At 47.6% G+C, this 72,089-nt stretch overlaps 1 protein-coding gene across 1 annotated transcript; it reads right to left on the reverse strand.

Moving 5' to 3' along the window:
* Window positions 1–3,650: 3,650 nt before the first annotated feature.
* shkbp1 (SH3KBP1 binding protein 1) lies at window positions 3,651–45,934 on the reverse strand. The gene is made up of 18 exons (XM_048522670.2): window positions 45,805–45,934; window positions 34,489–34,542; window positions 34,186–34,231; window positions 33,958–34,031; window positions 33,326–33,384; window positions 30,031–30,111; window positions 29,638–29,802; window positions 27,965–28,055; window positions 27,070–27,260; window positions 16,362–16,477; window positions 16,194–16,281; window positions 13,470–13,586; window positions 10,553–10,723; window positions 9,008–9,163; window positions 7,855–7,951; window positions 6,541–6,725; window positions 5,166–5,295; window positions 3,651–4,785 (listed from the first exon to the last, which is right to left on the reverse strand). The coding sequence occupies exons 1-18, from the start codon at window positions 45,858–45,860 to the stop codon at window positions 4,203–4,205; spliced, it is 2,460 nt and encodes an 819-aa protein (XP_048378627.1). The 5' UTR covers window positions 45,861–45,934; the 3' UTR covers window positions 3,651–4,202.
* Between the last annotated feature and the right edge of the window lie 26,155 nt (window positions 45,935–72,089).

Below are 72,089 nucleotides of genomic sequence, written 5' to 3' on the forward strand. Positions count from 1 at the left end.
ACTAAAATGCTCAGTGAAGGACACAAACATTGCTGTTGTTCCCTCAATGATTTCTCATCCTTCAATGGAACAATAAGCAGTCAGGATGAGAATACACTGCCTCAGTCTGAGGCTTTCCACAGAGAATTGGATTTAGGTCTGTTGTCATGGAAAAAAGGTGGAGGAGTGGGATCAGTGGAGCTGCTATTAACATGGAGCTGGTACAGGCTGAGTGGCCTCTTTCTGTGCTGCAATTATAGATTACAATTGAGTTTAGATTGATGTTTGTTTCAGCCTTAGTTCAGATGAAGCAAACATCAGCTGCTGAACTTGATGGATTCTCTCTCCTGAAAAAAAAGCAGTAGTCATATTTTACAGTAATTTGGGAATTCTGACACTATTTCACAGATGGATAGAAAATAGGAATTGGCTTATACCAATTTGGTTTTCCAAGCCAGCTCTACCATTCGTTATGATCATGAATTATCCAACTCAGGTCACAGCTTCTGCTTTCTCCCCATACCCTTTGATCCCTTTTGTCTCGTGATATAGATCCAATTCTTTCTTGAAAACATTCCATCTTAATTCAATGTTCAGCCTTGAATGGGTTTTGGCAGAGAATTCCACAGGCTCACCAGTCTCTGGGTGACTGTATGCCCTGGTTCTGTACTGCCCGTCATCAGGAACATCGTTCCTGTGTCTAACCTGTCGACTCCTAGTAGAATTTTATGGGCTTCTATGACAACAGCCAACTATGCTCCCTCCGTTCTTCGGTTAGTTTGGTGGCAGCCCAGAAACTTGTGGATTTAAAGAGGTTGAAGTATACAAGGTGTTCAGATAAAAATTGAACATGCAACTTCTGCTAACAAACCCAGGAGCTTGACTCAATTTTGCCTCCAAGCTCTTAGCAAAAGTAATGCAAGTCTAATGGGATGAAATATCAACTACAATTGATTTTACCTGTGATTTGAGGATTACATTCTACTATTCTGTCTCATTAGGTGAGTGGTTGACTGTATCTGAAAGGGTTAAAGGTGTAGATTTCATCCTTTGGACAGATCTCCCATAGATAATCACAAAAAACCTAGTCCTAGGTTTTCACGAAATTAAACAAAGTAGAATATGATTTAATTGGGATAATGTTTCTAACTCATGTTTTCTAAAGTGCACATATTTTTTAATTTCCCACTTTACAAGTTACTGCAGAATGAAGAGGTTGGCTTCCTTTGGAAACAAAAAGTAGTTTCTGCCTAGAGTCTCATCACTCTGCTGTTTGTGAACTTTAACACCACCTCGTGGAGAACTTTCACTTGTTTACAATTGCATAAAGTTTTCAGAGGGACTTCTAAGTTCCTGATTCTCAGAACGGTCATCCATTCCACACACCAGGAAGGATGCTGGCCATATCATCATCATCATCATCATCATCATCATCATCCCCCCTCTCATACAACCCGTGCCAAGTAAACATTCTTCTCTTTGAATTTTTTTTCAGAATGCCAGAATTTTACTCAGACAGATCCCTACTCATTATTTCTTGATGCCACCTAAATTTTATTCTTTTAACCGTGTGGCCACTTATGGAGTTTCATAAATTAAATGTACACCCCTATTCCAGACCTGACTTTACTACTATGGAAACTTTCATTCCAGGCTTTGTTCTTCCAGGCCTGGCTATTCTAAAGGCGAGAGTAGAGTTTGGTGAAGGTCTAGACTCAACTTCCAATGTACTGAGATAGTAGGAACTGCAGATGCTGGAGAATCTGAGATAATAAGGTGTAGAGCTGGATGAACACAGCAGGCCAAGTAGCATCAGAGGAGCAGGAAGGCTGATGTCTCAGGCCTAGACCCTTCTTCAGAAATGGTTTCTGGAGGGTCTAGGCCTGAAAAGTCAGCCTTCCTGCTCGGCCTGCTGTATTCATTCAGCTCTACACCTTGTTTATTCTCGTGTACTTCTGGCCAGACCCGGACTCTAAATGTGAGGTCTTCCAAGACACAGTTTCCTAATTCACAGTCAGACTCTTATCACATTTCTTCATCAGATCCATGCTCACCTGTCTCCACTGGCTAAGTTAAAGTCATACTTACATTTTAAAATTCTCTTTGCTTTGAGAAAAGGACTCCCTCCTCCACTTAACCAAAGGCTGTGGGTCTGGAGTAGATGGGAGTTAGGGAAGGATGACGCTAGCTTCACTTTTCCGACTATGACATTGAGTGTCCCTAGTAGGAAACACTCAGGTGTGGAGTGGCCACAAACAGGTATAGGGAGGGGCAAGGGAGAAGTAAGTGTCCAAGGTGGGGATTCTCTAGCAACTATTGCCATGGGTCAAAGTGAAACTTTTTAAGCATCTAAACTGGGCTCTTCACTTCAAACACCAAGAGTCTTAAAATGGGAGGTGAGCAAATGGTGCAGCAGTATTGCCATTGGACTAGTAACCAAGAGACTTAAGGTTAACAAGGGAAACAGGAGTAGGAGGTCGGTTGCCGGAACAAGTCTCCTCCAATGAATAAGATCATTGTTGATCTGTTAGCTTTGAATTACACATTCCTACCCGTATTGCTGCATTTAGAAGTGGACTGCTTCAGTATCTGGAGACTCAAATGTGCATTGCTCAGCACCAAAATCACTGATGAACATCCCCACCTCTGACCTTACGATGGAAGGAGGGTCATTGAAGCAACTGAAAATGGCTGGGCCTTGGACATTACCCTAGGGAGCTCGTGAAGAGATGTCATAGGCCCAAGATGACTGACCAACAACCACAACCATCTGTGGGTCAGGTATGTCTCCAATTGGTGGAAAGACTCCTCCCAGACTCCCACCGATCCTGGTCTTGCTAGGACTCCTTGATGTTATACCTGGTCGAATGCAGCCCTTTGTCCATGTTTCAACTAAGGCTATAAGGTCAGGAGTTTAGTGGTCCTGGTGGGACCCAAATGTGATGTCATCGTGAACAGTATTGCTAAGTGTGTGTTACTTGATAACACTGCCACCACACCACTGCCTCACCAGTGGCAAGTTTTGACAATGTCTCTGGACTAGTCATCTACAAATCTTGGTTAATTTTCAAAGGACATGGTTCAAATTCCACCATGACACATGGTGAAAATCTGGCATAAGCTAGTCTGATGACAACTAGAAAGCCACTGTCAAATGTTGTAAAAACCCCTTTGGTTCACTAACTTCCTTTAGGAAGGAAAGGCCATCTTTATTTAGTCTGGCCTACATGTGCCTCTGAAAAATGGGGGTGACTCAGTTGCTCTGGCTAATTAGGATAGGCGATAAATGTTGAACGCAGCCAGCAATACTCACATCTGGTGAATGAATTAAAAGAAAGCTCTGTTGATGATAGAGAATAGACTAACGCAGCAGTAACTGGTCAGTTTGGATTTGACCTTTGTGTATGGAGCTTACCTGGAAAATTTTCCACATCAGCAATGTCATGGATAAATCATGTCCCTCACCCAAACTTACTAATTCAGGTATCAACTACTATTGAAATAACACCCTCCCAGAGGGAATCAGTGTGTACTCCAAACACTGTCATCCAACAGTCATTGGAAAGAAGAGGAAGAGATCTGTCTATTAGTAGAAGACACTTCTGCAGTTACAAGTCTAACACGGAGTAAATATTGGAGCTAGCATCAACAGAATTTGAAGGAACTGAAGAAATTCTTCAATTGTTTATTTCATTCAAAATCTGAATACAAACAATTAAACTTTAATACATTGACTCATGAGCTGTCAGATTAAAATTTCTCATCCAGAAGTAACAGGTTTTAATTTGTAAAAGGTCACATTTCAGGTTTTTCAAAATGTGAAGTTTAAAAAGCAAGAATTTTCCACAGGTGGAATTTTGAATGTGAATGCTGACAACACCAGATTCTGGGCATCAGAAACACTACTTTCAACAAAACAACAGCACACGTGGATTAGTTGGGATCAGCTTTTAGGCCAGAATCTCGCTTCTCAGAAAGAGGGAGAAGTAGCTGATTTGGATTGGTTGATGTTTCTGTTGTTTAAGCCAGGATTTGCAGTCAGAAGAGCAAGTTAGAAGTCAGATTGTGCAACAAAGATAGGCTTGGAGAAGTCTGATGAATTAACTGTTGTGAATTAGACAGGCTACAAAATCCCCAGGCAAATGTTTAAAAAGGAACTGACCGAGTCCATTGCTTGGACTTTAATGAAGTATCACTAGACGATGAATGTGAAGCAGTGATGATCAGAACGAAGTCTCATTCATTCGGGGTCTGTTGGCAGTTGCTGATTCCATAGTTGGACCGAGGGGACTGGTTACTGACAACTGAGGCTCTGCAGAGGGACTTGTTGATGGCACATTAGGAGGGACAGTTCTGGTAGATAGTGGCGGATTGGGTGACACAGCCTTTAGTCCCTGTACTGAACCAGGTTGACCCAGGGTTCTATTCCTGTTCAATAATCTGTCAGACTCATGGCTAAAACGACGGAGATCCATAGATCCATGGAATTCAGTGCAACGTACTAACTCTTGGCATCGCTCAACAAAGCTTCCTGTGCGCCCAGCCCTGCCATCCCCTTCTGCTGTGGCATTTTCACCACTCGGACTTTCTGCTCTGATGCAGGAGCTGTGTAATCTCACTTGCCTAGGGCTTCCACTGGGAACATCACCCTTATCCAAAGAGGTCCGGCTTGCAATATACGACTGCAAACTGCACACACTGGAAAACCGTTCCTGCTGCCTGAGGACCATGGGACTGTCTCTTCGAATGTTATCTGTCCCACTCCGCACCAACCTCTCACGGAATCCATCGACATTCTGAAAATGGCTGTTTTAACAGAAAAAGGAAAGAATTGCACCAAAACAGTTTCCACTGTAACACAAAGCAGCATGATCCAATCACAACTAAACAGCAGCACATTTCTTGGGGATTACGTCCTTATGATAACACCCTCACTTCCTGCTGTACCATCCCTGCTGCAGCTTGTTCCCAATATTCTGGGAATAAAAACAGCTCATTCATTCAAATTAAAACCTGAAGGCAGATTCAGACTCTTCCTTGTGCACAGGAATCAGATCGAGACTACAGTCACGTTCAGCTAAAAGTGGTCAAACTGATTCCCTTCACCACAAGCTGCATTATATATACATATCTCTGATTGAAGTACAAATAATCAGTCTCAGCCACTTTATCTTTCATGGAATTACCTTGATGAGGCCCGCAGCATGCTAGGATGAGCCAATGATTCTGCAGGACTCATGTCTGGCGTTCGGGACAATGCAATGTCACACTGTTCCAGATGTCGCAGGAGCTCCTGTTCTGTGGGACCCCCAGAGTCTAGCAAGAGAAATATAGAAGATTCTTACTTATTCTCCTTACCTCCCCCTTGCCTCAATTCATGAACTTCCTGTGTGAGCTAAGTATCACCTCCAATCACAATTGCATTCTCACTGACAGCAAGTGGGGCAGCCAACGGATAGAGTTAAACCAGCTTCAGTTCATCCCATTCAGGTAAAGTGTAATCAAACAGAACAACGATTTAAAAGGCATCTGGATGGGCAAATGAATAGGAAGGGTTGCAAGGGATATGGGATCAGACTTATTCAGGATATCTGGTTGGCATGGAAGAGTTGGACTGAAGGGTCCGTTTCCACGCTGTACGTTATTATGACTGTTTCTGGTCCAGTCATAATCAGGAGCCCTAACACCCTTCAGCCCTACCTCCTGATCCCTGTGCTGTCAAGCCCCAACGTCCACCCCCAAACCAAAAGTGCCACTGTGGAGGTGGAGGGCAAGACGGTCGGGCGGGGGTGGGGGGGGTTGGGAGCGGAGCAGATGGGGTCTGTTTCTTGTGCTTAGTTGTTCAATGTGCTGATCACACAAAGATAGGCAGGAAAGTAAGGTGTGACACAGGCAGAAGAAAGTTAAGGGATGCAGATAGGTTAAGAGAGAGGGCAAAGATCTGGCAAAAATGTGGGTAAGTGTGAAGCTGTTCATTTTCATCAAAAAAGAACAAAAACTAGATTTTAAGTGGAGAGACTGCAAAGCTCTGAGCTCTGGAGATCTTAGTTTACTTCCTGATTTAAAATCTAAGGGTTAATGGAGAACAGGCAGGAAAGTGAAGTGGAGGATGATCAGATCAGCCATGATATCATTGAATAGGTTTGGAGAGTCAATGGGCTGAATGGCCTACTTCTGCTCTAATGTCTTATAGGCAGTTAGCCTGATGAGGAAAAGGTTGGACAGACTAGTCTTGCATCCACAGTGCTTAGGGAAATAAATGGGGTCTAGACTGCAACATTAAAAAGTGTCTAAAGTGGTCTTAATGGGGAAGGGTGGGTGTAAAATGTTTTTCTCTCAGAGTTAGGAGACTTTAGCTCTGCTTCCACCAGATTTTCAGGTACAGAGTCCTTGGATTTCTTTTAACACGGCAGTGGAGAGATTCTGGTTAAGCAACGGGGCCGGAAGGTAATTGGGAAAGACTCTGATGTGGAGTAGCAGGGTGAAGAGGCTGAGCAGCCTACTCTTGACCCTGACCCCTGATCCCCATTTCCCATCCCCCTCCCCCATCTGCCCACAGACCTCTCTGAGGTGTCTTGCCAGATGTCTCCATGGCAGTGGTAAGATCCCACATCTGGATGCTGCCATCAGTGTGTCCGGTGAAGAGGTAGCGACGGGCACGAGAGCTGATGCGGCTCGAACCCTCACATTCGTGCACAGTAAATGCAGTGATTGCGGTGCCATCCACAGAGGAGATCTCACAGATCCTGTGGGCGAGAAACCCCAGGTGAGGATACAGGGGTGTTGTGGTGACAGGGAAAATGGGGTCAGGGAGGAGGGGTGGACAGGTTGAACAGGCAGAGACAAATATGAGCGTGACTTTTTTTCTTTGGATTTCTCCCCCATCATCTTCTGACATCCTGATTTGATCCTCAATCTCAAATTGGTCAGTTGTCAGAGTAGCAGGAGCAGCTGGAGACCCCAAATATTGAACATGGACAGGCATCCACAACTGGCCTTGACCTCACTTCGGAAGTTAGTGACTGGTCCAAAGGCTGTTCACAAACTTTGATTGATCGTGTTTATCATGTTGTGCCAGTATCGCCAACTTGTTTTCATGGGAATCCTTTTGAAGTGTTGGCACTGTTGCTGTGGAAAACACTGTAGCAGATTCACGCACAGCAGGATCCCACAAACAGCAGTGTCACAGCGGTGATGGCAACTGACCAGGACTTCTGGGAAAACTCACTGGCTTTTCCTCAAAAGATCACATTGCACTATTTTAGGTCCAATTGCAAAAGACTTCTGTTGAATGTGTAAACAGAACGATAACATCTCACTGTCAAAATGCTCCAAATCCTACCCCCTCACACTAAAGCTCTTCATCACGGAGGCAGGAAATGGAAACCCCTGTTCTGGTGTGAAACATTTCAGCTACAGACCCACCATTGTCCCCCACACCCCAACACATACACCCATCCCCATCCAAAGCCACGTCCAGTGATGACATTCCTAACATTTACAGTCAACTCCACAACAAGATGAAAATGGAAAATTCTTCCCGTCTCTTAACTCACACCAATTCCTCTTCACTTGACACCTCTAAGCTCATGAAAGACAACAGAACATCTTGATTTTAAAATTTTGTCACATTTGCAAATATCTCCACAATCTCAACCTCCGTAGCTGTCACCTCCTCCAGTTCCCAAGCCCCTCTCGAACCACCTCCTTTAATTCTTGCCTGTTGAAAACTGCCAGTTTTAAAATTCCTTCCAAAACAGAGACTGTACCTGCAGCTGCCTGGGCCCAGAACTTTTATAATTTTCCAGTTTCTTCTTTCCGACACTTATTAAAAATTGACCTCTATGTATGTTCTGGAAAGTACTTTCCTGTTACCTCTTGCCTGTTGAGGATAGTCGCACAAAGAGCTGATTCGTGTCAGGAACAACTTTCTGAATGAAAACCTGTTCATCATCTCGCTCCCCAAATGGGCCTGTTTAAAAAAGAAAAAATTTTAAAAAAAGGGTTGAGTGAGAACATCACAACATAACAGAAAGTTAGTTGCTGCAATTATGACCAGGAAATGTCAGGGTTTCCATAAACTGCACTTGGGTTTCAGGGAAGGAAAGCTGTCATGTTGACATGTCCTGACCTCCACGTGACTGCAGGCCCACAGCAATGTGGTTGGCTGCTGGCCGCCCTCAGAAATAGTCCAGAGGGCTTCTCCCTGGTACCATACTGCTATAGAAAAGTCTTCTTTTTTCAAAAATAAAAAGGGACCAAACTGGATGGAAGACTCACTATTGACCAGGTACCAGGAATGTCACGTGCACTCTCTGCCTTCGACTCAGAAGTCATTTTCACTACATCTGAGAAGTGGGAGAGCTGTCCCTCAGGCTCGGGTAGCAACTGACTCAGGATGTAATTCACAGACACCTACACCCCTGTATGGCTGCTTTGAGCTGAGCATTTAACTCAGTTTTTCCTCTCCCCACACAGGCTGACAGACCTGTTGAGTATTTCATGCATTTTCTTTATTTGGGTATTCCAGTATCTGAAGTAATTGTTTTTGCATGACCAGCACCATCCCTGGATATGTCCTGTCTCACTGGCAGCAAAGTGGTATACAGTCAGTAGGGAGCTGACCTACAGTTCCTCAGCATTGACTCTGGACACCATGAAGTCTTATGATTTCAGGTTAAATATAGGCAAGAAACTTCCACATATTGTCCTCCCTCCACTGCTGAATCAGTAATTCTCCTTGTTGAAAATCAATTGGAAAAAGGTATCAAGGACACATTATATGCCAGGTGGGGTCTCGGTAATATCACTTCGGACTAAGCAGATCAGCTGCTAGGCTAGCTTAGAAAGAAAACCAAATGAAGGATAAACCATTTTACATTTTCTAGCTCCATCCAAAAAACAGACACAGGCAGGTTACACACTCGGAGATCAGAGAGAAACCCTCACTCCTGTTTCACCTGATACCCAGAGACTCTGCAACACCCAAACTCAGCTCCACACACAGAACGGTCTTCATGCTTCTTACCAATATCCAATCCCACCGAACATCCTCCATGACCATCTAAATCTTCCAGGGAGAGGACTTTAAATGATGCCAGTGGAGTTGAGCCAGGCTGTGTGGAGATCATGCCACGGAATCTGGTCACAGTCCATGTCCGTACATGGTTACTATCTGCACAGACTAAATTAAAAACAAAACACATCTTGCCACTTCCTGCCTTTCAGACAAATTGATCACATGCTTCATGAGCTCCACACTATTCAGCTGAAGGAGGCTTCACAAATTTAGTCTCATCCTAATGCCAGTCCCTACACAGTCACAGGTATTTGACATGTTGGGAGGGGACTGGGGCTGGCGAAGGGCATGAATCCATGGATTGGTCCTGGGTATCATATGGTATTCAAGGGGAGCTTGCCAATTGGATACAGACTTGGCTTGCCGGTAAAGAAAGAGGGTGGTGGTGATGGAAGACTGGAGGCCTGTCACTAGCAGTGTTCCACAGGAACTGGTACTGGAGTTCACTTTTGTTTTCATAAAAATGATTTCATAGAGAATATAGAAAGCACAGACAGTAAGTTTGAGGATGACACCAAAACTGGTGGTATAGTGGACAGTGAAGAAGGTGATCTAAGATTATAAAAAGATCTTGATCAACTGGGTCAGTGGGCTAAGGAGTGGCAGGTGGAGTCTAATTTGGAATGAGGCACACTGCATTCTGTAAAACAAAGCAAAGGGCAGGACTTGTACAAAAGTAGTGCTTTGGGTAGTGCTGTGTAACAGAGACCCCGAGGGACTCAGGTACATAATTATTTGAAGTTTGCGCCATGTGTATTCAGGGTCATTAAGGTGGTGTTTAGCATGCTTGTCTTTATTGCTCAGACCTTTAAGAGAAGAGTTGGGAAGTTATGTTGAAGATGTGCAGAATGTTAGTACGGCCTCTTCTAGAGTACTGTGCAGAGTTCCTGTTGCCCTATTATAAAGGAAGATATTAAATTGGTGGGGTTTCAGAACAGATTTACCTGCATGTTGACAATAACACTGGGTTTGAGTAATGGGGAAGAAGCTGCATAGGCTGGGACTTTTTCCACTGGTGCATCAGAGATTAAAGTCTGACCTTATACAGTTTTATAAAAATCATAAGGGGTATAGAGAAGGTGAAAAGCAGGTGTCATTTTCCTAGGGCAGGGATTTCAAGACTCGGGGCTTATTTTTAGGGTGAGAGGAGTAGATTTAAAAAGACTTGAGGGGCAACCTTGGTTTTTAAAAAACACAGTGGTTCATGTGTGGAATGAATGTCCACACAAACTGGTAGGTGTGGGTATAGTTAACATGTTTGACAGACATTTAGATAAGTACATGAATAATTAATGTTTGGAGGGATATAGGCCAAACACAAGTAAATGAGACTAGTTTAGGATTACAGTTTACATTAGGGCTGGGGTTAGGGTTGTAATGAGGAGTCTGTTTCCAGGCTGTATGAATTAAGGAATGGGCCTAACTACGGGACAGGAGTAACTGATGAGCGGTCACTCTGGAAACAGTTGTGAGAAGGGTTGTAAGGTCTCCTACCTGAGATGAGGTTTTTCTCAGAGAGTTTGATCTTTGTGATTGGACTGCGATGGACACTGAACGTTTGAAAGAGCTGCGGGCCAGACCCCACTGTCTCAGGATGCTGTACAATCACACGGACCATTCCAGAACTTGTCCCGTATGCAATCTCAATCCAGTTGCCACTGTCACCTAGGAAAAATGATGCAAAACACTGACTGAAGTTCTAATTGTTAGACCTTGGACAGCCAGGCTCTGAAGCCTATAACCCGAGAACAAAGTCTTTGTATATCATCACTTACAGACATTACATTTTAGGTACTTTTAATCAACAAGTCTTTCTTCAGTCATTGACTGTTTTAGAACAAGGTATTGCACAAATGATAACTTGCTCATTGATGCCCATTTAGTTGCAGGCCAGTTGTTTCAGCTCCAGAACATCTCTGGATGAGTTCCTCAGGGTGGTGTCCCAAGTTCAACCATCTTTAGCTGCTTCAATAATCTTCCCTCCATCATAAAGGTCAAAAATAGGGGTGCTCATCAATAACTGCACAACTCAATTCAAAGAACAAAGAACAGCACAAGCCCTTTGGCTCACTGACACACAATGCCTTTCTAAAAGAAAAACCTTTTGCTCTCTGTGGTCCATATTTCTCTATTCCCTACCTACTGTGTATCTGTCAAGATGCCTCTTTAACATTGCTATTGTATCTGCTTCTATCACCTGCTCTGGCAATGCATTTCAGGCACTTGCCAACTTTTATGTAAAAACCTTCTTCTTGCATCTCCTTTAAAAAAGTTACCTCCTTTTACCTTAGACCTACATCCATTAGTAACTGAATTTCAACTCAAGAAAAAGATTCCGACTATCCAAGCCTCTCAGTTTTGTAACATTCTATCAGGTTGCCCCTCAGCCTCCAAAATTCAAGTGAAACAATCCAGGTTTATCCAATCTCTCCTCATAACTAATACCTTCCAAACTAGGAAACATTCTGCAAACCAGTTTCTGCACCCAAAACTTACATATCCTTCTGGATGTGTAGAGATCAGAACTGTACATAATATTCCAAATGTGGCCAAACTAAAAGAAATTCTATTCAGTTGCAACATGACTTGCTAATTCTTATACTTTATGCTCAGACCGACGAAGGCAAGCATGTCCCATGCCTCTTGATCACCTTATCCACTTGTGTTGCCACTTTCAGTGAACTGTGGATCTATACAGCTAGCTCCCTCTGTATGTCGATGCTACAAGGGTTCTGCCATTTACTCTTTACTTCCCTCCTGCATTTGATCTTCCAAAATGCATCACTTAGCATTTGTCTGGATTAAATTCCACCTACCATTCTTCCAACAACAGAACTTCCAGTACTGACCCCTGTGGAGAATCACTGGTCACAGATCTCCAGTCAGAAAGTCACCATTCTAACTGCTACTCTAAATGACTAAGCCAGTTCTGTATCTATCTTACCAGCTCAGTAAGGATTCCATGTGACTTCACTTCTGTCTCAGCCTGCCAGGAGGGACTTGGTCAAAGGACTCGCTAAAGTCCATGCAGACAACTCATGAAGTGAAACAGTCCACTTTCAAATGCAGCAAGATCTGGATAATTCTTCAAGTTTCCACTGACAATTGGCAAGTAACATTCATGCCACACAAGAGCATCAACAAGAGAGAATCTAACATCTATCTCTTGACATTCAGAGGCATTACTATCACTGGATTCCCCCATAAACACCATCTTGGGGATTACTGCTGACCAGATACTGAACTGGATGACCCATAAGATACTGTGGTTCCAAAAGTAGGTCAGGTAGGAGGGAGTTCTACAACAAGTAGCTCACCTCCTGACTCTCCAAAAATCTGTCCACCATCGACAAGGTACAAGTCAGGAGTGGGATGGAACACTCCCCACTTGCCTGGATGAGTGCAGCTCCAACAACACTCAAGAAGCTCAACACCATCCAGGAAAAAAAACAGCCTACTTGATTGTCACCACATCCAAACATCCACTCCCTCTGCCAGTAGGGAGTACTGTCTACAAGATGAACTGCAGAAATTCAAAGATCCTTAGACAGAACCTTCCAAACCCATGATCACTTCCACCTAGAAAGACAAGAGCGGTTGTTACATGGCAACACCACCCCCTGCAGCTCCCCTCCAAGACACCCACCATCCTGACTTGGAATTATATCACCGTTACGTCACAGCCACTAGGTCAAAGCCCTGGAATTCTCTCCCTAACAGCATTGTGGATCTATCAATAGCATATTGATTGCAGCAGTTAGAGAAGCCAGTGAAATCCACATCCTTTGAATAAATCACAAAATACTAATACAAGCTAAAAAGCTCACATTTCCTTCTGTCCCACAGGGATGGCTAATTCATTCTCAATATCTCATCCATTTTAGTAGGATGTCTGAAAATCACAGCAAACCAGAATGAAAATGACTGGCTTGTGATTCATTGCTGTTTTCTATAGTGAAATATCCTGCTTTTGACAGGACAGCATCTTTGATCAACAGTCAACACTGCCACCAGTTGCTGATCAGACTTACTGCAATTACAGCATCTAGGGGAGAGGAGTTAGAAAGACTTCAATTTACTGTTGACATCGACATTTAGTCGGATCGCAAAATCACCAGCAACTTCACACTGAAAGAAAGATTGGTCATTTGGGGAAACACAGCAAGGCACTTGGCACACTGCAAAACCTCTGAAAACAGCAGGAGATGGTTTATTGAACCCAGTGATCTGAAATGAAAAGAATCTCAGCTCTTTAAACAGAGATTCTTCGATTATGCAAGTAGTGTCCGAGTATAAGTCAGTACTTCAGCCAGTTCCAGGACACAAATCTGCTAAGGTGATCCAATCAAATTAAAATGGGAAATTTAGCCATTGTACAACAGCAGTCAAATAGCAATGAAGGAACACTCACTGGTTTTGGGGGTGAGATATACACTGAGGGCTGTGATAGCATCTTCATAAGGATCACAGTAAAGCTCTGTGACAAGGAGGTCATTGTCCTTCATCCGCAATGGAAACTTCTGAACATCTGTAAACAAACAGCATTCCAAAGTGAGAACACCAAAGCCTTAAAAAAGGAAGACGGTCACTGAAATCCTGAGAATATTTACAGCAAGGGATCATGCAACCCACAGTCTCTCTAGTAGAGAAATAAAAACATCCAACCCAATCACACTTTTCAGCTCTTGGCCTGTGGGCCTAGTCGGATGCAGCACATTGCGCATGAACTGGTTAAATAGGATAAAAATCAATCCCCATGGTGTGGAAGCAGGCGATTTGGCCCATTGAGCCCACACGGACCGACCCCTACCTTTTCCATGGCCAATTTCACCCAATCTGAACATTTTGGATTGGGGATTCTATCGTGGTCAGCCTTTCAAGCAGAGAGTTTCAGAAACCCACTACTCACAAATGAGAGTTCTTTTTACATTCATCTAATCTAATTCTTCCACAATAATAAGATAATAAAATGTGAGGCTGGATGAACACAGCAGGCCAAGCAGCATCTCAGGAGCACAAAAGCTGACGTTTCGGGCCTGGACCCTTCATCAGAGAGGGGGATGGGGGGAGGGAACTGGAATAAATAGGGAGAGAGGGGGAGGCGGACCGAAGATGGAGAGTAAAGAAGATAGGTGGAGAGGGTGTAGGTGGGGAGGTAGGGAGGGGATAGGTCAGTCCAGGGAAGACGGACAGGTCAAGGAGGTGGGATGAGGTTAGTAGGTAGCTGGGGGTGCGGCTTGGGGTGGGAGGAAGGGATGGGTGAGAGGAAGAACCGGTTAGGGAGGCAGAGACAGGTTGGATTGGTTTTGGGATGCAGTGGGTGGGGGGGAAGAGCTGGGCTGGTTGTGTGGTGCAGTGGGGGGAGGGGATGAACTGGGCTGGTTTAGGGATGCAGTGGGGGAAGGGGAGATTTTGAAACTGGTGAAGTCCACATTGATACCATATGGCTGCAGGGTTCCCAGGCGGAATATGAGTTGCTGTTCCTGCAACCTTCGGGTGGCATCATTGTGGCAGTGCAGGAGGCCCATGATGGACATGTCATCAAGAGAATGGGAGGGGGAGTGGAAATGGTTTGCGACTGGGAGGTGCAGTTGTTTGTTGCGAACTGAGCGGAGGTGTTCTGCAAAGCGGTCCCCAAGCCTCCGCTTGGTTTCCCCAATGTAGAGAAAGCCGCACCGGGTACAGTGGATGCAGTATATCACATTGGCAGATGTGCAGGTGAACCTCTGCTTAATGTGGAATGTCATCTTGGGGCCTGGGATGGGGGTGAGGGAGGAGGTGTGGGGACAAGTGTAGCATTTCCTGCGGTTGCAGGGGAAGGTGCCGGGTGTGGTGGGGTTGGAGGGCAGTGTGGAGCGAACAAGGGAGTCACGGAGAGAGTGGTCTCTCCGGAAAGCAGACAGGGGTGGGGATGGAAAAGTGTCCCTTGTTCGCTCCACACTGCCCTCCAACCCCACCACACCCGGCACCTTCCCCTGCAACCGCAGGAAATGCTACACTTGTCCCCACACCTCCTCCCTCACCCCCATCCCAGGCCCCAAGATGACATTCCACATTAAGCAGAGGTTCACCTGCACATCTGCCAATGTGATATACTGCATCCACTGTACCCGGTGCGGCTTTCTCTACATTGGGGAAACCAAGCGGAGGCTTGGGGACCGCTTTGCAGAACACCTCCGCTCAGTTCGCAACAAACAACTGCACCTCCCAGTCGCAAACCATTTCCACTCCCCCCTCCCATTCTCTTGATGACATGTCCATCATGGGCCTCCTGCACTGCCACAATGATGCCACCCGAAGGTTGCAGGAACAGCAACTCATATTCCGCCTGGGAACCCTGCAGCCATATGGTATCAATGTGGACTTCACCAGTTTCAAAATCTCCCCTTCCCCCACTGCATCCCTAAACCAGCCCAGTTCATCCCCTCCCCCCACTGCACCACACAACCAGCCCAGCTCTTCCCCCCCACCCACTGCATCCCAAAACCAATCCAACCTGTCTCTGCCTCCCTAACCGGTTCTTCCTCTCACCCATCCCTTCCTCCCACCCCAAGCCGCACCCCCAGCTACCTACTAACCTCATCCCACCTCCTTGACCTGTCCGTCTTCCCTGGACTGACCTATCCCCTCCCTACCTACACCCTCTCCACCTATCTTCTTTACTCTCCATCTTCGGTCCGCCTCCCCCTCTCTCCCTATTTATTCCAGTTCCCTCCCCCCATCCCCCTCTCTGATGAAGGGTCCAGGCCCGAAACGTCAGCTTTTGTGCTCCTGAGATGCTGCTTGGCCTGCTGTGTTCATCCAGCCTCACATTTTATTATCTTGGAATCTCCAGCATCTGCAGTTCCCATTATCTCTAATTCTTCCACAAATTGCTTTAAATCTACACCTTTGGTTATTTGTCAGCCTGAAGGAAATCAGTCTCTGGCTATCAGAGTTTTGTTCACCACCACCGAACACCCCCGAGCCTGTGCTCCACAGACAACAACCCCAATCTGTCCAATCTTACCCACTCCCAGCAACATCTTTGTAAATCTCAAATCCCTCCACTGTTTGGTGATATTCTTCCCATAATGTCTGCCCCCTGGTGGCTGAAGAGGGAATGGGCACTGCCAAGTTAAAATGGGTCACTTACCAATGTAATAAATTGATCCATTGTTACATCCCAGGATCAACAAGGAGCCAGCTGTGTCATAACTGTTTATTGGAACTACGTCCTGAATCTGTGGAAGACATGTGAGGAGGAGTGAGGAGTGAAGGGGAGACAGAGTTCTGACAGGGACGAGTGGAATGTAGTCATTACCTGCCAGTGCTTGGTCACTGCATTCCAGACCCCAACTTTTCCAGTGTGACTCGTTGCAATCAGCTGATTTCCCACAAAGAACAGAGCTTCCACAGGGACCCCCAAGCTAAATGTTCCTGCAAGAGAGGAATCGGAAGCGTATGTGGCCAGTTAAATGCAGAGGGTGGGCACATCACAGAGAGGCAAGGAGAGACGCACACAATGTTCATCAAAATGGAATGACTGATTTTCAAAGATCATTGAACTGAACCGAAGTTTTGCCAGCGTGTTCAGACAAAGGAGAAGAACATCTGACAAATGCAAAATCAAACTTTTTTAAAAACTGTCAATCAGTCCATGTCCTGCAGGCACCAACTCTCACCAGAATATTGGTCTCAAATCCTCAGTATCTGCCTAATTTACTCCCAATGGTGTTGAAGTTTGAACAGAGAAAGCCAATAAATCCAATTGGGTCTCACGTCACCCAGTGGCCACAGCACTGTCTGGAGGAGATGCTAGTCAGTAATCGGCAGCAGGACATGAACTAGTGTGGTTCAGTCTCTGATCTGAATGAGATCCTACTGGTCCTTGGGTAACAATTACAAATGTGGTGGTTTCAAAGCTTCCAGTTTTCCAGTTCCAGCCACCACCTCTTTACCATGGACGTGAATCCCTTTACGTGCCCATTCTCCACCAGGAAGGTCTGAGTGCTCTCAACTTCTCCCTGGAACAAAGACCTGAACCATTCTCAGCCACCACCACCATCCTCCGCTTGGCCGAACTTATCCTCACCCTCAAGAGCTAACTCCTCTCATTTTCTTCAGTTAAGAGGGATTGCCATGAGTACCCACATGGGCCCTAGTTATGCCGGTCTCTTCACGCGGTACGTGGAATATTCTTTGTTCCAATCCTATTCCAGCCCCCAAGCACAACTCTTTCCCAGTACATCGATGCTGCTTCCCTCGCTCATCTGGAATTAGACAACTTGATCAATTTCACCTCCAATTTCCACCCTGCCCTCACTGTCACCTGGTCTATCTCTGACTCTCCCTTTCCCAAGATTTCTGGGGATAGACTGGCCACTAATATCCACTATAAACCCACTGGCTCCCACAGCTACCTGGACTATACATCCTCACACCTCACTTCCTGTAAAGGCTCCATCCCATTCTCTAAGTACCTCTGTCTCCATCGCATACGTTCAGATGAGGTCAACTTGACCAAAGGAGCCTCCAAAATGTCCACCTTCTTCCTCAACCAAGGATTCCCCAGCTCCATTGTCGACAGAGCCCTCAACCAGGTCTGACCCTTCTCCCGCACCTCCGCTCTCACCCCTTCGCTTCCCTCCCACAACAGTGACAGGGTTCCCCTTATCCTCACCTTTCATCCATATCCAGAAGATAATCAGATGCCATTTGACACCACCTCTAGTGAGGCGCCACCACCAGTCGCATATTCCCTTCCTCTCGTCTCCCTTCTGCAGGGGCCACTGCCTCTGGCACGCCCCGGTCCACACTTCCTTCACCCCAATTACCTCCCCACAGGTCTAAGGCACCTTCCTCTGTAACTGGCAAAGGTGCAACATCTGTCCATTTACCCCCTCCCTCCTCAGTATCCAAGGGCTAAAAGATACCTTCCAGGTGAAGCAATACTTCACCTGCACTTCCACTATCTAGTCTACTGCATTTGCTGCTCACAGAGCATACAAGAACACAAGAACTAGGAGCAGGAGTAGGCTGTTCAGCCCTGCGAGCTTGCTCAGATTCAATAAGATCATAGCTGATCTTTTCATGGAGTCAGATCCACTTATCCGCGTTCTCACCACATTCGTTAATTCCTTTATTGTTAAAAAAACTACCTTAGCTTTAAAAAGCATTTACTGAAGTAGCATCAACTACTTCACTGGGCAAGGAATTCCGTAGATTAACAACCCTCTGAGTGAAGAAGTTCCTTCTCAATTCAGTCCTAAATCTGTTCCTTCTAGTCCTAGCTTCACCTGCCAGTGGGAACATCCTCTCTACTGCTAACTCATCTATTCCCTTCATAACTTGTGTTTCTACAAGAGTCCCCCCTCAATCTTCTGAATTCCAATGAATATAATCCCAATCTACTCAGTCACTCCTCATAAGCCAACCCCCTGAACTCCAGAACCAACCTAGTGAACCTCGTCTGCACCCCCTCCAGTGCCAGCACATCCTTTTTAAAGTAAGGAGACTAAAACTGCACACAGTACTCCAGGTGTGGCCTCACCAGCACCTTGTACAGCTGCAACATAACCCTCTCTGCTTTCAAACTCAATCCCTTGAACAATGAAGGACACAATTCCACTTGCCTTCCCAATTACTTGTGGTACCTGCAGACCAACCTTCTGTGATTCCTGCACAAGGACACCCAGGTCCCTCTGCATAGCAGCATGCTGCAACTTTTTAACCATTCCAGTAATAAGCCTTTTTATTATTACTCCTACCAAAATGTATAACTACACATTTATTTACATCGTATTCCATCTGCCTGGCCTTTGCCCTCTCACGCAATGTATCTATGTTCCTCTGCAAAGTTTCACAGTGCTCTGCACACTTTGCTCTGCTAATCATCTTAGTGAGATCTGCAAACTTTGATAACCTACATGTGGTCCCCAACTCCAAATCATCTATATAAAAATTGTAAATAATCACGGTCCCAGAACTGATCCCTGAGGCACACCACTAGTCACTGACTGTCAGCCAGAATAGAACTCATTTATCCCCACTCTGTTTCCTGTTAGAATGGATAGAGGATTGGTTGACTAATACTTTACCCCTAAAGCCACACATCTTTATCTTTTGCAGCAGCCTTTTTTGTGTGGCACCTTGAAGGCCTTTTGGAAATCTAGGTACACCACATCCACTGGATCCCCATTGTCCACCTGGCTTGTAATGTCTTCACAGAATTCCAAAAGATTTGTCAAGCATGACCTGCCCTTCATGAACCCAAGCTGTGTCTGCCCAATGGGACAATTTCTATCAAGATGCCTTCTACTTCCTCCTTGATAATAGGCTCAAGCATCTTCCCCACTACAGAGGTTAAGCTAACCGGTCTATAGTTCCTCACCTTTTGTCTACCTCCCTTTTTAAAAACGGTGGCATCACATTTGCTGTTTTCCAATCTGCTGGGAATTTTGAAAATTTACCGCCAGTGCACCTGCTAGTTCACCTGCCATCTCTTTTAGTACCCTGGGATGCATTCCTTTAGGACCAGGTGATTTATCAATCTTTAGCTCCAATAGCTTCCCCAACACTACCTCTTCTGTAATAATGATTGTTTCCAGGTCCTCACCTACCTTCGTCTCTTTGTCAATTACTGGCATATCATTAGTGTCCTCCACTGTGAAGATCGATACAAAATACCTGTTTAATATCTTGGCCATTTCATCATATCCCATAACTCAATTCCCCTGCTCATCCTCTAAAGGGCCAACATGCACTTTAGCCACTTTTTCATTTTATACATTTATCGAAACTTTTGCTTTCTGTCTTTATATTCTGTGCTAGTTTTTTCTCATGTTCTATCTTACTTTTCTTTAAAGCTCTTTTTGTGGCTTTCTGTTGACCTTTAAAGTTTTCCCAATCTTCTAGTTTCATGCTGTTTTTGGCCACTTTGTATGCCTTCTCTTTCAATTTTGATAGACACCCATGGCATATTACCCATTTTCTTACAGTCCTTCCTTTTCACTGGAATATACTTTTGCTGAGCACTTTGAAAAACTGCTTTGAAAGTCCTCCACTGCTGGTCAACTGGACCACCATAAAAATCTTTGTTTCTAGTCTACTTTAGCCAAGTCCTCCCTCATTCTGAGATAATGGGAACTGCAGATGCTGGAGATTCCAAGATAATAAAATGTGAGGCTGGATGAACACAGCAGGCCAAGCAGCATCTCGGGAGCACAAAAGCTGACGTTTCGGGCCTAGACCCTTCATCAGAGCCTCTCTGATGAAGGGTCTAGGCCCGAAACGTCAGCTTTTGTGCTCCCGAGATGCTGCTTGGCCTGCTGTGTTCATCCAGCCTCACATTTTATTATCCTCCCTCATTCTGTTGTAGTCCCCCTTGCTCAAGCACAGGACCCTGGTGTTGAATTTTATCTTCACACTCTCCATCTGTATTCTAAATTCAACCATACTGTGATCACCCCTTTCAAGAGGATCCGTTACTATGAGGTCATTAATTATTCCTGTCTCATTACACAGGACCAGATCTCGGACAGCTTGCTCCCTCGTTGGTTCCATTACATACTGTTCAATACATACTCACAATGTGGTCTCCTCTATGTTGGGGAAACAAAGCACAGACTTGGTGATTGCTTCACAGAGTATCTATGTTCTGCTCACAAAACAAAAACCCTGAACGACCTATTGCTTACCATTTCAACACACCATCCTGCTCCCTGGCCAACATCTCTGTCTCTGACTTGCTGGCAGTGTTCCAGCGAAATCCAATGCAAGCTAGAGGAACAACACCTCATTTTCTTCTTGGGGAGCCTACAGCCCTCCGGACTCAATACTGAATTCAATAGTTTTAGAGCCTAAACTCTCCTGTGTCCCAGCCCCCTACCCCACACACCAGGCCTTGTTACCACATAGCCTGCCATTACACACCCCCTGTTGTTAGTCACTAACAGTCCCTTTTAACTACCACCTACCCTCCCAGCCTGATTGTTAGCAACTCCTTTATCTGTCCAACTGTCTCTCTCTCTCTCTCTCTCTCTCTCTTTGGGCTCTATCTTATCATTTACTACCTACCCCATCCACCTCCCTATTTTCTGCACATAAGTAGATGTTTTCGCAGCCAGTGCTGAGGAAGGGTCACCGGACCTGAAACGTTAACTCTTTTCTCCTTCAGATGCTGCCAGACCTGCTGAGCTTTTCCAGCAATTTTGTTTTTGTTCCTGATTTACAGGATCTACAGTTCTTTTGGCTTTTTTTCCCCTTAGAAATGTGCGATGTACTTCGGTATGAACGACAAGGGGATACAAGATAAAATAAAGGTGACTGCTCCACACACACAGGGGTAAAAACAACCTGGGTGGATAGGAATTGTTAAAAAAGGTGCCAAGACAGGCAGAATATGAATATTGTCGTTAGCGCAAACAGTACCCTAGGTTTTTATGAATTGGGCACTGAGTAAGAGGAGGGAGCGTATGATGAATTTGTACAAAATGCTTCAGCTGGAGTATTATGACCAGCTGTGCACCATGCTATAGGAAGCCTGGTAGCCCTCTTCTGCACCTCAATTCTTCCATGGATTGAAAACTTCAATTAGGAGGAATAAGTGAAGTTTGGAGCGTGTTTTCCTTGGCAAGGGAAAGGCCAAGAAAAGATTTGATACAGGCTTTCAAAATCTAAGGAGTCTGGACGGAGAAGTTGCTCCATGTAAATGAATGGAGAAGGAGATGGCACGGTTTTGCTGCAGCCGGAGTCAGGAGAGAGTGCGCGGGGACTGCTGGGAAGGTTAGCTTTTCATTTGAAGAGACTTACCTGGTGGAATCAGCGATCACCATTTTTGCAGCAGCAGTGAGAGTGGAGAGAGTGAGGGCCAGTGGGGGCTGTCAAGAAGACAAGTTCTCATTTCGGCAGTGGAGCTAAGTGGGAGCAGTCGATTTGCACTCTGGGAAGTTGAGTGAACTGATATATTTAGGCAGTGACTAAACCAGAGACACTACATGCGGAGTGTCTCCCACCCGCCCTCCAAGGAAAAACAAGAAAACAAAACTGTGGTGTGTTGATAATGTAAGATTTTCTTTTTCTTTAAAAAAGCCTGTACTGGTAAGTAGAGTGATTGGTAAAAATGTTTTCATTTCATTTATCTATATTTGATATTACAGGAGGACTAAACTAAGCTTAACAGTAAAAACAGCAGGAGATTCCAGAACCATGTATTGCTCCTCTTGCTCAATGTGAGGGCTCAGGGACATAGCTGATGTCCCTAATTCGTTCACGTGCAGTAAGTGCGCCCAGCTGCAGCTCTTGTTAGGCCGCATGATGGCTCTGGAGCTGCAGATGGACTCACTTCGGAGCATACGCAATGCTGAGGAAGTCATGGATGGCACGTTTAGCAAATTGGTCACACCGCAGATTAGGATTGCTGAGGGAGAAAGGGAATGGGTGACCAAAAGGCAGAAATAAAACAGGAAGGCAGCACAGGTGTCCCCTATGGTCATCTCCCTCCAAAACAGGTATACACCATTTTGGATACTGTTGGGAGAGATGGCTCACTAGGGAAGGCAGCAGTAGCCATGTTTGCGGTACAATGGCTGGCTCTGCCACACAGGAGGACGGGAAGAAATAAAAAAAGTGCTAAGGCTTTGGTCATAGGGGATTCGATTGTAAGGGAAGTAGATAGGTGGTTCTGTGGTCAAAAACAAGACTCCTGAATGGTATGTTGCCCCCAGGTGCATGGGTCAGGGATGTCTCAGATCAACTGCAGGGCATTCTAAAGGGGGAGGGTGAACAGCCAGCTGTCGTGGTGCATATATGCGAAAGTGAGGGATAGAAAGGGCAATATTAGGGAACCATGGATGGCAGGTGAAGTTGAGAGACTAGCAAAGAGGCAAAAGCAAGTATACATAAAGGGCTAGGTGACTGAAAACAGACGAAGTTTTGGAAGAATATTGCAAAATTTAGGACCAATCTGAAACAGAGAATTAAGAGGGCTAAAAAGAGGTCATGAAATATCTTTCACAAACAGGGTTAAGGAAAATCCCAAAGCCTTTTATTCGTACATAAGGAGCAAGAGGGTAACTAGAGAAAGAGAGTTGGCCTACTCAAGAACAAAAGGAGGAAAGTTATGCGAGGAGTCAGAGAAAACGAGTGAGATTCTTAGTGAATACTTTGTGTCAGTATTCAGCAAGGAGAGGGACATGACAGACGTTGGGGTTAGGGATAGATGTTTGATTACTCTAGATCAAGTTGGCATGGGGGCGGGGTAGCGTTGGATATTCGAAAAGACATTAGGGTGGACAAGTCACCACGTCCGGATGGATCTATCCCTGGTTACTGAGGGAAGAGAGAGAGGAAATAGCTGGGGCCTTAATAGATATCTTTGCAGTCTCACTGAGCACGGGTGAGGTCCCAGGGGACTGCAGAATTGCTAATGTTGTCCCCTTGTTAAAAGGAGGGTAGCAAGGATAATCCAGGTAATTATAGACCAGTGGGCCTGGCGTCAGTGATAGGGAAGCTGCTGGAGAAGATACTAAGGGATAGGATCGATTTACATGCAGAAGAAAATAGGCATTTTAATGATAGGCAGCATGGTTTTGTGCAGGGAAAGTCATGTCTTACCAACTTGATATAGAATTATTTGAGCAAGTGACAAAGTTGATAGATGAGGGAAGGGCTGTAGATGTCATATACATGGGCTTCAGTAAGGCATTTAATAAGGTTCCCCACGGTAGGCTAACGGAGAAAGTGAAGGCGCATGGGTCCAGGGTGTACTAGCTAGGTGGATAGAGAACTGGCTGGGCAACAGGAGACAGAGTTGTAGTGGAGGGGAGTTTCTCAAAATGGAGACCTGTGACCAGTAGTGTTCCACAGGGAACAATGTTGGGACCACTGTTGTTTGTGGTATGCACAAGTGATCTGGAGAATGATACAGATGGTCTGATTAGCAAGTTTGCTAAGCTGACACTAAGATTGGTGGAGTAGCAGATAGCAAAGGGGACTGAGAGTACAGCAGAATACAGATAGATTGGAGAGTTGGGCAGAGAAATGGCAGATGGCATTCAATCCAGGCAAATGTGAGGTGATGCATTTTGGAAGATCCAATTCAACAGCAAACTATATGGTAAAGAGAAAAGCCCTGGGGAAAACTGATACAAAGAGCTGGGTGTTCAGGTCCATTGTACCCTGAAGGTTGATAGAGTGGTCAAGAAGGCAAATGGCATGCTTTCATTCATCAGACGGGATATTGAGTACAAGAGTTGTCAGGTCATGTTACAGTTGTATAGGACTTTGGTTCAACCATATTTGGGATACCGCATATAGCTCTGGTCACCACATTACCAAAAGGATGTGCATGCTTTGGAGAGGGTGCAGAGGAGGTTCAGCAGGATGTTGCCTGGTATGGAGGGCACTAGCTATGAAGGGAGGTTGAGGAGTTCAGGATTATTTACATTAGAAAGACGGAGGTTGAGGGGGGAAACCTGATTGAGGTCTACAAAATCATGAGGTATAGATAGAGTGAATAGCAAGAAGGTTTCTCCCCCCGAGTGGGGGACTCAATTTCAAGGTGGGGGGGGGGGTAGTTTAAGGGAGATATGCGTGGGAAGTTCTTTACGCAGAGGGTGGTGGGTGCCTGGAATGCATTGCCAGCAGGAGGTGATAGAGGTGAGCATGATAGTGACATTTAAGCTGCATCTAGACAGATAGATGAATGGACAGGGAGCAGAGGGATACAGATCCTTGGAAAATAGGCGACAGGTTTAGGTAGAGGATCTGGATCGGAACAGACTTGGAGAGCTGAAGGGCCTGTTCCTGTGCTGTAATTTTCTTTGTTCTTTGTAGTTGTAGAGTGTTTTCCAAAAGAAACAAACAGTGAGGACATCCTTTTCTCCACAGCAAGTAGTTTGGGTATAAAGTGCAGTGCTTGGAAATGTGGAGGAGATAGATTTAATGGAGGCATTCAAAACGGAATTCAGATGGTTATTAAATGGAAACAATGCAAAAAAGGAATTAGGGAAAAGCAGGGGATTTGCATTAGGTTAAAACGCTCAGTGAGACAGTACAAATACTGTGTTCAGAGATAATGGGAACTGCAGATGCTGGAGAATCCAAGATAACAAAGTGTGAAGCTGGATGAACACAGCATGCCCAGCAGCATCTCAGGAGCACAAGCGCTGACATTTCGGGCCTAGAACCACCAGAGGGGGATGGGGAAAGGGTTCTGAAATAAATAGGGAGGGGGGGGGGGGGGGGGGGGGGGGGGGGGGGAAGAGGCGGACCGAAGATGGATAGAAGAAAAAGATAGGTGGAGAGGAAAGTATAGGTGGGGAGATGGACAGGGGTTAGGTTAGTCCGGGGAGGATGGACAGGTCAAGGAGGTGGGATGAGGTTATTAGGTGGAAAATGGAGGTGTGAGGAGAGGATAGGTGAGAGGAAGAACAGGTTAGTGAGGCGGGGACGAGCTGGGCTGGTTTTGGGATGCGGTGGGGGAAGGGGAGATTTTGAAGCTTGTGAAGTCCACGTTGATACCATTGGGTTGCAGGGTGCCCAAGCGGAATAGGAGTTGCTGTACCTGCAACCTTCAGGTGGCATCATTGTGGCACCACAGGAGGCCCATGATGGATGTGTTGTCTAAGGAACAGGTGGGGGAGTTAAAATGGCTCGCGACTGGGAGGTACACCTCCTCCCACCCAGCTTCCTGCAAAAATTCCATCCCCTATTCCCAACTCCTCTGCCTCCGCCGCATCTGCTCCCACGATGAGGCATTCTACTCCCGCACATCCTAGATGTCGGTGTTCAAGGACCGCAACTCCCCGCACCCCGCCTCCCCCCCAACTGGTTGAGAATGCCCTCAACTGTGTCTCCCGCATTGCCCGCAACACATCCCTCACACCCTGCCTCTGCAACAACCGCCCTAAGAGAATACCCTCATTCTCACACCACCCCACCAACCTCCAGATACAACGCATCATCCTCAGACACATCCACCATCTACAATCCGACCCCACCACCCAAGACATTTTCCCATCCCCACCCCTTGTCTGCTTTCCGGAGAGACCACTCTCTCCGTGACTCCCTTGCCTGCTCCACACTCCTCTCCAACTCCACCACACCCGGCACCTTCCCCTGCAACCGCAGGAAGTGCTACACTTGCCCCCACACCTCCTCGCTCACCCCTATCCCAGGCCCCAAGATGACTTTCCATATGAAGCAGATGTTCACCTGCACATCTGCCAATGTGGTATCCTGTATCCATTGTACCCGTTGTGGCTTCCTCTACATTGGGGAAATCAAGCGGAGGCTTGGGGACCACTTTGCAGAACACCTCCGCTCGGTTCACAATAAACAACGGCACCTCCCAGTTGCGAACCATTTCAACTCCCCCTCCCATTCCTTAGATGACATGTCCATCATGGGCCTCCTGCAGTGCCAGTGCCACAATGATGCCACCTGAAAAGGTGCAGGAACAGCAACTCATATTCCGCTTGGGAATCCTTTAACCCAATGTCAATGTGGACTTCACCAGCTTCAAAATCTCCCCCTTCCCCCACTGCATCCCTAAACCAGCCCAGTTCGTCCCCTCCTCCCTAACCTGTTCTTCCTCTCACCTTATACCCTCCTCCCACTTCAAGCCGCACCTGTTTCCCACCTACTAACCTCATCCCGCCTCCTTGACCTGTCCATCCTCGCCAGGCTGACCTATCCACTCCCCACCTATCTTCTCCTCTATCCATCTTCGGTCCGCCTCCCCCTCTCCCTATTTATTTCAGAGCCCTCTCTGATGAAGGGCCTAGGCCCGAAACGTCAGCTTTTGTGCTCCTGAGATGCTGCTTGGCCTGCTGTGTTCATCCAGCCCCACACTTTGGTTTTCTTCTGCACCATGATAATTCTATGACCCAGCATGTGGCATAAATGCCTACATGTCACAGCTGAAACAGCAGGCCAGCAGAGGCAGGAAGACAAAGACAGGAAATGGGCAGGCAGTGTTCAAGTTGCATTTGTTTGTGAAGCAGTGGGTCAGGATGAAAGCATCATACCAATCTCATTCCCAGTGCCGCCTTCATGGATGGCCCACAGAATGATCTCGCTGCATGAGGCCACAGCCACCATCTTGTCGTTGTCACCCAGGGAACCACCCATGACCTTAGCATTCAGTGCCACACGTTCAATGACCCAGTCTAACCGTGGACTGGAGAATACCTGCTGCCAGCCAGATGACTCCTTCAGTCTGAGAGAGACAAAAAAAAGGAAAGAGATTGAGGAGCCAACAAAGGAGGGTGTCTGTAAAATCCTGACCTCGGATACTCAAGGTCCAGGCCAAGCCTCCGGCCAGGTCCCAGGCAGGAGTGGGATTTGGAGTGGGCTGGAGGCAGTTGGTCACCCCTCACAGGTCCCTGGCGGCAGGGGGGGGGGGGGGGGGGGGGGGGGGGGATGGCCCTGGCCCTCCCCACCCCCAAAAGGCCTCCAGGTGGACTGATATCCCCAAGGTGTTGTTTCCTTTGGGCCAGGGAAGATTGAGGGTGAACCTGATAGAGATCTCTAAGAATAATGTGGCGCATAAATACAGTTGATAGCAAGCTGCTGTTCCCCTTATTTTGAAGGGAAATACAAGGGGTTATTATTTTCAAGAAAGGTGGGAAATTTACAGGGGATTTGAAGAATTCCCGTTCATCCAGAGGCCAACAGGAATCTGGAATGCACTGCCTGGGAAGGGAGTTAAGGTGGAAGCTTCAATACTCTTATAAGCATTCAAGAGGTCATAACATTCAAGGCTTTGGGCAAAGTGCTGGAAAAAAAATGGGGCTAGCGTAAATTTAGTTGAATTTTGACTATACAGGCATGATGGCTTAGAATGACCCTTCAGCCCAAAGAGGAAAGCTGAGGCAATTACAGGGTAGAGTGAGCGATACTGCTTGGGTTTTGCACACTTACCTGTAACACACTACAAATTGGGTGTAGACCACAGCAATCCAGTTGTGATGTCCTCGGACAATCCGCACCATTCCGGGGTTGGCTATCAATCCTGTGACAAATGGAAGGATGTAGTTAGGGCCAAGAGTGAACTCGCTTCAAATCCTAATAACCAGCTGAATACCTCTAGCTCCAGAGCTGGAATGATCCTTTTGATTGCACCCCGATTCATTTTGGTCAGCAAACCCCATGAGAAATTTGGGAAATGGTAAGCAGATCCTGGGAGAATTCTGACCTCCATTGCTGGGCTACAGCGAGCTCAATGCAACTCTACAAGGTCTGTGCACGACAGACAATTTGAACCGGATATAGGGTGACCACCCCCACCAGCTGACCATCACCAGCCTTGGCCAAAGTCTCCAACCAAAACATAATGCTCTCCTTGTTGGGGAACAACTCATCTCCCACTACTTCTAGTTCATGGTCACACACTACCCTCCAGTCATGGAAACAGCTGGAGTTTCTTCCCTGTTACTTTGTCACAATCTCAGAACTGGCTGAGTGACGGCTATGGGCGTAGGCACCCACACAGGCAACAGGTAGACACTCAAAGATGACACCAGATAGAAAAGACCTTGCCAGTGATACAGATCTCAAGAGTTAAATCAATAACCAGGAGGAGTACTGTCTGTTATTTTTGTGATGTTCATTCCTCCTTGAGATTGAAGTACAACAGCTTCATGGTTTTGAAACCTGGGGATAGGACATAGAGTACGGCATAATTCAGGCTCTTCAGCCCATGTAGTACTGACCTATTATCCTACTCGAAGATCAAACTACCCTGCATACCCTATATTTTACTATCATCCATGTGCCTATCCAAGAGTTGCTTAAAATGTCCTTAAGGTATCTGACTCCACGCACCGACCATTCTCCAAGGAAAGATTTACCTTGGATGTCTCCCCCTACACATTCCTCCAATCACCTTTGGCCAAGGCTAGTGATGGTCAGCTGGTGGCAGTGGTCACCCTACATCCAGTTCAAATTGTCTCTCACGCACAGACCTTGTAGAGTTGCATTGAGCTTGGTGCAGCCCAGGGATAGGAGTCAGAATTCTCCCAGGATCTGCTTACCATTTCCCAAATTGCTCACGGGGTTTGCTGACCAAAAGGAAATCGAGCCACCTCAGTTCGATGGCTGTATTACACAGAGTGACACCAACAGCACCAACTCCTATACCAACTGAGGTCACTATGAAGGGACCATCCTGGTGTTGCACCTTTGTTAAACTCAACCCTCTCCAACAAGTGAGCAGCCCATGTCCCTCTGGGATTGCAGTCACAGCCATTTCTGGTTTTAAACCTAATGGTAACAATAATGGCAACACTTGCTCTTGGATCATTTCCCCCCCACCCCCACCCCAAGTCCCAGCTTCTCAGGTCCCAGTCAATATCCCCAGGCCAAGTGGGGGACACATACCCTATTTCCACCCCAATAATTGAGGCAAATAATTCAGTTCCAGTACAGGGTCCTGGCTGCTGAGGCCTAAAGCAATTCAGTCACAATTGAGCAAGGACCCTCTCTGCCTCAGGACCAGCATTTTGGGGATAGAGGGGAGAGGAGCAGTGCAGTAGAGACTTGTTGATAGACTTCTGAAATTGTGTCTGAGTGGTGTGTCATGACCTTGTACCCACCATTCCCTCGCTGCTCCAGAAGCTTTCCCAGGATGCCAGCATTGCCTATGTTAGGTGGCATGGTGTTGCTCCTTCTTACAGGAACACGATCTGCAGCCTCCTGCCGTGACCCCACAAATTGTGGTCCAGCAAGGCTGTGTCGATTCTGCCTCATCGTTGGGATCACTGCAGACAAAAGAAAATGTCAAAACAAGGATCAAGGAATGGAGGTATGGTAATGGTTCCGCACAGTATTCCCAGTGCCAATTCAATGGAGCAAAGTCAAACTATATGATTAATTCAGCTCCTTTGACCCACTGTGCTCACTGCCCCCACGCTGGCACTCCACATTCAATAACCTCTTTGGCCACCATGTTGGGAAAACTATGGAGCAAAGAGTTTGTACATACAAACCTGGTGGAGGTAGGTATCCATGGAACAGGACATTTCCACAGGATGAGCGTTCCAAATCCTCGCATAGTTCCAGTCGGCGAACTGGGGAGAGGAAACAAGATGTGAAAATGTGAAATTCCAGAGGGGCCTGCTTAGAAAAGGGCTAGTTCCACCACAGGCCCAGCCTTTGGCAGGGGTAGAATCATTTTTTGTATTGCAGGGACAGTGACGATGATGTAGAACATAGCTTCTTAGTTACACTTGCACCCCAGGCTCTGTCAGTACCTCGAGCAATGCAGTGCTCTATCTTATGGAAGGGATGTTAAATTGAGGCTCTATGTGCACATTAGCTCCTTAAAACATAGGGCCTGTTCCTATGCTGTACAGTTCTTTGGCCCATGGTCGCGTGCTAAGCACTATGTCAAATTAAACCAATCCCTTCTGCCTGCCCTTGGTCCTTAACCCTCCATTGCTTAGTTAAGCACAAGATTATACAGAAGTCTTTTAAGTGCCACTATTGTATCTGCCTCCACCACCACCCCTGGTAGTGCATTCCAGACTCCAATCATGGTGTCAAAGCAAATTTCCTTCTCTCCCCTTAAATGCACACCCTGTAAAGTGGCAACCCCAAATGAACACAATACTCCAAGTGTGGCCTAACCAAAGTCTTATAAAGCTGCAACACAATATCCTGACTCTCAAACTCAATTTCTCAACCAATAAAGGCAAGCATGCCATATGCCTTCTTTACCACCATATCTACTTGTGGGGCCACTTTCAGGGGGCCATGGACTTTAACCTCAAGGTGCTTCTGTGCAGCAATGCTGTTCAGACTCCTGCCATTAGCTACATACTTTTCCTTAACATTTGATCATCCAAAGTGTAGCACCTCACGATTACCCAGATTAAACTCCACCTGTCATTTCACTGCCCAAATCTGAAACTGATCTGTATTCCTGTATCCTTTGACGACCGTCTACACTATCCACAACTCCCCCAGTCTTTGTATCGTCTGCAAACATACTAATCCATTCATCTACATTTTCATCCAAGTCATTGATATATCACAAACAGCAGAGGTCCCAGCATGGCCCCCCTGCAGAACACCACAGGCCACGGGCCACGGACCTCCAGCCAGAAAACACCCTCCCACCACTACTGTCTTTTACGGGCAAACCAATTCTATCCATGCGGCCCAGTCACCATGCACCTTAATCTTCTGGATGAGCCTACAATGAGAGACCTTGTCAAAAGCCTTCACTAAAAGCCACGTAGATGACATCCACTGCTCTACACAATCACATTTGTCATCACTCAAACAATACAATCAAGTTAGTAAGACATGGTCTACCCTGCACAAAGCCAAGCTAACTGGCCCTAATTAGGCCATGCTTTTCCAAATGCATGTAAATTCACTCCTGAAGAATTCTCTCCAGTAGCTTCCCAACACCAATGATAGGCTCACCATTCTTTAAGTTTCTAGATTATCGGCTCACCTGTCCTCTGGGAGCTCTTCAGTGGCTAGTGAGGATACAAAGATCTTGGGTAAGGCACCAGCAAGCTCCTCTCTTGCCTCTCTCAGCAACCTGGGGTAGATACCACTGGGCTTGGGGGCTTATCCACCTTAAACACCACTTTTTTGATCTCAAAATGCCCAAGCATATTAGCATGCTCCACACAAATCTCACTATCCTCCACATCCTTTTCCTGGCTGAATACCAGTGTCAAGTACTCATTTAGGGTCTTGCCCACATCCCCTGCCTCCAGCAGAAGTTCCCTCCTTTATCAGAGTGGTCATACCTTGTCCCTAGCTATTCTTTTGCTTTTAATGTATCAATAGAAATGCCTTCAGACTCTCTCTCTAACCCTACTTGCCAAGTTCATTTCATGGCCCCTTCTTGCTCTCCTAACTCCCTGGTAGAGTTCTTTCCTGCTTTCCTTATATTCCTCACAGGCCCTGTCTGATTTTAACTTCCTAAACATTACATATGCTTCATTTATCCTTTGGGGGCAAAATAAAAAAGAAAAATCACAACCGCCCTTATTATCCAAGGGTCCCTTGCCTGGTCACCCTTGACCTTCCTCCTTACTTGAACATGCCAGTCTTGAACTCTCCCCAGCAGGTCTTGAAACAGTTCCAAAGTGTCAAATGTGGACTTACCTGATAACTGCTCCTCCCAATTAACACTGCCTAGCTCCTACTTAGTAGTGACGTAATTTGCCCTCCCTCAAGGTCCTGACTTATCCTTGTTCATTGCCATCTTAAAAAACCTTAAGGAGCTGTGATCACTGTGACCAAAATGCTCTCCCACTGAAAAATCAGTCACCTGGCCAGGCTCATTAGCCAATACAATGGTCAAGTATGGCACCTCCTCTAGTTAGACTATCCACATACTTTTTCAAGAAACCCTCTTGGATGCACTTAAATTCTGCCCTGTCTAAGCCTCTTGCTCTAAAAGGAAGTCCCAGTCAATACTGGGGAAGGTAAAGTCATACACTGTGACAACTCTGAGGAAGAGATACAGAGGCAGATGATGGAAAGGTGCAATGAAAACAGTGTCTGAGTGGCTAATGGTGGTAGGGAGGGCTATAGCATAATTCCAGAGTGATAACACCCATCTTATTTTTGAGCATACCCATATTGCCTCAGTAGATGAACCCTGCAGTATGCCCTCTCTGGATGCAGGTGTAACATTCTCCCTGGTCAGTAATGCAACTCCTCCACCTCTTTTACCTTCCTCTCTATCTTGTCTAAGAACAAAACCCTGGAATGTTGAGCAGTCAGATTTGTCTCTCAGCCAAATCTCAAACAACTTAGTCTCATGTACTGATCCAGACTCTATGCTCATCTGCCTTACTTGTAGTACTCCTTGCATTGCAATAAATACACTTCAGTCCATCAATCCAATGTTCATTTACCAATATCTGCCTGTCCTTCTTTTCTGATTTACTGGTTATAACACTTATCTCCCCTTGCTGACCCCGGGGGACTGGATTCCCAGCACCTTGCTAATTTAAACCCCATCTCCTTGGGGAGAACCCTCCTGCTCCTCCTCAGAGACCTGGTCAATACTTATCCTCAAGCCAGGTCACACAACATTGATCAACCAGATCCTTGGGGCAGTACTGTTTGGGGGAGGGTGGGGGGGTACATTTTAGAGGCTTGTCAGAATGAACGAGGAAATGGCTGGATTGGTTTGGAGATTCTGGACAACAGTTGAAGGAGGGTGCTCCAGTTGCACCCCTCCCCACCCAGCCATCCACCCTCTTCCCTCATCCCCACTCCCTCATTGCACAGCCCCACATCCTTACTCACCCAGTGGAGCAATTCCATAAAATTCCGCCTCATGCCGGAGAGTTGCAATGTTCACGTCCCTGGGGAAACCAAAAATCAATTCATTTCCACAGCTATTGAAATGGTTTGAATATTCAATAAACCACCAGCTTCATGCTGAAGGAAAGCTATCCCTCTGCAACAATGATAGAGGCTGACAGAGGGCAGGAAAGTTACTGAGGAGGTACCTGTAACTTCAGGAAGGGATTACATGCTTTCCCTTCTTCCCCCGGATCTCCCCGGAAAAGGCACAGCTCAGGTTAGATACAAAGGAAAGCAGTCTCTGAACCGGGTGCACAATCCACTCCCTCAGCAGACAGACAGACTGAGGCTGAAGGGTTTTGCTGTGGCAATGCTTCAGGATTGGCCAAGTTAGTGGCTTGTTGAGGCGGGGCGGGTTGCCCACCTGGTGTCTCTCCCAGTTACACTTGAGGCCAGCTGGCCCTGGGACCAATTATACTACAACACCGATAAAAAAAAGAAATCACAGAATCATAGAAAGCCTACTGTGCAGACAGAGGCATTCTGACCTATTGAGTCTTGACCAATCACCAAAGACCATTGCAACCAGATCCAGTTCCAAACAGTCCCTTTGTTGTTTGCTGTCGACGTACCTGGCATCCAACTCTTTTGTGCGGAGAAAATTCAAAATGGATGTGAAGACAGTAGGGTCTCGATCAATAAAGATCTGAAATAAAATCAGAGGAAGAGAGAGAGATTGGGGAGCATTGGGCTGAGTATAGTTAGCCCATTCAGGGCCAGCATTCAATTGTGGATTCAGAATCAATATCTACTAAATCAAATTTTGACTCCTTATTGAAATGGGCTCTGATTTTACTCACTGCTCCAGTTTCATCCTTTAATGATGAAATTCTTCCACTCAACAAACTGTAACACAAGAAACAGCATCAGATCAACAACAGTCAGGTCTAAAATTCCGCATGTCACAGAGTGTGCCCAGCACCCAATGACCATTCACTGTAGAGCTAATTCACAAAGCATGGAGTGAGATTTGTTTCAGGAGATCTGGACCAGGAAAGGCAGGGAAATAAATAGAAATAAATCCTCAATCAGAAACTCTTGCTGTAGAGAGTGTGTTGTTTCTCAGAAACTAGAAACTTGAGCAATGAGTGTGTGTATCTTACCTGGAGAAAAATGAGTCTGGGATCCAGGTGAGAGTCTGTCTTGAGGAACTGAACCTAAAATATATTCAAAGGAAACCAGAGAACGTCAGTCACAATATCACACATGGGCCTCCCAATAGGGTGCTCTGTACTGACACAGGCTGGGGGGTGGAGGGAGAAGAGGAGGTTAACGGCACTCTCAACTGTCATTATCAGCTACTTTTGTACAGAAGGCTAACCATTTCATAAAAGTAGATGCAGAATCAATCATGAAGAAAGTGATCAGAGATAATGCAAACTGCAGATGCTGGAGAATCCAAGATAACAAAGTGTGGAGCTGGATGAACACAGCAGGCCAAGTAGCATCTTAGGAACACAAAAGCCTTTTTTTCTGATGAAGGGTCTCGGCCTGAAACATCAGCTTTTGTGCTCCTAAGATGTTGCTTGTCCTGCTGTGTTCATCCAGCTCCACACTTTGTTATCATGAAAAAAAACGTCTTCCAGAGGTCCAATGACTACACCTATTGATTCACTTCAGAGTGATAGAAAACAGGTGTAGGCCATTGGCTCACAGCACTTGTATCATTGGGTATGCTTGTGGTTGGCATTGATCCTCTCAATGCCAGAGGCCAGTGCTCTCCTGACACCTTCGCCCTCCAGAAATCTACTTTCTTTCTTTAATATTTTCAGTGACTTCACGACCACAGCCTTATGGGAGAGAATTCCACTGGCTCACCAGCCTGAATGAACACATTTCTCCTAATATCAGTCCCAAAGAAACCGTATCCTGAAAGTACGACCCCTTATGGTAGTACCCCCACCAAACCAGGGAAAACCCCTCAAGCCCTGCATCCACTTGGTGCAGCCAGAAATATGGGATGAGACTCCTTCCCATTCTTCCAAACTCCAGTTGGCTACAAAGCAGAGAGGCTCATGTGTTATCTCTGCATAAAGAAATTGCATTGAGCTTGAAATGTTAACTCTATTTCCTCTCTGCAAAGCTTCATGTTTGAATTTCAGATCTCCAATATCTGCAGTATTTTGTTTCTATAAAAAAAAGGGAAAAAAACAACATTGCCCAAAGCTGTGCACATAGCTACTCCACACTTATCTGCATGGCAACTGGCATCAGCACCAATGACAGCATTCTGGAAGTGCTGCTGTGCCCTGACCCTGGGGGGCTTGCACAGCTGGTTTGAAAATTGGAAGGGAAACACTGGTCCCAGCAGTTCATAATCTGTAACAACAGAAAAAAAAGGTGTGATCTGGGGGCCCAGTTGTAATATTTCCAAGTTTGACCTTGATGCAAAATATGACAGGAAACTGCAAACAGGCTTTGAGAGATTGAGAGAGACCACGGATTTTTAGTTTTCAGGACTATAAACTGAAAAACTCTCCTGCAATAGGGTTTGGTATATCAACTTGAACATCAGCTGCTGCATTTTCTTAGTTAACCCATCTCCTGCCCCAGTAAAAGGGAGCATTTGAGAGAGAGCAGAACCAAAAGTCTTTTGAGATAAGAAAATTCTGCATGACGACAGCCCTCTGATTGGCTGAGGTGCAGGAGTATTGAGATCTCCAAGGAACGGCAACAAGAGAAACATCTAAAGCTTGCACTCCACTGGCTTCCTGTTCTCACAAAGATGACTCACCCACACATCCGCCAACTGATAAAGTGCCACGAGCTGAAGCTTCAATGTTCAGCTTAGTGCTCCATTGTATTTCTTACGTCAGTCATGATTATGTTTTTTTTTAAAATTTAATTCTCTTTAAGCCCATGTCTTTTGTCGGCCAGGCAGCTCAAGATTTACTTGCCTACCTTTGACCCTTGGAGGTTATATACTGTTGACTGAAGCGCTTTCAAAGAAGCCCATCTACTCAGCTGCCATTTTCCTTACAAGCCTTCAGCTCAAATGCATTTTTCTCCAGTTCCATTTGAGAACAATTGGATTTGGCTTTCTCCCAGTTTATAATTGAACAGTCACGACTAGTCAGTCAATCTCCTTTTCCACCATCACTGCAGATTTAAAATCACACAGTCAGCACTGTTCTTAAAAATAAATTCTTCCACTGACATCCGGAGGGACATTTATTTGGCCCACTTTGATCCAAAAGAGCCAGATCGAGTATTGCCTCCTTTTCCTCATTGGACTCGAAACATACTGCTTTAGAAAATTCTTCTGAACACATTCTAGGCACCTTGCTCACTTATGGGCTTACATTACTCCATATTCCAATCTATGTCTGGAGAATTAAAACTGCCCTTTGTAACTAATCAATAATTCTTGCACTTCTCCATAATTTCCTGGAAAGTCTGTTTCTATATATATTTCTTTCCACTAGCTGGTGACCTATAGAAAACACAAAGCAAAATAATTGCAACATTATTGCTCCTTAGTCTTAGCCAAAAATCAATTTTGACTCCAGCTTGGTGAATATGTTCTTTCACCACAGAAGTGTTCTCTTGATTCAATATCATCACTCCAGCCTCCCATTTTCTCTCCACATTTCCTGAACCAATCATTGTACATCCAGTAATATTTAATACCTAGTCCAATTATTCCTTGAGCCAGATCTTGAGCATAGACAAAATGACCACATGGAAATCAGTACTTGTAACTCAAATCATATTTACCACATTCTGTGCATTCATATACATATGCTGTAATCTTGGGCTTAGATTTTAATCACTTTTTGACCCCACCTATTAACTTGATATTCTTAATCTTTGTGCAATCTAACCCGCTCAGCATTGTGTGTAGCTCGCCCTTTCTGACATTACCTCTTGATTTCTGCATGCTTCCCACGGGAGTATAAATTCTCCAAAACAGCACCAGCAAAATCACTGAGCAAAGTAACTGCAACTTTGTCCTTAGTTTTAGGCAAAAATCACTTATTTAGGTGCAACCCATCCAGCCTGCAAGGTCACACCTCTCTGAACCCAACAAGACACAATAGGGTAGTCTGCCACATCAGTGAAAACTTTGCAGCCACCTTCAGTCAGAAGTGCCTTTCAGATGATCCATCTCAGCCTCCAGCAGCAACGCCAGTTTTCAGCCAATTCAATCCATTCCATTCCAGATGATATGATGAAGAGTTGGGAGGTTCTGCAAAGTCTATGGGCCCTGACAACATTCCAGCAATTGTGCTGAAGATTCGTGTTCAAGAACCTGTAAAACCCCTAGCCAAGCTGCTCTAGTACTGCCCCAACACTGACGTTTAATTGACCATATGGAAAATTGCATAGGTATGTCCTGTACACAAAAAAGGTAAAATCCAACTCAGCCAAATATTGTCCCATCAGTCTACTCTCAATCATCAGTAAAGTGACGGAAGGTGTCAGTAACAGTGCCATCAAACAGCAACTGCTCAGCAACGCCTAGTTTGGCCTCCACCAGGGCCTCTCAGCTCCTTCATTGCACTGTTGGTTCAAACATGGACAAGAGAGAGCTGAATTCCAAAGGTGAGGAGAGTGTGATAGCCCTTGACAGAGGTCATATCTGTTTGAGCATGGCATCAAGGCACCCTAGCAAAACTGGGAACAATGGGCATCAGCGAGCAAAGTCTCCACTGGTTGAAGTCACACCTGGCACATAGAAGATGGTAGTGATTGCTGGAGGGCAGTCATCGCAGCTCCAGGACATCGCTGGATCAACCACCTTCAGCTACTTCAATGACCTTCCCTTTATCATAATATCAGAAGTGGGGATAGTCAATGATTACACAACATTTAGCTCCATTCTCAACTCCTTACATACTGAAGCAGTCTATGTTCAACTATAGTAAGATCTGAACAATATCCAGGTTTAGACTGACAAATGGCAAGTATCATTAGTGTTCCACAATTACCAGGCAATGACCACTTCCAACAAGAGCGAATTCAAGCATCACCCCATGACAATCAATGGTGTTACCATCACTTAATACCCCACTTTCAACATCCTGGGGATTACCATCAACCAGAAACTCAGCTGAACTAGCCACGTAAATACAGTAGCTATAAGAACAGCTCAGAGACTGGGCATCCCGCAGTTACTAACAACTCCTGACTCCCCAAACCCAGTCCACCATCTACAAAGCACAAGTGAGCAGTGTAATGGAATACTCCACACTTGCTTGGATAATTACAACTCCAAAAACACAAGAAGCTCAACACTATCCAAAGGCCAAGTTTGATTGGCACCACATCCACAAAAAACCTTATTCCCAGTAGCAGCAGTGAACACCATTCACACGTTGCACTGCAGACATTCACCAAAGTGCCTCAGACAACACCTTTGAAAAGCTCCGATTTTCTGAAGAAGGGTCTAGGCCTGAAATGTCAGCCTTCCTGCTCCTCTGATGCTGCTTCTGGAATGTGTTCATCCTGCTCTACACCTTGTTATCTCTGAAACCCACAGTCATTTTCATCTGGAAGGACAATGGTAACAGATACATGGTAACACCAGCCACTGCAAGTTCCCCTCCAAGTCACTCAACATCCTGATTTGGAAATACACTGCCATTCCTTTACTGCTTCAAAATCCTGGAATTCCATCCTTATGGACATTGTGAACCTAACTACTCCACATGGACTGCAGCAGTTTTACAAGGGCAATTAGGAATGGACAATAATTGTCAGAACCAGCCAGTGACACTCAAGTCCTATGAGTGGATTTTTAAAAATAAGACAATGGAAATTCCAAGTCTGTAGTCTTATTTTCAGTGACCACAGGCTAAAGTGCAGAAATTATCAGCCAGGATTCTCCTGCCAGTGACTAAGTGTAGCTTTCTTACAAAACACACTTACTGTTGCTCAGTATCAGTGTCTAGTTCCAACCGATTCCTTGTATTGGTTTTGTCACCAGGAATCTTTCACCTCCTACTAACTGACATTATGATAAAGGGAAAGTCATTGGTGAAGTAGCTGAAGCTGGTTGATCCAGCGATGTCCTGGAGCTGCGATGACTGCCCTCCAATAATCACGACCATCTAACCTCAATTAGATGTCCAGCCACACACTCCCACAACTTTCCCCTCCAGCTAGTCCCAGCGAGCTCATACTCCTTCCTCCAGCACTTAACACAAACACCAGCACCTTTACCCCTTTACCATAGAAATACCCACAAAAAAAAAACAATCCTGTGCAAACTTGAATTTATAGTCTGCTGTGCACTACTCATATTACAACTTGCTTAAATTTGGACACTCCAGTGATAGCTGGGTGACAACTTTGCAAAACATCACCATTCAGCTCATGAGCAGGATCCCCATACTTCCAGTTACGAGTTATTTTCAATCTTCACAGGTATTCCGTTTTGGATACTGTTGGGGAAGATGGCTCACCAGAGGAAGGCAGCAGTAGCCAGGCTCATGGCACCATGGCTGGCTATGCTGTACAGAAGGGCGGGAAAAAGAGTGTAAGGGCGATAGTCATTGGGTATTCAATTGTAAGGGGAGTAGATAGACGGTTCTGCGGCTGAAAAACAGGACTCCCGAATGGTATGTTGCCTCCCAGGTGCATGGGTCAGGGATGTCTCCGATCGGCTGCAGAACATTCTGAAGGGGGAGGGTGAACAGCCAGTTGTCGTGGCGCATATAGGCACCAACGATATAGGCAGAAAACGGGATGAGGTCCTACAAGCAGAATTTAGGGAGTTAGGAGCCAAGTTAAAAAGTATGACCTCAAAAGTAGTAATCTCAGGATTGCTACCAATGCCACCTGCTAGTCAGTGCAGAAATGAAAGAATAGCTAGGATGAATGAGTGGCTTGAGAGATGGTGTAGGAGGGAGGGGCTCAGATTTTTGGGACGTTGGAACTGGTTCTGGGGAAGGTGGGTCTATTACAAATTGGACGGTCTACACCTGAGCCGGACTGGAACCAATGTCCTTGGGGGTGTTTTTGCTAATGCTGTGGGGGAGGGTTTAAACTAATGTGGCAGGGGGACGGGAACCAAGTATTGGACAAAAAAAAAAGAGGTAGAAACGAAAGCCTGTAGGGAACTAGATAATGGAGTCAGTGTGGCTAAAGGGAATAGTAATCGGGGACAGATGATGAACACAAAGGGACAGGTGGTCTGAGGTGCATTTGTTTTAATGAGAGAAGTGTAGTAGACAAGGCAGATGAGCTTAGGGCTTGGATCGGTACCTGGAGGTATGATGTTATTGCTATTACTGAGGCTTGGTTGAGGGAAGGGCATGATTGGCAACTAGTTGTCCCAGGATATCGATGCTTCAGGCGGGATAGAGAGGGAGGTAAAAGGGGTGGAGGAGTTGCAGTACTGGTCAAAGACGATATCACAGCCGCACTGAAGGAGGGCCCCATGGAGGACTCAAGCAGTGAGGCAATATGGGTAGAACTCAGAAATAGGAAGGATGCAGTAACAATTTTGGGGCTGTACTACAGGCCTCCCAACAGCGAGCGTGAGATAGAGGTACAATATGTGAACAGATAATGGAAAGGTGTAGGAGAAACAGGGTGGTGGTGATGGGAGATTTTAATTTTCCCAACATTGACTGGGATTCACTCAGTGTTAGGGGTCAAGACAGAGCAGAATTTGTAAGGTGTGTCCAGGAGAGTTTTCTAGAGCAGTATGTATGTAGTCCAACTCGGGAAAGGGCCATACTGGACCTGGTTTTGGGGAATGAACCCGGCCAGGTGGTTGATATTACAGTAGGGGACTACTTTGGATATAGCGACCACAATTCCGTAAGATTTACAATACTCATGGACAAGGATGGGAGTGGTCCTAAAGGAAGACTATACAAGATTCGGCAGGATATGAAGAATGTAGATTGGGAGAAACTGTTTGAAGGTAAATCCACATTTGATATGTGGGAGGCTTTTAAGGAGAGGTTGATTAGCCTGCAGGAGAGACATGTTCCTGTGAAAATGAGGAATAGAAAAGGCAAGATTAAGGAACCATGGATGGCAGGTGAAATTGAGAGACTAGCCAAGAGGAAAAAGGAAGCATACATGAGGTCTAGGCGACTGAAGACAGACGAAGCTTTGCAAGAATATCGGGAATGTAGAGCGAATCTGAAATGAGGGATTAAGAGGGCTAAGAGAGGACATGAGATATTGCTGGCAAACATGGTTAAGGAAAATCCCAAAGCCTTTTATTCATATATAAAGAGCAAGAGGGTACTAGAGAAAGCATTGGCCCACTTAAGGACAAAGAAGGAAAGTTATGCGCTGAGTCAGAGAAAATTGGTGACATTCTTAACGAGTACTTTGCATCGGTATTCACCAAGGAGAGGGACATGACAGATGTTGAGGTTAGGGATAGATGTTTGCTTACTCTAGGTCAAGTTGACAGAAGGGAGGAGGAAGTGTTAGGTATCCTAAAAGACATTAAGGTGGACAAGTCCCCAGGTCCGGATGGGATCTATCCCAGGTTTCTGAGGGAAGCGAGAGAGGAAATAGCCGGGGCCCTAACAGATATCTTTGCAGTGTCCTTAGACACGGGTGAGGTCCCAGAGGACTGGAGACTTGCTAATGTTGTCCCCTTGTTTAAGAAGGGCAGCAAGGATAATCCAGGTAATTATCGACCAGTGAGCCTGACGTCAGTGGTAGGGAAGATACTGAGGGATAGGATCTATTCCCATTTGGAAGAAAGTGGGCTTATCAGTGATAGGCAACATGGTTTTGTGCAGGGAAGGTCATGTCTTACCAACTTAATAGAATTCTTTGAGGACGTGACAAAGTTGATTGATGAGGGAAAGGCTATAGATGTCATATACATGGACTTCAGTAAGGCGTTTGATAAGGTTCCCCACAGCAGGCTGATGGAGAAAGTGAAGACACATGGGGTCCAGGGTATGCTAGCGAGATGGATAAAAAACTGGCTGGACAACAGGAGACAGAGGGTAGTAGTAGTAGGGAGTTTCTCAAATTAGAGACCTGTGACCAGTGGTGTTCCACAGGGATCTGTGCTGGGACCACTGTCGTTTGTGATACATGTAAATGATCTGGAGGAAGGTGTAGGTGGTCTGATCAGCAAGTTTGCTGGTGACATGAAGATTGGTGGAGTAGCTGATAGTGAAGGGGACTGTCAGAAATTAGGGCAGAGTATAGATAGACTGGAGAGTTGGGCAGATAAATGGCAGATGGCGTTCAATCCAGGCAAATGTGAGGTAATGCATTTTGGAAGATCAAATTCAAGGGCGAACTACACAGTAAATGGAAAAGTCCGAGGGAAAATTGATGAACAGAGAGATCTGGGTGTTCAGGTCCATTGTTCCCTGAAGGTGACAACGCAGGTCAATAGGGTGGTCAAGAAGGCATATGGCATGCTTTCCTTCATTGGGCGGGGTATTGAGTACAAGAGTTGGCAGGTCATGTTGCAGTTGTATAGGACTTTGGTTCGGCCACATTTGGAGTACTGTTTACAGTTCTGGTCGCCACATTACCAAAAGGATGTGAACGCTTTGGAGAGGGCGCAGAGGAGGTTCACCAAGATGTTGCCTGGTATGGAGGGTGCTAGCTATGAAGAGAGGTTGAGTAGATTAGGATTATTTTCATTAGAAAGACAGAGATTGAGGAGGGACCTGATTGAGGCCTACAAAATCATGAGGGGTATAGACAGGGTGGATAGCAAAAAGCTTTCTCTTTTCCCCGCCTCCCCCCCCCCCCCCCAAAACCCAGAGTGGGGGATTCAATTACTAGGGGTCATGAGTTCAAAGTGAGAGGAGGAAAGTTTAAGGGAGATATGTGTGGAAAGCTCTTTACACAGAGGGTGGTGGGTGCCTGGAACACGTTGCCAGCAGAGGTGGTAGATGCAGACACCTTAGCGTCTGCTAAGATATACTTGGACAGGTACATGGATGGACAGGGAACAAGTGGACACAGACTATTAGAAAATAGATGACAGGTTAGACAGAGGATCTTGATCGGCGCTGGCTTGGAGGGCCAAAGGGCCTGTTCCTGTGCTGTAGGTTTCTTCGTTTCTTTGTTTCACCCCACACCGCGCTGTCCTTGGCTTCTTGCACTGTATCAATACAGTCATAGAGCTGTACAGCACAAAAACAAAACTGACCCTTCAGGCTAACGCATCCATGCCAACCAGATATCTTAAATGAATCTAGTTCCATTTGCCAGCATTCGGCCCATATCTCTCCAAACCTTTCCTATTCACGTAACATCCAGATGCTTTTCAACTGTTGCAATTGTACCAGCCTCTACTACTTTCACTGCAGCTCATTCCATACACACACCACCCGCTGCATGAAAAAGTTGCCCCTCACGTCCCTTAAATCTTTCCCCGCTCACCTTAAACCTATGCCCTTTAGCTTTGGACTTCCTCTGCCCTCAGAAAAAGGCCTGACTATTCACCCTATCCATGCCCCTCATCATTTTATAAACCTCTAAGGTCACCCCTCAGCCTCTGACACTCCAGGGAAAATAGCCCCAGCCTATTTGGCCGCTCCCTGTGCCTCAAACCGTCCGACCCCACAACATCCTTGTAAATCTTTTTTGAGCCCTTTCAATTTTCACAACATCATCCCTACAGTCAGGGACCAGAATTGCAAGCAGTATTCCAATAGTGGTCTAACCAATGCCCTGTATAGCCATAACATGACTTTTGAACTCTGGCATTCAATGCCCTGACCAATAAATAGAACTGCACCAAATGCCTTCTTCACTATTCTGTCTACCTGCAGCTTCACTTTCAAGGAACAATGAACCTACACTCCAAGGTCTCTTTGTTTAGAAGAACTCCCAAGGACTTTTCCATCAAGTGTACAACTCCAGCTTTGTTTTGCCTTTCCAAATTACAGCACCTCACATTTACCTAAATTAAACCCCATCCACCACTCCTCAGCCCACTTGCCCATCTGATCAAGATTCCATTGCATTCCGAGGTATCTTTGCTCTCAATTACACAACAGGACCCGATTGAGGTGTACAAAGTCATATTGCTGTGCAGATACACAAAGATCAATGAGCTCCTCTCTCAAGTTGGTAATTTACAGCATTCTGGACACTACCAACTTCAAAAATTTCAGATAAAATAACCAATTCAAAGGTGGTTGCTGGTAATGATTCTGCATTTTCATATTGACATCTCCTATAGAACCAGCTTTGGTTTCTTCATTTCCTCATCTGCCTTTGTCTTGCATCAAACTTGGAGGTGATGCTGTCTGTGGTCAATTAGTCTGATTCCCTCTGGGGCCAGAAACGGCAAATAGGCACTTGAATGAAACAGTGAGTGAGTAACTACCGATCACTGAACCCAGGCAAAACGACAAAAGGTCATGGGGGCAGATGCCCAGACACCCCCTGACCTCCTCAGAGAAAGACACAGCCACATCAAGCGCTTGCTGAGAAAGTAACTGTGGCATCCAGACTTTCCCCACTCCCCGCTGAACATCCCCCAGCTGGAATCCACAACAATCTGAATAAAATAAAAGAAACATTTATTCTTAATCATGGGTTTGTGCTGGAGGCAAAGATGGGGTCAGGTTCCACTTACTGAAACTAACAGCTATTGTCCAGTAGTCACACGTATATCCAGACCAATCATGAAGACATGGGGAGGGGCACATTCTGAAGGAGATTGGGAGTCATGATGAGCACCTTAAGGGGGAAGGCAGGGGAAGTTGCACAGTGCAACAACAGTATTCCAAGGAAGAACAGGGATGTTGTTTTTTGTAATCCTCCCACCCCCCCTTTGACATTCTAACAAATAATTATCACAGAGCAACAACAACCTGCATTCAGGTAGCAGCATTAAATGCAATAAAAAACAAAAGGGCCTAATTTTCTCCACAGAGGATTTTAAAATCAGTAATCACATTGAGCTACATGAGGTAGCTTGGTGTGATATAAACAGATGTTGTTGTGAGAGACAAAGAGGAATTTCTGAAACAAAGTAGCATAACTGAAGCAGACAAACTGATCATTCCCCACAATCTTGCGGTGAACATCGGCTGCAGCATTTCCTACATTACAACAGTCAATACATGGCATCGACTGCCAAGCACTTTGGGACATCCAGAGGTTCTGAAAGGCACACGCTAAATGCAACTCTTTCTCACTATTCTTGTTAATAAAAAACAGAAACTGTAATTCTGAAGTCACAACCCAAAACTCGAACATGTTCTCTGCGCAATACTGCTTTACTGCAGCCAGTATTTCTGGTTTTAATAATAGAACATAACTATCAGACTCAGTAATAACCACAAACGTCGCTGTTTAACAAAACCTTGAAAGAAATGGAAAAAAGACAGGTTGCTGAAGACAGAGATTAGGAGGCAGTGTGCACTCAAACAGCTCCAACACCCCACGCAAGACAGTGACCCAGATAATGAGAGGATTTCTAATGCCCAATTAATACCAATCTGTTCCTTACTCACCTCTTTCCTCCCACATTGAGATGTATAATTTCACCAGGCTGGGCGATATTTGCCATTTCACACCATCCCAGGAAAGCTCAGTCAATCCCCAACTTCCTCAAACAAGTTCATCAAACTTTGGGTGTGTTTTAGTCCCACCCCCTGCCACAAACGGATTGGCTTCAATCTGTTAACGTCGTTCCGGTTTTATTAGTTGATTGGTCAGATTAATTATCATTCAAACTTCTCCCTCAGTCCCAGGGTACTTTGCATCGGCTTCAGTGGCAAGGCTCTTTTTTAAAGGGACATCTCCTCTGGAGTGCCACAATTTCTTAAAGTGACAGGACACTGAGAGTAAGTCGTAGAAATACAAGAGAAACAAACAACTCTTTTTTTTCTGAAACAATAGACTCTTGAGTCAACAGGATGTGGCCTGATTAACATTTCCCATTTCGTAAAGAGAATGAGGGCCATGAAATAGCCAGTAAATTGACTGCAAGAGAGGAAGAGTCACGGAACACAGTTTTTAAAGTTTGAGTAAGGATGAGGCAAAGATTGACTGAGCAGGAGTATTAATAGCTGAAACTGTGATAGATGGTGAGAGTTATTCAGATGTAAATAGTTGAATACAAGACTTTTACATAATCCTCAAATCAAAATACAGAGGGAATGGTTGAGACAAGTAGACAGGAAGAAACCTTTCTCCTTGATGGAGGGATGAACGACCAGGAGACTTCAATTTAAGTCAAAGGGTTGGAGGCTTCAAGGGAATGTGAGGAAAATTATTCCATCCAGAGGGTGCTGGGAATCTGGAACTTACTGTGAAGGTGTTCAAGGCAGAAATCCTCATAACGTTTAAAAAAAATTAGATGTGCAGTAGTGATGCCCAGGCACACAAGGCAATGGGCTAAGTTCCTTGGAAAATGGGATTAGGATAGTTGCGCGCTTGTTTTTGACAGACTAGAAGGGCAGTGGGCCATTTTCTATGCTTTGAACTTTACAACTTTAAAACTCTAAAGAATTATGGAAATCTGGAATGCACTCCTTCAAAAGATGGATGAAATTTTAAAATCTTTAAAACAAATTAGTAGCCTTTTGTTGGTAAGGCAATAAAGAATAACAAAACCATAGCAGGTAGATGGAGTTAAGATTTTCAGAATCAGTCCAGATAAATGCAGGAACAAGTATCAGGTTTGCACACCTTCCTTCTGTTTCTGAAGACTCAAATGAATCAGATGACTAAGGAAGTTTATTGATGAATTAATTGAATGTCAGACTTTGCTATATTTCCCTGAGGAAGCAGTCTGTGATGTAATTACATTTACTCCTCAGAGTAGCCAATAACTGAACACTGAAACGGTCTTGAATCAATCTCCTTTTAAATGTGGATTTTATCTGGAAGTACAGACAGTTAATAAATGTCATTAGTTTTTCCACCACAAAATTCTCTTCTGCTCACTCTAATGTCAAAAGGAAACCAACTAATGCCCCTGCTCCTGATTACAGTCTCATGGCTTCTGCATAGGAGTAAGACAGGAGATCATACAAACTAGCGAGTTTTGAGAAGATTTGTAGCTCAGGTTGAGGTCCTGGATGTGAGTTTGCTCGCTGAGCTGAAAGGTTCGTTTTCAGACGTTTCATCACCTTTATTTTTATTTGAAAAAAATATACTTTATTCATAGAATGTACAAAAAATAAAACATTTATACACCTACCCAGTCATGCAAGCCACTCCGGGTTACCCAGGGGGTACGTACACCAACTAAAGGGAAAAAAAAACAAAACAGAGAAAAAAAAACAAAGCAAAGAAACCGCCCCGGCAGTCGTCACCCCGCACAGTCCCAGTTGGCCCCCTGACCAGTTGGGGAAGACGCCAGCTGGGCCCAGTTACCAGATAGGATTCTTTTCCCTTTTCTGGACGAGGGGGCTCATACGGTGGTCTTTCCCCACCGCGCCTTGGCGGCGGCTGCCCCAAGCTTTAGCGCGTCCCTCAGCACGTAGCCCTGGACCTTGGAGTGCGCCAGTCTGCAACACTCGGTCGGGGGCAGTTCTTTCAGCTGGCAGACCAGCAAGTTGCGGGCAGACCAAAGAGCGTCTTTCACTGCATTGATGGTTCTCCAGGCGCAGTTGATGTTGGTCTCGGTGTGCGTCCCCGGAAACAGCCCGTAGAGCACGGAGTCCCGCGTCACGGAGCTGCTCGGGACGAACCTCAACAAATACCACTGCATCTCCCTCCAGACCTCCTGCGCATAGGCACACTCCAGAAGGAGGTGATCGACAGTCTCGTCCCCCGCGCAGCCACCTCGAGGGCAGCGTGCGGTGGTGCAGAGATTCCGGGAATGCATAAAGGATCTCACTGGCAGAGCCCCTCTCACCGCCAGCCAAGCAATGTCCTTGTGCTTGTTTGAAAGTTCTGGCGATGAGGCATTCTGCCAAACGACTTTGGCAGTCTGCATGGGGAACCACACGACGGGATCCACCCTCTCCTTTTCCCGAAGGGTCCTGAGGATACTACGTGCTGACCACTGCCTGACGGCCTTGTGGTCAAAGGTGTTTCCTTTCAAAAATTTCTCCACGAAGGACAGGTGGTACGGAACGGTCCAACTACTCGGAGCGTTCCGCGGCAACGAGGCCAGGCCCATCCTTCGCAACACCAGGGACAGGTAGAACCTCAGTAAGTAGTGACACTTGGTGTTTGCGTACTGAGGATCTACGCACAGCTTGATGCAGCCACACACAAAGGTAGCCGTCAGGGCGAGGGTGGCGTTCGGTACGCCCTTTCCCCCATTTCCCAGGTCTTTGTACATGGTATCTCTGCGGACCTGGTCCATCCTCGACCCCAAAATGAAGTGGAAGATGGCCCGGGTGACCGCAGCGGCGCAGGTCCAGGTAATAGGCCAGACCTGCGCCACATACAACAGTACCGAAAGCCCCTCGCACCTGACAACCAGGTTCTTACCCGCGATGGAGAGGGACCGGAGCGTCCACTTGCCCAGCTTCTGCTTAAATTTGGAGATACGCTCCTCCCAAGTCTTAGTGCATGCCCCAGCTCCACCAAACCAAACACCCAGCACCTTCAGGTAGTCTGTCCTGACGGTGAAGGGGATGAAGGAGCGGTCGTCCCAGTTCCCGAAGAACATGACCTCGCTCTTACCCCTATTGACTTTGGCACCCGAGGCCAGTTCAAACTGGCCGCAGATGTCCAACAGCCTACTCACCGACCGACGATCGGTGCAGAAGACGGCGACATCATCCATGTACAGGGAGGTCTTGACCTGAAGGCCTCCGCTGCCTGGGATAGTCACGCCCTTCAGGCTCACGTCCTTCCTGATGGAGGCGGCGAAGGGCTCCACACAGCACACGAACAAGGCAGGAGAGAGCGGGCAGCCCTGCCTGACTCCAGATCTAACAGGAAAACTGTCTGATTCCCACCCGTTGATCGAGACTGCGCTAACGATGTTGGCGTAGAGCAGCCGGATCCAATTGCGGATGCCCTCCCCGAACCCCAATTTGGAGAGGACGTCCCTCATGTAAGCATGAGAGACCCTGTCGAAGGCCTTCTCCTGGTCCAGGCTGATGAGGCAGGTGTCCACCCGCCTGTCCTGTACGTAGGCGATCGTATCCCTGATGAGCGCGAAGCTCTCAGCGATCTTCCTGCCCGGCACAGCACAGGTTTGGTCAGGGTGAATCACCGACTCCAGGACAGACCTGACCCGGTTGGCAATGACCTTGGCCAGGATTTTGTAGTCCACGTTCAAAAGTGAAATGGGACGCCAATTCTTAATTTCTTCCCTCCCCCCCTTCCTCTTGTAAATGAGGGTGATGATGCCCTTCCTCATGGACTTGCACATTTCCCCTGTCCGAAGCGCACTATCGTACACCTCCAGCAGGTCCTGGCCGACCAGGCCCCACAGAGCAGAATACAGCTCGACCGGTAAGCCATCACTTCCGGGAGTCCTATTCCTCTGCAAGGACTTGAGGGCTCTGGCCAGCTCGTCCAGGGATATCGGCCGGTCCAGCCACTCCCTCGTGCCGTCATCTAAGACCTCCGTGATAGACGACAGGAACGACTCGGAGGCCGTGCTGTCCGTGGGCTTCGTGTCGTACAGTCCGGCATAGAAGGATCTGCTGATCCTCAAAACGTCGGGCCGAGACGACGTCACCGAGCCGTCGTCCTCCTTCAGCCGGCTAAGCACAGAGCTCTCTTTGTGCACCTTCTGAAAGAAGAAACGCGAGCACGTCTCGTCCTGCTCCACGGAGCGGACCCTGGACCGGAAGATTATCCTGGAGGCCTCCGCGGCGAAGAGCGAGGCTTGCTGGCCCCTCACCTCGCGGAGGTCCTCCGTGACATCGACCCCCATCAACTGCAGAAGGAGCAGGTTCTGCACCCTTTTCTGGAGTCGCAACAGCTTTCCCCGCCTCTCTCTCGCCTTCTGAACACCCTTGAGGACAAAGAACCTCTTGATGTTCTCCTTCACCGTCTCCCACCAGTCGCCTGGAGACTCAAAGAGGGGTTCCACGGTACTCCCTCTTAAGCTCCTCGACGTTCTCTGGGGTCAACAGAGTCGTGTTGAGCTTCCACGTCCCCTTGCCGGCCGGCTGGTCGTCCTGGAAGTGACAGTCGGCCAACAGGAGGCAGTGGTCAGAGAAGAACACCGGCTCGACACCAGTGGATCTGACCGAGAACGTCCGTGACACAAACAGGAAGTCTATCCTTGAGCGGATAGACCTGTCTGGCCGCGACCAGGTGTACCTCTGCTGCGCTCCGTCTGCAGGGGTGCTGAAGACGAAGACGTCGAGCAGCTTGGCGTCCTTCACCGTGCCCATCAGGAATCTGGACGTGACGTCCAGTTGACTCCCCCCACCCGCTGTCCCCACGCCGGATCTTCCATCTGCATCAATGATGCAGTTGAAGTCTCCGCCTAGGATGACCGGCCTGGACGTAGCCAGCAGGGGTGGAAGCTGCTGCAGGACGGCCAACCGCTCACTCCGTACCACTGGGGCGTACACGTTGATCAGCCTCAGGGGAGCATTCCTGTAGGTGATGTCAGCCACTAGGAGGCGCCCCCCCACCTCCTCCTGAACTTGAGAGATGGTGAATTTGCGCCCCCGCAGCAGAATAGCCAGGCCCGAGGAGCGACAGTCGTTACCCCCCGACCAGATCGAAGGCCCACAGGTCCAGGCGCCGGACCATTTCCCGTACCTGCCGAGGTGCGGTATCCCGCACTCCTGCAGAAACAGGAGGTCCGCCTTGATGGTGGTCAGGTAGGCCAACGTGGACACACATCTCACGGTTGACTTGACGCTGCGCACATTAATGCTCGCAACTCGCACCCCCATTGTGGGCAGTGACCGCAGTACCCTCCCCAAGTCCAAGGTCCAGCCCCTCCATCTGTCCCTTCATGCCCATTGCCCAGACTAACTGCTGGACGCTCTCCGGGCTCAGGAAACCGTCCGTGCTGCCTTCCGGGTGGCATCCCCCCGTCAGGGGTGCGGAGGCAGGAGGGTCCGGCTCCGGGTCAGGCTGGGGACGGGCTGTTTCCTCCTTTCCGCCTGGAAGTTCCGGGGGTCCCTCCAGTGCTCCAGCGGCACTTGACTGGGTGTCGGAGGGAGCCTCAGGACGCCTCCCGTCACCTGGAAGCGGGGTGCTGCTTTCCTTCCCCCTCGAGACCTTTAACTTCTGCTTCGGGTGGGCCCTCTCCGAATCCTCCTCGTCAGAGGAGCTCTTATAGCTCCCCTGTCGCTGCCTCTTCCCTCCTGATTGTTGCGGTTCCTGGGCCCGTCGACGCACCTTCCTCCTCGCTTTCCGGACTGTTGTCCACTCCCCTGGGTCGCCTGTCGCCGCCTCCATTGGCTCCGGGTTGTCGGGGGGGATCGGAGCCTGCAGGGGTGCTTTGCTGGCCTCGGGCCCATCCTGCAGGGCTGGGCCCTCCTGCACGGCCTGGCCCTCCTGCACATTAGTGGTGTCCTTGCTGGGCCCTGGTGCCTTCCTCTCCTCCGGGGGGGCTGGCCCCGCATTTCCCCTGCCGGCGACCTGGGCGTAGGTGGTACCCCGCCGCGGGCATGCCCTATAGAAGTGGCCCGCTTCCCCGCAAAGGTTGCAGCTTCTCTCTCGTGGGCAATCCTTTGCAAGGTGTCCCTCCTCCCTGCAGTTCCTGCAGATGGTGGCTTTGCAGTCGGCCGCCATGTGACCTGACCTACCACAGGCATGGCAGACTTTAGGTTGCCCTGCATAGGTCAGCTAGCCCCTGCTCCCGCCGATCGCGAAGCTGGACGGTGGGTGTGCGACATTCCCGTCTGCGCCCATCCTCAGCGTCACCTTGACCTGCCTCTTACTCGTCCAGATGCCAAAGGGGTCCACGATGTCAGTTAGGTCCCCTTCCACCTTCACATACCTTCCGAGGAAGGTCAGGACATCAAATGCTGGCACATGCGGGTTGTACATGTGTACAGTCACCATACGGCTCCTCTGTGCTGGCATCACAAACAGTGGGACAGCGGTCAATACAGAGAGGGGGCCCTCACCTCCTTTCTCCTTGAAAACCTCCAGGAAGCGCTCGCAAAGGTTGGCACTCCGGAAGGTCACATCGTAAAAACCTCCTCCGGGGAAATCCTGCAGGCAGTAAATGTCCGCAGCAGCGAACCCACAACAGTCCAACAGGACCCTCTTCACGAAGAAGGTGCGGTCCACAGGTGCACCTTCATCCACCTTCTTTACAGAAACACGGATGGTGTTCCGGACCCCCTGACCTGGGGCACGAGCACTTGCCGCAGCCATCGTTGCAGGTTGGCTGCTCCCCTGAACCAGCGTTAGGCCGAAGCCAGCATTAAGATCCACTGGTCGCACGGGTGCACAGCCAACCCGACGTCCTCCTTTCACCTCCAAGACTGCACTCTCGTCCTCTCAGTCCACAAGAGAGTGGGTCTTTATTGTGTTCGAGATGTAAGCTGGTTCGCTGAGCTGTAAGGTTTGTTCCCAGACGTTTTGTCACCATTCTAGGTAACATCAACAGTGAGCCTCCGGTGAAGCGCTGGTGTTATGTCCCGCTTTCTATTTATCTGGTTAGGTTTCCTTGGGTTGGTGATGTCATTTCCTGCATTGGTGATGTCACCAACATCACCAACCCAAGGAAACCTAACCAGATAAATAGAAAGCGGGACATAACACCAGCGCTTCATCAGAGGCTCACTGATGATGTTACCTAGAATGGTGACTGATTGTCTGGGAACAAACCTTCCAGCTCAGCGAACCAGCTTACATCTGGAACAAAATAAAGACCCACTCTCTTGTGGACCGAGAGGACGAGAGTGCTGTCTTGGAGGTGAAAGGAGGACGCCGGGTTGGCTGTGCATCCTTGCGACCAGTGGATCTTAATGCTGGCTTCGGCCTAACGCTGGTTCAGGGGAGCAGCCAACCTGCAACGATGGCTGCGGCAAGTGCTCGTGCCCCAGGTCAGGGGGTCCGGAACACCATCCGTGTTTCTGTAAAGAAGGTGGATGAAGGTGCACCTGTGGACCGCACCTTCTTCGTGAAGAGGGTCCTGTTGGACTGTTGTGGGTTTGCTGCTGCGGACATTTACCGCCTGCAGGATTTCCCCGGAGGAGGTTTTTACGATGTGACCTTCCGGAGTGCCAAGCTTTGCGAGCGCTTCCTGGAGGTTTAAGGAGAAAGGAGGTGAGGGCCCCCTCTCTGTATTGACCGCTGTCCCACTGTTTGTGATGCCAGCACAGAGGAGCCGTATAGTGACTGTACACATGTACAACCCGCATGTGCCAGCAGTTGATGTCCTGACCTTCCTCGGAAGGTATGTGAAGGTGGAAGGGGACCTAACTGACATGGTGGACCCCTTTGGCATCTGGACGAGTAAGAGGCAGGTCAAGGTGACGCTGAGGATGGGCGCAGACGGGAATGTCGCACACCCACCGTCCAGCTTCGCGATCGGCGGGAGCAGGGGCTACCTGACCTATGCAGGGCAACCTAAAGTCTGCCATGCCTGTGGTAGGTCAGGTCACATGGCGGCCGACTGCAAAGTCACCATCTGCAGGGAGGAGGGACACCTTGCAAAGGATTGCCCACGAGAGAGAAGCTGCAACCTTTGCGGGGAAGCGGGCCACTTCTATAGGGCATGCCCGCGGCGGGGTACCACCTACGCCCAGGTCGCCGGCAGGGGAAATGCGGGGCCAGCCCCCCTGGAGGAGAGGAAGGCACCAGGGCCCAGCAAGGACCCCACTAATGTGCAGGAGGGCCAGGCCGTGCAGGAGGGCCCAGCACTGCAGGATGGGCCCGAGGCCAGCAAAGCACCCCTGCAGGCTCCGATCCCCCCCGACAACCCGGAGCCAATGGAGGCGGCGGCAGGCAACCCAGGGGAGTGGACAACAGTCCGGAAAGCGAGGAGGAAGGTGCGTCGACGGGCCCAGGAACCGCAACAATCAGGAGGGAAGAGGCAGCTACAGGGGGGCTATAAGAGCTCCTCTGACGAGGAGGATTCAGAGAGGGCCCACCCGAAGCAGAAGTTAAAGGTCTCGAGGGGGAAGGAAAGCAGCACCCCGCTTCCAGGTGACGGGAGGCGTCCTGAGGCTCACTCCGACACCCAGTCAAGTGCCGCTGGAGCACTGGAGGGCCCCCCGGAACTTCCAGGCGGGAAGGAGGAAACAGCACGTCCCCAGCCTGATCCGGAGCCGGACCCTCCTGCCTCCGCACCCCTGGTGGGGGGATGCCACCCGGAAGGCAGCACAGACGGTTTCCTGAGCCCAGAGAGCGTCCAGCAGTTAGCCCGGGCAATGGGCATGAAGGGACAGATGGAGGGGCTGGACCTTGGACCTGGGGAGGGTACTGCGGTCACTGCCCACAATGGGGGTACGAATTGCGAGCATTAATGTGCGCAGCGTCAAGTCAACCGCGAGATGTGTGTCCACGTTGGCCTACCTGACCACCATCAAGGCGGACCTCCTGTTTCTGCAGGAGTGCGGGATACCGCACCTCGGCAGGTACGGGAAATGGTCCGGCGCCTGGACCTGTGGGCCTTCGATCTGGTCGGGGGGTAACGACTGTCGCTCCTCGGGCCTGGCTATTCTGCTGCGGGGGCGCAAATTCACCATCTCTCAAGTTCAGGAGGAGGTGGGGGGGGGGGGTGTGCGCCTCCTAGTGGCTGACATCACCTACAGGAATGCTCCCCTGAGGCTGATCAACGTGTACGCCCCAGCGGTACGGAGTGAGCGGTTGGCCGTCCTGCAGCGGCTTCCACCCCTGCTGGCTACGTCCAGGCCGGTCATCCTAGGTGGAGACTTCAACTGCATCATTGATGCAGATGGAAGATCCGGCGTGGGGACAGCGGGTGGGGGGATTCAACTGGACGTCACGTCCAGATTCCTGATGGGCACGGTGAAGGACGCCAAGCTGCTCGATGTCTTCAGCACCCCTGCAGACGGAGCGCAGCAGAGGTACACCTGGTCGCGGCCAGACGGGTCTATCCGCTCAAGGATAGACTTCCTGTTTGTGTCGCGGACGTTCTCGGTCAGATCCACTGGTGTCGAGCCGGTGTTCTTCTCTGACCACTGCCTCCTGTTGGCCGACTGTCACTTACAGGACGACCAGCCGGCCGGCAAGGGGACGTGGAAGCTCAACACGACTCTGTTGACCCCAGAGAACGTCGAGGAGCTTAAGAGGGAGTACACCGGTTGGAGAACCGTGAAACCCCTCTTTGAGTCTCCAGGCGACTGGTGGGAGACGGTGAAGGAGAACATCAAGAGGTTCTTTGTCCTCAAGGGTGTTCAGAAGGCAAGAGAGAGGCGGGGAAAGCTGTCGCGACTTCAGAAAAGGGTGCAGAACCTGCTCCTTCTGCAGTTGATGGGGGTCGATGTCACGGAGGACCTCCGCGAGGTGAGGGGCCAGCAAGCCTCGCTCTTCGCCGCGGAGGCCTCCAGGATAATCTTCCGGTCCAGGGTCCGCTCCGTGGAGCAGGACGAGACGTGCTCGCGTTTCTTCTTTCAGAAGGTGCACAAAGAGAGCTCTGTGCTTAGCCGGCTGAAGGAGGACGACGGCTCGGTGACGTCGTCTCGGCCCGACGTTTTGAGGATCAGCAGATCCTTCTATGCCGGACTGTACGACACGAAGCCCACGGACAGCACGGCCTCCGAGTCGTTCCTGTCGTCTATCACGGAGGTCTTAGATGACGGCACGAGGGAGTGGCTGGACCGGCCGATATCCCTGGACGAGCTGGCCAGAGCCCTCAAGTCCTTGCAGAGGAATAGGACTCCCGGAAGTGATGGCTTACCGGTCGAGCTGTATTCCGCTCTGTGGGGCCTGGTCGGCCAGGACCTGCTGGAGGTGTACGATAGTGCGCTTCGGGCAGGGGAAATGTGCAAGTCCATGAGGAAGGGCATCATCACCCTCATTTACAAGAGGAAGGGGGAGAGGGAAGAAATTAAGAATTGGCGTCCCATTTCACTTTTGAACGTGGACTACAAAATCCTGGCCAAGGTCATTGCCAACCGGGTCAGGTCTGTCCTGGAGTCGGTGATTCACCCTGACCAAACCTGTGCTGTGCCGGGCAGGAAGATCGCTGAGAGCCTCGCGCTCGTCAGGGATACGATCGCCTACGTACAGGACAGGCGGGTGGACACCTGCCTCGTCAGCCTGGACCAGGAGAAGGCCTTCGACAGGGTGTCTCATGCTTACATGAGGGACGTCCTCTCCAAATTGGGGTTTGCGGAGGGCATCCGCAATTGGATCCGGCTGCTCTACGCCAACATCGTTAGCGCAGTCTCGATCAACGGGTGGGAATCAGACAGTTTTCCTGTTAGATCTGGAGTCAGGCAGGGCTGCCCGCTCTCTCCTGCCTTGTTCGTGTGCTGTGTGGAGCCCTTCGCCGCCTCCATCAGGAAGGACGTGAGCCTGAGGGGCGTGACTATCCCAGGCAGCGGAGGCCTTCAGGTCAAGACCTCCCTGTACATGGATGATGTCGCCGTCTTCTGCACCGATCGTCGGTCGGTGAGTAGGCTGTTGGACATCTGCGGCCAGTTTGAACTGGCCTCGGGTGCCAAAGTCAATAGGGGTAAGAGCGAGGTCATGTTCTTCGGGAACTGGGACGACCGCTCCTTCATCCCCTTCACCGTCAGGACAGACTACCTGAAGGTGCTGGGTGTTTGGTTTGGTGGAGCTGGGGCATGCACTAAGACTTGGGAGGAGCGTATCTCCAAATTTAAGCAGAAGCTGGGCAGGTGGACGCTCCGGTCCCTCTCCATCGCGGGTAAGAACCTGGTTGTCAGGTGCGAGGGGCTTTTGGTACTGTTGTATGTGGCGCAGGCCTGGCCTATTACCTGGACCTGCGCCGCTGCCGTCACCCGGGCCATCTTCCACTTCATTTGGGGGTCGAGGATGGACCGGGTCCGCAGAGATACCATGTACAAAGACCTGGGAAATGGGGGAAAGGGCGTACCGAACGCCACCCTCGCCCTGACGGCTACCTTTGTGTGTGGCTGCATCAAGCTGTGCGTAGATCCTCAGTACGCAAACACCAAGTGTCACTACTTACTGAGGTTCTACCTGTCCCCGGTGTTGCGAAGGATGGGCCTGGCCTCGTTGCCGCGGAACGCTCCGAGTAGTTGGACCGTTCCGTACCACCTGTCCTTCGTGGAGAAATTTTTGAAAGGAAACACCTTTGACCACAAGGCCGTCAGGCAGTGGTCAGCACGTAGTATCCTCAGGACCCTTCGGGAAAAGGAGAGGGTGGATCCCGTCGTGTGGTTCCCCATGCAGACTGCCAAAGTCGTTTGGCAGAATGCCTCATCGCCAGAACTTTCAAACAAGCACAAGGACATTGCTTGGCTGGCGGTGAGAGGGGCTCTGCCAGTGAGATCCTTTATGCATGCCCGGAATCTCTGCACCACCGCACGCTGCCCTCGAGGTGGCTGCGGGGGGGACGAGACTGTCGATCACCTCCTTCTGGAGTGTGCCTATGCGCAGGAGGTCTGGAGGGGGATGCAGTGGTATTTGTCGAGGTTCGTCCCGAGCAGCTCCGTGACGCGGGACTCCGTGCTCTACGGGCTGTTTCCGGGGACGCACACCAAGACCAACATCAACTGCGCCTGGAGGACCATCAATGCGGTGAAAGACGCTCTTTGGTCTGCCCGCATCTTGCTGGTCTGCCAGCTGAAAGAACTGACCCCGACCGAGTGTTGCAGACTGGCGCACTCCAAGGTCCAGGGCTACGTGCTGAGGGACGCGCTAAAGCTTGGGGCAGCCGCCGCCAAGGCGCGGTGGGGAAAGACCACCGTATGAGCCCCCTCGTCCAGAAAAGGGAAAAGAATCCTATCTGGTAACTGGGCCCAGCTGGCGCCTTCCCCAACTGGTCAGGGGGCCAACTGGGACTGTGCGGGGTGACGACTGCCGGGGCGGTTTCTTTGCTTTGTTTTTTTTTCTCTGTTTTGTTTTTTCCCTTTAGTTGGTGTACGTACCCCCTGGGTAACCCGGAGCGGTTTGCATGACTGGGTAGGTGTATAAATGGTTTATTTTTTGTACATTCTATGAATAAAGTATATTTTTTCAAATAAAAAAAAAACAAAAAAAGGTGACGAAACGTCTGAAAAACTAACCTTCCAGCTCAGCGAGCAAACTCACATCCAGATCATACAAACTTCTTACTTGGTTTAAAAAGAGGGGCGAAAAGTTCCTGCTCCTGCCACTGTCCAGTGACCATTGAGTTAGTGAAAGAAAGGAAATCTGGTGATATTGAACTTCATTACTTCCTGAGTTCTGTTCAGTTAGTCAATAGGTTAAATAGTAAGATGAATGTTTTACAAACTAGAGCAGGTACACATTGTAAATTATGTCACAAAACTAAGGTAAAGGTAATGTTAACGTAGTCCCAGTGGGTACTCTCTAATTAATGAGGGATGACTGGTGGTCCCTTCACCTGAGTGTAACCACATCTCAAATAAGAGGAATGATTAAGATAGAGGGTCCTTCAGAATAACCTCAGCTGGTGCAGGAATTGAACCCAGACCTTTGGCATCATTATGCATCACAAGCAAGTTATCCAGCCAATCAAGCTTTGCTGAATGTCAGCATTTCCCACTTCACTTTGAAGCAACCATATTAAAATCCAGGTATGAGACAGCTCATGGGCTCCCTGTATTGAAATCTCTCTTTGCCATCACCCTTCCCTCTGTAATTTCCTCCAGCACTGCAACCGTCTGCAAAATCTGTACTCCTCCAATCACGGATTCCTACGCATCTCTAAGCATACTTGCTGTAGTATTGGTGATTGAGACTTAGGAAACGAGAATGGCAGGAATAGGCCATTCAGCCCCTCAAGTTGCCTTACCATTCTAGATTGTGGCTGATTATTAACCTCTATGCCACGTTCACCCATTTTTCCCATCGCTCATGATGTCATTAGTAACCAGATATCTATCAATCTCTCTTGCAAACTTACTCAATCACTGAGCCTCCGCTAGTAGTGAGTTTCAAACATTCACCAGCCCCTGAGTGAGGAAGTCTTTTTCATTTGGGTTTTTAATGACTTGCCTTTTCTTGAGACAGTGTCTCCTGGCTCTAGAACCCCCAGTCAAGGGAAGCATTCTTTCTGCATCCAATCTGTTTATCCCATTAAGAATTTTATGAGTTTCTATGAGATCAGCTCTCACCTTTCTAAACTTGAGAGAATCCAGGTTCAACTCCCCAATCTTTTCTCACAGGACCAGAAAAAGACTATAAGATGCAGGAGCAGAAATGGGCCCATTGAGTCTGCTCTACCATTTGATCATGGCTGATACATTTCTCAGCCCCATTCTCCTAACTTCTCCCTGTAACTCTTGATCCCCTTACTAATCAAAAACCTATCTATCCCTGTCTTAAATACACACAATAACTTGGCTTCCGCAGCCTTCTACGCCAATGAGATCCATAGATTTATCATACCCTGGCTGAAGAAATTCCTCCTCAATTCAGTTGTAAAGAATTGTCCTTTCAGTCTGCGGCTGTGCCCTCGCATGCTACACTCCCCTACTATTGGAAATGTCTTCTCCACATCCACTCTATCCAACCCTCTCAGTATTCTGTAAGTTTCAATGAGATCCCCCTCATTCTTCTAACCTCTATCAAGCACAGACCCAGAGTCTTCAACTGCTCCTCATGTAACAAGCCCTTCATTTCCAGGATCATTCTTGTAAACCACGTGTGGACCTCGTCTAAGATTAGCACATCCTTCCTTAGGTATGGGACCCAAAGCTGCTCACAATCTTCCAAATGCTGTCTGACCAGTTAGTTCAAACTGCATGACAGATCTCCATTCCAAGACTCAGTTTGGTGAACTTCCATTGCACTCCACTTCTATATACTCCGCAGGTGTAGCCTTCTTCCGGCAAGGGGACCAGAACTGCAAGAAACTGCAGAACTCACCAGTGTTCCACAGAACTGAAACAAGACTTCTTTAATTGCTTGTTGCACCTGAATGTCAGTTCTCAGTGACTTATAAACAAGAATACAGTAGACATCAACACTTCCCCATCTCTCACTATTTAAGAATGATCCTTCACCTCCTTTCCTCCTACTATAGTGGAAAACCTGACACTTCTCTACATTACATTTTATCTGCCAGCTCCTGTCCACTCACTCAACCAGCCTTAAGCCCCTTGAACCTTCTTTGCCTTCTCCTGAAAACACAAATTCACATCAAATTTTGTATCATCTGCAAACTTGGAAATATTACAATAGGCCCCCACATCCATCATTGATATAGATTGTGAATGTATGGGGCCCAAACACTGATCCTTGCGGTACCACACTAGTCACAGCCAGCCAACTTGAGAATAACCCATTTACATCTTTTCTTCATTTTTCACCTGTTAATCAATCCTTAATCCATGCCCCAAACCCATGCGCTTTCATTTTCTTTACTAACCTCCTGTATGGGGCTCTATAAAAAGTATTTGGAAAATCCAAAACACCACATCCATTATTTTCTCTTATCAATCCTCAAATACTCTAATTTTTGATGTAATAAATCATTATTGGCTGTGTTCAGTCAATTAATCTGGTCCAATTAGGGAGCCCTGGCTGACAGATAAGAACAGGAGCATCAGACATCCTGTTCACTCAGAGTTGACTCTGAGGGAGTTTGATCAATACCAAGGACTCTCCACCATGGAAATAAAGGGCAACTTGATGATGGCATACATTCCTCTGTGGAATTATTTCACTTGCCCTGGTGCAAGATGGCACACATGCAAGGGATGTCAGAATTTGGGGTCTATTAGCTGAGTGGCGAGCTGTTGGGGGAATGGAGCATGCCAGGATCAGCCAAGAATCAGATAGAGGAATGCCATAGGGTGGGGGTACATAGTTTATGAGGACTGCTTGGTAAGATACAGCTAGAAATCTTGCTGGGCCTCATGACCAGAATCCTTCCAAAAAATCAACACAACTCACACTTAGCCAAAGAAATGTAAGACTGAGTCCAAAGCATTGTGGGGAGACTAGGACCCATGGGCACAGCCTTAGAATTAGAGGGGTCAATTTAGAATGGAAATGAGGAGACATTTCTTCAGCCAGAGAGTGGTGGGCCTGTGGAATTCATTGCCTCGGAGCGCAGTGGTGGCTGGGACGTTAAATGTCTTCAAGGCAGAGATTGATAAATTCTTGATCTCGCAGGGAATTAAGGGCTACGGGGAGAGTGCGGGTAAGTGGAGTTGAAATGCCCATCAGCCATGGTTAAATGGCAGAGTGGACTCGATGGGCCAAGTGGCCTTACTGCCACTCCTATGTCTTATGGTCTTATGGTCATTTATTTAGCTCCTCTGCCATTTCTCTATTTTCAATACAAATTCTACTATTTTTGCTTGTAACAGTCCCACGTAATTCTTTGTTAAAAATTCATTTGGAGAATGTTGGCATTGCTGTGGTCCATCCTGAGTTGGCCCTGAGAAGATGGTGGTGAGCTGATTTCTGGAACTACTGCAGTTTCTGTGGTACAGATAGACCCACAATAAATACCTTTTGGGACGCAGTTCCAGGATTGGAGGAGGATGGACAATGTTTAGAAGTTTTTCTGGGGAGGGGATGTTGTGCTGGAGGTTGAGGGGCTTATGCAGGCAGAATGAGAATGAGAAGTTTAGAGGTGGAAGGGGAATACACAGAAGGTGCCTGGCAGTCTAGTGGTGCTGAGGAAGACCATAAAAATAACAAAAACATCATTTCCTGTCCTTGGGGAAATGATTTGGAGAAACCATGGATTTATGGAATGACAAAACCAGTTCCACAAAAGGGACAGTACTGTGAATTGTTTTTTGCATAAGGCAAGTGCACAGGAGAAGGAGATACTTTTTCTGACAATCAGGGAATTGAATGTGTGACATGTGGCAATGAGGTGACAATTTGCTAGCATCTGTAGTTTAGCCATACAGGGTTAAATTTTCCATACTTTTGTTGAATCAACATAATATGGTTAATTTGCTTTGCATGATATGTTCCTGATTTAAACATTATCATTGAATGGCCCTTCCACCAGCAGATGGAGCACTGTCAACTGAAGCTGCATTTTAAATCGGGAAAGAGAGAAGCTGGAAGAGGTTAGGAAATGAATGACAGACCTTGCAGCCCATGCCAATGTTAGACGGGTTGAGAGGCTTGAAAAAGAGGAGAACAGAGACCTTGGAAAGGGGCTGTTGCATATTACACAGACAGGGACGGTTGTAGGAAGTGGAGGAGGTTATAGAGATAAGGAAGGGTCATGGAATTATACAGCATGGAAACACCCTTCAGTCCAACTCATCCGTGCTGACTGGCCATCCCAATCTGATCTAATCCCATTTGCCACCATTGGCTCATATCCTTCTAATCCCTCCCTATTCATATAACCATCTAGATGTCTTTTAAATGTTGTAATTGTACAGTCTCCACCACTTCCTCTGGCAGCTCATTCCATACATGCACCACCCTCTGTGTGCAAAACTTACCCGTCAGCTCCTTTTTACATTTTTCCCCCCTCACCTTAAACCTCGGCCCTCTAGTTTTGGACTCCCCTACCCTCGGAAAAAAGACCTTGGCTATTCACCCTATCCATGCCCCTCAGGATTTTATAAACTTATATAAGGTTGCCCTTCAGCCTCCGATGCTCCAGAGAAAATAATCCCAGTTTATTCAGCCTCTCCTTATAGCTCAAAGCTTCCAATCCCAGTAACATTCTTGTAATTCTTTTCTGCTCCCCCTCAAGTTTAGCAACATCCTTCCTATAGAAAGGTGACCAGAATCAAGAAGTGCCAAGGCTAGTGGAAGTTACACAAATGAGGATTGTAGGTTCGAGAGGAGGTTAGAGAGATATGGAGGGTCATACAGAGGTAAGGAGAATTGAGGTCATAGAGGGACAGCAATACATGAATGAAAATTTTAAATTCAAGTGTTGCTGGGCTGGTGCCCAATACAGGTCAGTGAAAAGTACATGTTGCAACTGAGAATACAGGCAGCAGAGTTTTGGATAATTTCACGTTTATAAATTGTAAGTGGGGAAAGATCCTGTCAGAAGGGCACTGAATTACTTGAGCGTGGAGCAGTGCCTGAATGAGGGTTTTCAAAGCAGATGAGCTGAAGCAAGGCTGAGGCGAGTGATGTTCTGGAGGTGAATGTTGGCAGTCTTAGTATTGGAAGAAATGTGGCTTACAGCAAGCAGTCTTGCACAGCCTGAGACACGCTAATAAACTTTAAAGGAAAACAACATTCACTATCTCGATTCATGCACAAAAGCCAGATACAGAGAGCAACTAAGACCTGTGTAATTCAACAGTTCATCATTAATTAAGGAAGAGGCTTGTGTTGCCAGCTCTCAGATAAGGTGACTAGACAAAAGTGGTGCCATTTTCCATGAGTGCAAATCAAGAAATCAAACTTAAAACACTTTGGATGATTACCAACCCATGCTACTGTGACTGTGGTCTCCAAGAGTGGGGATACAGGAGAGTGGTGACAGAAGGTGAGAGAATAGGAGAGGTGAAGGTCCAGGAGTAATCTTCCCTCAAAGCTGAACTGGCAACACACATGCAAGCTTCCCTTTCAGATGTACTCATGCACAGCTGTAAGCAATCATAAAAGGATGGAACTGTGTAAACAACACAGCAGCTAGGGGTTACAGGGAACATTTGGACCTCCCTCCCTCCCCTCAACGTCTGCCAAGTTCAAATGAAACCACCCAGTGTTGGAAGGAGCCTTCTTGGCTGGTCAGCACATTAAACACATAAAAAATAGAACCCTCTTTTGGTCTGAATTAAAACACAATATATCTGCTCTATGGATTTAACAGTAGTTTCATCCAGACTCTAATAAAAATTAATACAGTGATGATCACACAGACATAGTGGAAGCAAAAGGAAATTTGCCAGAATTGGTTGTGAGGAAAAGGCACGGGGTGGCACGGTGGCTCAGTGATTAGCACTGCAGCCTCACAGCACCAGGGAGCCAGGTTCGATTCCCACCTTGGGCGACTGTCTGTATGGAGTTTGCACATACTCCCCGTGCCTGCGTGGGTTTCCTCCGGGTGCTCCGGTTTCCTCCCACAGTCCAAAGATGTGCAGGCTAGGTGGATTGGCCATGCCAAATTGCCCGTAGTGTTCAGGGGTGTGTGGGTCTGGACGGGATGCTTCAAGGGGCGGTGTGGACTTGTTGGGCCAAAGGGCCTGTTTCCACATAGTAGGGAATCTAATCTAATAGATGCAAATGGCCAAAATTCAAACCCCATTCTGAGTCTATCATTAGGGACCACTTATACAGAAAATTGGAATGCAGTTGTATGTTCGCCTGATAGAAACAAGTTTGTGATAAGAAGCAGTTATCAACACAATGTGAAAGCATCCAAACAGCAGTCAGTCTGGGAGATAAAGAGACCACAAAAAGGGATAACAATCAACAAAGGAGAGAACGCCGTGTAGAATCCACGAAAAGGCGGAGCCCAGCCAACTTTTACTTCCTGATTGGTGGAACCAAGTCAGATCTTCATTACAGGGATAGTGGGAACTGCCGATGCTGGAAGATCTGACTTAACAAGGTGTAGACCTGAAGAACACAGCAGGCCAAGCAGCATCAGAGGAGCAGGAAGGCTGGTGTTTAAGGATAGGGCTTGGCTGTATCTTAATAGAACATAGAACGTAGAACAATACAGCGTAGAACAGGCCCTTCGGCCCTCGATGTTGCGCCAACCTGTGAACTAATCTAAGCCCCTCCCCCTACACTATCCCATCATCATCCATCTGCTTATCCAAGGACTGTTTAAATGCCCCTAATGTGGCTGAGTTAACTACATTGGCAGGCAGGGCATTCCACGCCCTTACCACTCTCTGAGTAAAGAACCTGCCTCTGACATCTGTCTTAAATCTATCATCCCTCAATTTGTAGCTATGCCCCCTTGTACAAGCTGAAGTCATCATCCTCGGAAAAAGACTCTCACTGTTCACCCTATCTAATCCTCTGATCATCTTGTATGTCTGTATTAAATCCCCTCTTAGCCTCCTTCTCTCCAATGAGAACAGACCCAAGTCCCTCAGCCTTTCCTCATTAGGGCCTGCGCTCCAGACCAGGCAACATCCTGGGAAATCTCTTCTGCACCTTTTCCAATGCTTCCACATCCTTCCCGTAATGGGGCGACCAGAACTGCACGCAATATTCCAAGTAACAAATTGGAGGAAAACTAACCGTTGCAAGGCATACGCCACTGTCACTCAATCGGTAGAAACTTCCAACTTTATCTTTTTGCAGTAAAAAGAAAATGATCAGCTGACAACATTTTCAATTTTCATTTTGAATGAGAACAATAACTAAATTTGTTTAGTCTTTAGAAGTTTAATTGCATATTACCTCATCTGCAATCATGTTTTCTTGTTTACAGAGTGCTATTACAATTACATTTTAATGTTGAGAAATATCTGTTTTTGTCTCAAACTTGTGAGAAAGCACGCCTTGTGTCTGTTCTTGAGTCACAACACAAAAGAGCTTTTGATTTAAAACACATCTTGTGTTCGGTCAAGAGATAGACAAGTTGGGCTGAAGGAACATCCTGTTTTCGCTCCTCTGTTCACAACACATCATTGCCTACTCTGTCTGTTATCTGCTCCAAAAAATTGAATGAGATTTTTCAAATAATATTTTTCCTTTAAGGCATCCTATTGATATTTGTTATTTTCCAGTAGCAGAATGGAAGCAGAGGGAGAGACAGGTTCAAGAGAGAGTGAAGGGCAAGAAGAGACTCTAGCTCAAATATAAAAACCGAAAGAAATGCGGATGCTGTAAATCAGGAACAAAAACAAAGTTGCTGGAAAGGCCCAGCACGTCTGGCAGCATCTGTGAAGAAGAAGACAGTGTTAACGTTTCAGGTCCAATGACCCTTCCTCAGAACACTTCCTTCACAGATGCTGCCAGACCTGCTAAGCTTTTCCAGCGACGTTGTAATTGAAGTATGAGTTGGGAAGGAGAAAAAATAAGTATAGGAAATAATTTAAATATATGTGTGACCAACAAGTATAGCAACAATTGCTTGGAATATGTATAAAAGTATTGCCGGTAAACTTTCCGGTCAGTTTCAAGTCGGAACAGGCGGCAGCTCAATTCTCAATCCCGCAGGTCAGTCTGCACATTCACTTTTCAACAGTGAAAAGTTTTCTGGGTTCAAAACTGCACCCTGTTGAGAAGTGAATGTGCAGACTGACCTGCACAAAGAGATGCAATTTGGTACTTGCTGTGTGCCGCGGGATTGAGAATTGAGCTGCCGCCTGCTAGTGTAGGTTGCTGTAGAGACAAAAACAGGAACAGTGGGACGAGCAAAGCTAAAGGGAGTAGTATCACTGTGGGTTCTGTTCAAATGTACACGTTACCCTAAAGAGCACCGTCCTGCTACATTAACGTAATCTCGAGGGAAAGGATGTCCTGTGGGAATTAGCTACAGCTGGGGGTTTCTGTATGTAAATTTGCCATTCTCCAACCGGACTGTTGTTTGGTTGGACAGCGAGAGCCTTTTTCCTCGGATGGTGAAGCCTATCATGAGGGGACATAGCTTTAAATTGAGGGGTGATAGGTATAGGACAGAAATCAGCGGTAGTTTCTTTACTCTAAGGGTGTGGAATGCCCTGTCTACAACAGTAGTAGACTTGTCAACTTTAAGGGCATTTAAATGGTTATTGGATAAACATATGGATGATAATAGAATAGCGTAGGTTAGATGGGCTTCAGATTGGTTTCACAGGTCAGGGTAACATCGAGGGCCGAAGGCCCTGTACTGCGCTGTTATGTTCTATGTTCTATTCTGCATTCAGCCTGCTGTTGATCCAGAAAATCCTGTGGACAGTGAAACCCAGCACCTGCCTCTATTGGCAGCACGTGTCTGTCCAGTTGTGTAGATGGAACATATGAGTCAGTCATGATCCTGTTGAATGTCAGACCAGGCTTAAGGGAATGAACGGCCTAGTCCTGTTCCTGTTTCTTATGGTGTTAATGTGGAACACACATGTTCCCAGTAAGACTACTTTCTGCACTCATGAGAAGGGTGAATAGGCCACTCATGGGTCGTTGTGAGCTGGACCATCAATACCAACAAGAATGCTTATGATAGGAGGTGTGGGGAAGAGAACTTGGTGAAAGGTCACAGTCCGTTAAGATGAGTCTGAGAGTGTTTGACACTGATGACCAATGGAATGGTGCAGCTCTTCCATCCAAAATATTTAAATATTGGGACAGTGGCTTCACTGGACCATTAATCTAGGGAAAAAAAATCCACCTTTTTCACTAATATCCTTTAAGGAAGGAAATCTACATCCTTACCTGGTCAGACCTGCACATGACTCCAGACCCACAGCGATGAGGCTGACTCTTCAAAGGCCCCTAAACATCTGGCAATCCATATGCTAATGAGCAGGAGACTCAAGAGACAACTGAATGTTCTACAGGAAAATGGAATTAGGAATATAGTGGATGGATGAGGGCTGACAGGAAATTATTCATGTGCTGATGAAAGCAGGTTAGGTGACAGTAAATGAACCAGATGAAGGGAGGAAATTGTTAAAGATGATTCATTGATTTTTAGGATCAACATTGTGGCAGCTCCTGTTCAGTGTGTGAAAGTGTGAGGCCATCCACTTTAGTTTCAAACATTTTCAAAATGGGGAGATGCTCAAAACTGATTCAAGGAGAGTTCGGGATTTAAATACAGAATTTGCTAAAGTCTAGTGGACAGCTCAGACATTGCCAAGTGTCTAGGATTATCCAACACCTCCAGAAATTTAAGATTAATCTCCTGAACTCTGGTCAGCTATAACACAAGTTGCATATGTTCTTCTCATTTACTTCACACAATTCCATATATTAATGGTGTAACTTTTGATGATAGAACGAAGACCGTTTGACCAGACATTAGAGTGTGATGTGGTGAAACGTCTAGAAATAGTTTCATGAACAGTTTGCAACATGAGGTCAGGAAGATAAATGTATTCATGGAATGTTGGCCTTTATCTCAAATTCTCAGAATGAAAGGGGCCACCATTGCTGTTCAGCTGCCAAGAGCTATGTAGACCCAGAGATGGGTTCCATTCTGGATACAATACCTTATAAATGTATTGGACTGTGGAACATTCACCAGGATGGTACCATAGCTCAGGCAGCAGCCCTCCTTGAGTAGTTGGGACTTTGCCAGAACTGGCCTCAGATGGGCTGAAGAAGGCATTCTTATGAATTTTTTTAAGTATATGGAAGTTATGTTGTAGAAAGCCAGTGGTATGCTGTAAGCAGGGCAGGAATCACAGTTTCGAATATTGGTCTACGCAAACCACTCATGAAAAAGACAACAACTGCAGAAAAATAACAATTCAACCATTTTCCTTTTGGTTTTACTTCTTTCCTAGAATGGGGGTCTTGCTGGATGGGCAAACGTTTAATGCCAATCCCATAATTCCCACGAGACGGTGGCAGTGAGCAGCCTTCTTGAGTGGTTATATTCCTTGCCCTGGAGAATGTCTATTCAGAGTTAGCGACGATAGTAGGGCTAAAAGAGCCAAGTTTTGTGAACTGGACATACAAGGTAGCTTGTGAAAGGGTGATTGAAATAGCTATTGAGGACAGTTTCCTGTGGTGGGAGAGTCCAGAACAATAGACTGAAAATCGAAGTCAAATCAATTTGCCTGTGAAGTGAGGAAGGATCTCTTTGCATGACATTCAGTTGGAAATCTGGAATTCTGACCCACCAAAAAGGCCATTGAAGATCGAGGTCAATTGAAATGTCAAAACTGAATTTTATCGAGTTTTGAGAAGATTTGTAGCTCAGGTTGAGTTTCTGGATGTGACTTTACTCGCTGAGCTGGAAGGTTAGTTTTCAGACGTTTCGTCACCATTCTAGGTAACAAAGAACAAAGAAAGAAAGAAACCTACAGCACAGGAACAGGCCCTTCGGCCCTCCAAGCCTGCGCCGATCAAGATCCTCTGTCTAACCTGTCATCTATTTTCTAACGGTCTGTGTCCATTTGCTCCCTGCCCATCCATGTACCTGTCCAAATATATCTTAAAAGACGCTAACATGTCTGCATCTACCACCTCCACTGGCCACACGTTCTAGACGCCCACCACGCTCTGTGTACAGAACTTTCCACACATATATCCCTTAAGCTTTCCTCCTCTCATTTTGAACTCATGACCCCTAGTAATTGAGTCCTCCACTCTGGGAAAAAGCTTTTTGCTATCCATCCTGTCTATACCCCAACATCATCAGTGAGCTTCCGATGAAGCGCTGGTGTTATGTCCCGCTTTCTATTTATCTGTTTAGGTTTCCTTGGGTTGGTGATGTCATTTCCTGTGTTGGTGATGTCATTTCCTGTTCTTTTTCTCAGAGGATGATAGATTGGCTCCAAACCAATGTGTTTGTTGATGGAGTTCCGGTTGAAGTGCCATGCTTCTAGGAATTCTCATGCGTGTCTCTGTTTGGCTTGTCCTAGGATGGATGTGTTGTCCCAATCAAAGTGGTGTCCTTCCTCATCTGTATGTAAGGATACGAGTGATAGTGGGTCATGTCGTTTTGTGGCTAGTTGATGTTCATGTATCCTGGTGGCTAGCTTTCTGCCTGTTTGTCCAATGTAGTGTTTGTCACAGTTCTTGCAAGGTATTTTGTAGATGACCACCTCTACACCCAGAACATTCAGACCCTTCAGAAGCGGTTCTCCCTGCGAGTCCTGAAACAGACACTCGCAGCCATGCGCCGGCACCTCCAGGCACTGCAATCCAGCCTGCCCCAGCTCAGAGCCTCCCGCTCCCAGACCTGCAAAGGACCCCTGCTGTTTTTTATCCTCCGCAGGATCCACAGACTGAACACCCAGTTCCACACAGCTTTACTGGACACCAAAAATCGTAAGTACAACCAACTCACTGGCCCCTGCCACCCACAAGAGGATTCCTGCGCCTCCCAAATCCCGACTCTGTCCCTGCCCCTCCGCCACCATGCACCCGCCGCCATTGACCATGAAGACACGGCCGGAGACCCCACCGATGACGTCACATCCGCCTCCGCCGGCCACAGAACTTCCGGAACCGCTGCTGCAGTCACCACCTCCACGTCCAGGTACTACAGCCCACACACAACCCTCACCTCAGCTGCTGTCGCCCACCCCGATCCTCCCACCGCCGACGGAACCCCGTCCACGGTCGACGCCGACGGAACCCCGCCCACGGTCGACGCCGACGGAACCCCGCCCACGGCCGGCGAAACCCCGCCCACAGCCGACGCCGACGGAACCCCGCCCACGGCCGACGGAACCCCGCCCACGGCCGACGGAACCCCGCCCACGGCCGACGACCTCATCGCTCCGCCCACAACCTCCACAGACTGCAACCCCAGAGGAGACAGCCACACTGAGCCTTGCCGCATCTTCACCATCCCCCCAGACCTCCCACTGACTGAGGACGAACGGTCAGTCCTTAGCAAGGGGCTCACCTTTGTCCCCCTACAACCACACATCAACAAATACCAGTCACGGTCGGACATAGAGCAGTTTTTCCGCCGTCTTCGCCTGCATCCCTACTTCTTCAACCGGGAACCCAACCCTCCTTCCACTGACCCCTTCACCCGCTTCCAACACAAGTCCTCCTCCTGGACACCACCCCCAGGCCTCCTACCCTCCCTCGACCTCTTCATCTCCAACTGCCGTCGAGACATCAACCGCCTCAACCTCTCCACCCCTCTCACCCACTCCAACCTCTCCCCCGCAGAACGGGCAGCCCTCCGCTCCCTCCGCTCCAACCCCAACCTCACCATCAAACCCGCAGACAAGGGTGGCGCAGTGGTAGTATGGCGCACTGACCTCTACATCGCCGAGGCCAGACGCCAACTCTCCGACACCACCTCCTACCACCTCCTCGATCATGACCCCACACCCGAGCACCAAACCATCATCTCCAACACCATTCATGACCTCATCACCTCAGGGGACCTCCCACCCACAGCCTCCAACCTCATTGTTCCCCAACCCCGCACGGCCCGTTTCTATCTCCTTCCCAAAATCCACAAACCTGCCTGCCCTGGTCGACCCATCGTCTCAGCCTGCTCCTGCCCCACCGAACTCATCTCCACCTATCTGGACTCCATTTTCTCCCCTTTGGTCCAGGAACTCCCCACCTATGTCCGTGACACCACCCACGCCCTCCACCTCCTCCAGGACTTCCAATTCCCTGGCCCCCAACACCTCATATTCACCATGGACGTCCAGTCCCTGTACACCTGCATTCCGCATGGAGATGGCCTCAAGGCCCTCCGCTTCTTCCTGTCCCGCAGGCCCGACCAGGCCCCCTCCACCGACACTCTCATCCGCCTAGCTGAACTCGTCCTCACACTCAACAACTTCTCTTTTGACTCCTCCCACTTCCTACAGACTAAGGGGGTGGCCATGGGCACCCGCATGGGCCCCAGCTATGCCTGCCTCTTTGTAGGTTACGTGGAACAGTCCCTCTTCCGCACCTACACAGGCCCCAAACCCCACCTCTTCCTCCGGTACATTGATGACTGTGTCGGCGCCGCCTCTTGCTCCCCAGAGGAGCTCGAACAGTTCATCCACTTCACCAACACCTTCCACCCCAACCTTCAGTTCACCTGGGCCATCTCCAGCACATCCCTCACCTTCCTGGACCTCTCAGTCTCCATCTCAGGCAACCAGCTTGTAACTGATGTCCATTTCAAGCCCACCGACTCCCACAGCTACCTAGAATACACCTCCTCCCACCCACCCTCCTGCAAAAATTCCATCCCCTATTCCCAATTCCTCCGCCTCCGCCGCATCTGCTCCCACGATAAGACATT

This window comes from Stegostoma tigrinum, chromosome 39 (genome assembly GCF_030684315.1).
Source record: "Stegostoma tigrinum isolate sSteTig4 chromosome 39, sSteTig4.hap1, whole genome shotgun sequence".
In the NCBI taxonomy this organism is placed as follows: Eukaryota; Metazoa; Chordata; class Chondrichthyes; order Orectolobiformes; family Stegostomatidae; genus Stegostoma; species Stegostoma tigrinum.

Excerpts from the sequence above, each read along its gene's own strand:
- shkbp1 (XM_048522670.2), bottom strand. The coding sequence starts at position 45,860 with ATGGCAAATATCGCCCAGCCTGGTGAAATTATACATCTCAATGTGGGA. Across the intron at positions 10,724-13,469 it reads ATATCTCACCCCCAAAACCA|GTGACAGTGGCAACTGGATT; the intron begins GTGAGTGTTCCT and ends CATTTTTCCTAG. Across the intron at positions 7,952-9,007 it reads TTCGGTGGGATTGGATATTG|GCCCATTTGGGGAGCGAGAT; the intron begins GTAAGAAGCATG and ends TTTTTTAAACAG.